The sequence below is a fragment of the Podarcis vaucheri genome, assembly GCF_965113315.1.
Source record: "Podarcis vaucheri genome assembly, chromosome: 15".
In the NCBI taxonomy this organism is placed as follows: domain Eukaryota; kingdom Metazoa; phylum Chordata; class Lepidosauria; order Squamata; family Lacertidae; genus Podarcis; species Podarcis vaucheri.
In genome coordinates, this window is record NC_138753.1 from 22,864,881 (window position 1) to 22,936,969 (window position 72,089).

The window sequence follows — 72,089 nt, forward strand, 5'->3', positions numbered from 1 at the left end:
CACCAAAACATTTGCAATCTATCAATACCCTCCTAGAAATGCGCTGGCCAGATGTATTGTAGTTCTTTTAAATAAATGTATTCTCCCCACCTACTCCATTCTAGGCTAAGGATGATGTTGTCCCACACAGGACTTTTGTTGTTGCTTCTGATGTTGCAACTTCTAATCCCCCCTTTTTTGCCAAACTAATGCACAATCAGTTTGATCCTAGCTTGTGCCTGTGTGTGTGGTCACCTCTTCCTATGTGGGGTTGCCAACTTCTTTTACTGGTCTCTTTCATCTTGGTTGTCTCTTCTGGCACCATATTTCCTGCTTGCTCTCTGTTGATCTGGTAGGTGGTGGTGCTCCCGCCGTGAACTTGTTTATTTCATTTATCCAGCACGTTCCCAACTTCTGCTGCTGTGCTGGTCACTCACGTTATTGGCCTACCCTGGCAAGTACGTGCTGGGACATTATTGGGGCAGGGATTTTGACCCTCCCCACATATTTGACTTCTTGCATGTATCCGGGTTGAGGTAGTAGGTTGTATGGTTTAGAATTACACCAAGGGAGATAACTGTACAACCTCCTAGCTTTCCCTGGGTCTTGCACAAAACAGCGAGCATGGTGAAAAGGCTATAAACCTTCGAGAATGTTTTGCTGTCCACGGTCAAATTGAGAAACAACAGGTAAGGTGTGTTTTGTGAATCTTTTTTTAAGTCAATGAAGTCTCCCTTCCCTGGCATGCACCACACCCCAAAGACAAATCAGCTTTGTGGTTGGGCTACAAAGTTGCAGGCTGTTTATGGAATGGGGTGGTGATGTCTGGACATCACCTTTGGGTCCCCTCCACACCTATGAATGGGATTATTTAGGATGGGATTCTGTAGTAGAAGGGACTGCCAAAGTGGTCAAACCTTGTGACGTTAATGCTCCTAGCCCTGTCTGTAAAGCATCTCTCTGCATGACTAAAGAGTTGGCCAAGAACTGGTGTGTTGCCATAGAAACTACAAGTGAATGATGCTTCCAGAGGAAAAGGACAGGACTTTCCTCCCCACCTGACTGAAGGTGATGTTATCCTGGGCATAGGAGAACAATAGACACAGGGTCAGTTTTGGGCTGATGTTTGGAGACAGATGGTCATAGCCAACTAAGCTCTATTCAGTGTATGCCCATTTAAGTTAATTGATCTAACTTAGGTTTATTAATGGGTCTATGCCCCCAAGTGGCCTGATTGACCCCCTAACAACCTGACACGGCCAGGGTCTCTCCCAGCGTAACGCAGGATGCTGTCCTGCTCCCACACTAAGGTGGGCAGCTAGGCGGCCCAACCGCAACCCTGTCCCACCAGGAAATGGACCCCATTTCTTAGACTCTGGCCAGCTTAAAAGCTGCACATTCAAGAAAGCACCTTGGTCACATAATTGACTTCTTCGGTTGTGGCTGCAGCCTGGAATTTGCTTAGGAGCTTTGGTGTCTTGCATTACTGCATCAAGGTTCTGTTTTGTGAGCATATATTTTGCTTGCTTCTCTGCCCACCCCTTTAATTTCTCACAACCAAAGGACTCTAAGGACAATTTGGTGAATATCTTATGCAGTTATGAGGCACTGAGAGGGGATAATGTGCTTACCCTTTTTGTATTGAATGCATCATGGTATATATACATATATCTCCCTACTCCCATTTCCAGTAGAAAACAAGATACCCAAGGGCAAGCTTGGTTAAAACTTCTCTCAGCTTTGTTAGCTTTCTACATGCAGGGCATTTTTGATGTGAATCAGCCATGGCGAATCTGAATTCACCTGAATCATAAAACTGAAAAACCCTGGGTGCTGTACTGCATGCTTAGTCCTAATATGGGATGATCTGACCTGATTAGCTCTATGCCAGGGCTGTACAAAACTGACAGTCCCGGACCATTCCTCAGCCATCTCTTTTGAACTACAGCTCCCATCAGCCCAATCCAGCACAGCCAAAGGTTAGGAATTATGGTCACTGTGGTCCAAACTATCCAGAGGGAAGCAGGTTGAAAAAAAGACTGGACTAAGTCTACACAAGAGTGGCTGTACCATGCAGGGTTCAGTGGTGCTTGTTCTGGTTTCAGCCATGTCATCTGAATTCTTGAGTTCAAGGGAGAATTCCAGTTCTTCTCATTTACGCAGTTCAATTGTACCCAGTGCCTCAATTTCATTGGCTCAGCCCACCCTCCTGTCAGTGGGACTAACATAGAACTGCATCAGATGACCATGAGTTGTTTGCACTGCATCATCTGGTAGGGAGCATATTGGTTTCCCTCTGGGTGCATCCTCTGATCAAGGGCTGGAGAATCTGTGCCCCTCCAGATATTCTTATTGGACTCCCATTAGCCCCAGCAAGCATGACCAATAACCATGAATGAGTAGACTCGGAGTCCAACAACATCTGGAGGACCAGTTTCCCCCTCCTTTCTATAATTGTCAGGCTTTTTTTAAAGAATGTGGTGAGAGACTGTCCTTATGTTTCATTGAAATCTGTTGCCAACAGCAAAGTGCTTTGTCTCATTTATGCCTTCAAAAGGAATCTAGATATAAGGACTGCAAAATCACTTGGCCTTGGGAATTCATACTCCTATTAAAGATGGCGCTGGGGAACCCATTTTGATTGGGTCTAAAATATTTGTGGCCAGTTCACAGTAACTGGCACTGGACTTAAAACATGGTAAGGGGCTCTTCAAACTTGTAATCATGATTGAAGGCAGAAGGGAAATTACCCAGGATCCACTAAACTACACCCACCTGAAAGTTCTGTTATCTCTGTGTTGTCCTTTTCTATCCTTGGAACAGTAAAAAACAAAACAAAAAAAAACCATTCATTTTTTGCTGATATATTGCTGTATAAAGGTTAGTGGAAAACAACCCCCCCTTTGTTCATCTCTGGGAAATGTTCCTTAACTTTGTAAACTTGATCAAATCATAGGAAACGCAGAACAGGATGGTAAACCAGGTCTCCTCTGGGTGCTGTTGTCCTTCAGCTCCCATCTGCCCCAGCCAGCATGGCCAATGGCCAGGGATGGCGAGAGCTTTGACTGAACAGCAGTGCTTTGAGTTCCCCATCCATTGTATAGAATGCTGCCTGCTTCAGAGAGAACCTCCCGCTTACTTACTGGAACCCATGAGCATTCCAGGACTGAAATTAACATGAAAGGTAGCCGTTTGGCAATTCTGGAAAAGAGCATTCATAATAAGAATATTGGACTGTTGATTAATTATGGCATTCCTAATATGTCCTTGAGTGCCCTTCTGTCATATGTCCTCCATATATCCTTCTGTCGTATGTTTTCCATATGTCTTGTCACTAATTAGTTTTCCATCATATGGCTTCCATCACATTAATTAGACTTCCTGGAGAATGTGGCAGTTTTGCAAGCAAACGTGGACCTTTTGCAGTGGGCACAGGAACAGCTATTTTGTACCTTTCAGCCCTTGAGCGATGGAGCAAAAGGAGAAAGGAACAGGTGGAAAGGTAATGTGTCAAGATATGGACAGATTTCTCACTTTGTCTCACACCTTGGATAGTGCTGGGTCTAAATAATGCCTGTTTTGAGATTTCTCCATTTTCCTTTTACTTGCCTATTACTACAGTGCATTGCAAGATACCTTCGACTTTTCCTTGTTAATTTGCTTTAATGTTTTTAATGTTTGTTTTAATGAAAACGAAGGGAAAGTTTATTTTGCAAAGCCAAAATGAGCATTGCTCTGGAATGAGTGGCAGAAGAAAAGAAAATTCAGAAAGTTCAGAAATGCATCGCTCTAAAAGCGGGGTTTCTGGTCTACTGTAAAGGATGGAAAGTAGATAGGATCAGAGAAACGAGGTATGTAGCTGTGATGCAGCAACTGCATGCCCTGGTGTTCCAGCAGCATGTTAATACACCAATGATGCAGAGGTTCATGATATTTCAATAAAATCCATTTGCAGCTGTGAAAATCTGAACAAGAGAACTCCAGTTCATTCCATAGTAGCTGAAATGTAATATTAAATTAAATGCAATGGATGAGTTGTGGCTGACATTTTCTTCTTCTTCAGGGGATATTTTTAAAAAGACAAAGTGTGCTAAGCCAAAAAGGGTTTTGCATCCAAGACCTCAGGGGCAGGAGGCTTCCCAGCATCACCCACTGACACTGGTAAGTTGCATGAAGTGTGTTATGGGATACCAGAAGGGGAGGGACTCCAGAGTATGCTATCAGGGAAATTGGAATCTTGCCCTCCATCCTTGCATTGATTGACGAGTGGGTAACTTTGAAGTACATCTATGAACAATATTCCTGGTCGATTGTGCTTGTTTATTTTGGGATCAATCTAAGGAGAGTAATGTAATAATAATAATAATAATAATAATAATAATAATAATAATAATAATAATTTATTATTTATTCATAGAATCATAGAATCATAGAATCATAGAGTTGGAAGAGACCACAAGGGCCATCGAGTCCAACCCCCTGCCAAGCAGGAAACACCATCAGAGCACTCCTGACATATGGTTGTCAAGCCTCTGCTTAAAGACCTCCAAAGTAGGAGACTCCACCACACTCCTTGGCAGCAAATTCCACTGTCGAACAGCTCTTACTGTCAGGAAGTTCTTCTGAATGTTTAGGTGGAATCTTCTTTCTTGTAGTTTGGATCCATTGCTCCGTGTCCGCTTCTCCGGAGCAGCAGAAAACAACCTTTCTCCCTCCTCTATGTGACATCCTTTTATATATTTGAACATGGCTATCATATCACCCCTTAACCTCCACTTCTCCAGGCTAAACATGCCCAGCTCCCTTAGCCGTTCCTCATAAGGCATCGTTTCCAGGCCTTTGACCATTTTGGTTGCCCTCCTCTGGACACGTTCCAGTTTGTCAGTGTCCTTCTTGAATTGTGGTGCCCAGAACTGGACACAGTACTCCAGGTGTGGTCTGACCAGAGCAGAATACAGTGGCACTATTACTTCCCTTGATCTAGATGCTATACTCCTATTGATGCAGCCCAGAATTGCATTGGCTTTTTTAGCTGCCGCGTCACACTGTTGGCTCATGTCAAGTTTGTGGTCAACCAAGACTCCTAGATCCTTTTCACATGTACTGCTCTCAAGCCAGGTGTCACCCATCTTGTATTTGTGCCTCTCATTTTTTTTGCCCAAGTGCAATACATTTCTCCCTGTTAAAATTCATCTTGTTTATTTTTGCCCAGTTCTCTAATCTGTCAAGGTCGTTTTGAAGTGTGATCCTGTCCTCTGGGGTGTTAGCCACCCCTCCCAGTTTGGTGTCATCTGCAAATTTGATCAGGATGCCCTTGAGTCCATCATCCAAGTCGTTGATAAAGATGTTGAATAAGACCGGGCCCAAGACAGAACCCTGTGGCACCCCACTAGTCACTCTTCTCCAGGATGAAGAGGAACCATTGATGAGCACCCTTTGGGTTCGGTCAGTCAGCCAGTTACAAATCCACTGAGTGGTAGCATAGTCAAGACCGCATTTTACCAGCTTCTTTACAAGAATATCATGGGGCACCTTGTCAAATGCCTTGCTGAAATCAAGGTAGGCTACATCCACTGCGTTCCCTTCATCTACCAGGCTTGTAATTCTGTCAAAAAACGAGATCAGGTTAGTCTGACATGACTTATTTTTCAGAAATCCATGCTGACTTTTGGTGAGCACAGCATTCCTTTCCAGGTGCTCACAGACTGTTTGCTTAATGATCTGCTCCAGAATCTTCCCTGGTATTGATGTCAGACTGACTGGGCGGTAATTATTTGGGTCCTCTCTTTTCCCCTTTTTGAAAATAGGGACAACATTTGCCCTCCTCCAGTCTGCCGGGACTTCGCCTGTTCTCCAGGAATTCTCAAAGATGACTGCCAGTGGTTCTGAGATCACATCTGCCAGTTCTTTTAATACTCTTGGATGCAGTTCATCTGGCCCTGGAGACTTGAATACATCTAAACTAGCCAAATATTCATGTACTATCTCCTTAGTTATTCTGGGCTGTGTTTCCTTTGCTGAATCATTTGCTCCAAATTCTTTAGGTCGGGCATTGTTTTCTTTATCGGAGAAGACTGAGGCAAAGAAGGCATTGAGGAGTTCAGCCCTTTCTGTGTCCCCTGTTTGCATTTCACCATCTTCTCCTCTGAGTGACCCCACTGTTTCTTTGTTCTTCCTTTTGCTACGAACATACCCATAAAAGCCTTTTTTGTTGCTTTTAACCTCTCTAGCAAGCCTGAGTTCATTCTGTGCTTTAGCTTTTCTGACTTTGTGTCTACACGTGCTGGCTATTTGTTTGAATTCCTCGTTGGTGGTTTCCCCCCTTTTCCATTTTTTGTACACATCCTTTTTTAATCTTAATTCAGTTAAAAGTTCTTTAGATAGCCACCCTGGCTTCTTTAGGCACCTTCCATGTTTCCGTCTCATTGGTATTGCCTGACGTTGTGCTTGTAGTATCTCCCTCTTAACAAACTCCCAGCCATCATGAACTCCCTTTCCTTTTAGTATTGTTGTCCATGGGATCTCACCCAGCACTTCCCTAAGTTTTATGAAGTCGGCTTTCTTAAAGTCAAGAAATTGAGTCCTAGTATGCTTGGCTGCTCCTTTCCGCTGTATAGTAAACTTCAGAAGAGCATGATCACTCGCGCCTAATGATCCTTCCACTTCTACCCCACTAACCAGGTCATCAACATTGGTTAGGACCAGATCTAAAATGGCTGTTCCTCTTGTTGCTTCTCCCACTTTCTGGACAATGAAGTTGTCTGCAAGGCCAGTGAGGAATCTGTTTGATCTTATGCTCTTGGCTGAGTTTGACGTCCAACAAATATCCGGGTAATTGAAGTCCCCCATTACTACTATCTCCCTTCCTTTTGCATGCTTGGCCATCTGTTCCAGGAAGGCATCATCTATGTCCTCCGTTTGGCTTGGGGATCTATAGTAAACTCCCACAATGAGGTCTCTGTTATTCTTCTCTCCCTTAATTTTGACCCAAATGCTCTCACTTTGGCTTTGAGGATCTAAATCTTGGATCTCTTCACAGGTATACACATCCCTGACATATAACGCCACTCCTCCTCCTTTCTTGTCTGGTCTGTTTCTCTGAAATAGATTGTATCCCCCCATTATTACATTCCAATCATGGGACTTATCCCACCAGGTTTCAGTGATGCCTATTATGTCATATTTAGTTTGCTGTACCAAGAGCTCAAGCTCATCTTGTTTATTTCCCATGCTTTGCGCATTAGTGTACAGACATTGAAGACCATTAATCATTCCCCCGTGTCTCTTATTTAAGGATTTTGGCTGGGTTTCCCCAGCCACTGTGGGCAACTTCCATCAAAAGGTTTGGGGGGTTTTCTTGTTGTTGTTGTTTAGTCATTTAGTCGTGTCCAACTCTTCGTGACCCCATGGACCAGAGCATACCAGGCACTCCCGTCTTCCACTGCCTCCCACAGTTTGGTCAAACTCATGTTGGTAGCTTCAAGAACACTGTCCAACCATCTCATCCTCTGTCGTCCCCTTCTCTTTGTGCCCTCAATCTCTCCCAACATCAGGGTCTTTTCCAGGGAGTCTTCTCTTCTCATGAGGTGACCAAAGTATTGAAGCCTCAGCTTCAGGATCTATCAAAAGATTAAAAACACATTAAAACATCAGTCATTAAAACATCAGTCATTAAAAACTTCCCTAAACAGGGCTGCCTTCAGATGTCTTCTAAACATCAGATAGTTGTTTATCTCTTTGACATCTGATGGGAGGGCATTCCACATGGCAGGTGCCACTACTGAGAAGGCCCTCTGCCTGGTTCCCTGTAACTTCACTTCTTGCAGTGAGGGAACCACCAGAAGACCTTCAGCACTGGACCTCAGTGTCCAGGCAGAATGATGGGGGTGGAGACTCTTCTTCAGGTATACCAGGCTGAGGCTGTTTAGGCCTTTAAAGGTCAACACCAATACTTTGAATTGGAAACGTACTGGGAGCCAATGTAGGTCTTTCAAGACTTGTGTTATGTGGTCTCTGCAGATGCTCCCAGTCTCCAGTCTGGCTGCTGCATTCTGCATTAGTTGTAGTTTCCGGGTCACCTTCAAAGGTAGACTCACGTAGAGCGGGTTGCAGTGGTCCAAGCGGGAGATAACTAGAGCATGCACCACTCTGGCGAGACAGTCTGCAGGCAGCAGGTCGGATCTCAGTCTGTGTACCAGATGGAGCTAGTAGAGAGTGGAATCCATGAATTCAGGGCCTGAATTCCTACTCCAGTTTGGGCATTCACCATATTGTTATTGACAAAAGAAGTAGATTTGCTGACATGGGCTATCATAGGTGGTATTGGTACATTAGCACTCCCTGCCACAGTGAGCAATTAAGGGAGTCCTGGCTTTAAGAATTAGGCCCAGAATTTTTCTTGGATTTGGGGCTGTGAGGTGAAAACACCCCCCCCCAAATTGATTTAATCTTCAGGAGATGAGTGGGTTTTATTCCAGAATTTTCATATCTTGGCAGAGAAAGGAAAGTGGTCAGTAATGCTGTCGCCCACTCTCCTAAGCTGCGGCACTCATGCCTGGCCACAATTCCATTCCTGGGGCGGGTCTGACCCAAGGGTGAAGAGCAGGATGAGAGTCAGAGGCAGCTTCCCCACCCTTCTCCTTGCCTGGACTGTGGCTCATGAGTATGCCCATGCCACTTTGCGAGGTGAGCTGCAGTAGGCTCCCACTGTGCCCTGCCCCCCTCGGGTTGTTGGCCTACACTCTGCAACTAGGCTCTACCTTTTGGCCTTCTCCCTCAGATCTTTAGCCAAACTCACTCTCTGTCTTCATCCTTGTCTTTGCCTCTCTCCTCCAGTAGTAAAAAGGTCCATTTAATGTTCTAGCTAGCCTATCCTCCAACCCACCAGAATCAAGTAGAACAAAATTCTCCCTCTCATCTCACCACTTCCCCTGTCCAATGAGTGACCAAGAATTTCTACGTAATAAGCCAATCAGAAGTGCAATTTTATCTTAGAACATGCAAGTATCCCTTTCTGAATGCAATGCATTTTCAAGAAATCATTTGTTAAGCGAGAGTTCACATAACGAGCTGATGGTTTCCATCATTTCCTATGGGAACATTTCTAATCCATGCTTTCTCCCTCCATGCTTCCTACCTGAAACTGCTGCAGCTAATTGGCAAAAGCCAAACAAAGTGGGGCAGGGACTGTTTTGTCCCATCTCTCCTGCTCCCTGGTTTGTCTAACAGATTTTTCTCCTTCCATGGTTTCTGCCCCCAAAGGCTGCTGCTGTCAATCAGTGAAACACAAACAATTAAGGAAGTGGGCAAACTGCAGCTGTTTGGATATCTGAACCAGTTGGATATCTGAACCATTTGTGTAGTAAGGTTTGGGTATAAGGTTTGTGTAGTGGGTTTTTTGGGGGTGGGGGGGTTATTGGGTTCTTGTTTTTATTTTGATTATGTATTTTGTGGTTTTATATTTTGATTTTATTCTGTGAACCGCCCTAAGACCAACACGTACAGGGCAATAGATAAATTCAATAAATAATAATATAATTCTTTGTGTTCAGAAAACTGAGATTTCAGATAATGAGCATTCCGATAGCTGGACCTGTGTGCATTTAAAAGAACTCAGTTTTTACCAGGTCAGCCTTATTTAAGGACGTAATCAGTCACCAATGGATACTTCGTATTTCAAATCTAGCCTTTTACATTACCCCACATACACATACATTGTATCTAAACCAAGTCCTGCTCTAGTAAACACATTTGAAAAGGTGATTTCTCCATATCCCCTTACCAGAAAGTAAGTCCCATTTAGCTCCATGGGGCTTACTTCTGATTTAGACATGCATAGGATTGCATTCTAAGTCTCCCTAATAACCTCCCTATTAAACCCAGTAAGGTTTGCGTCTTTGCAGATTACAAATAAATGTTCCTCTGAGTCTGTTGCAAATGTCATATTATTTTCCCCAGGCACACATCTCACAGGAACTGCTAACTTTGGTCCCGCTCCTCCAGCATTGATTTGTGCTTTTGTTTCTCTCCTTGAATGTCAAGGATTCCAGCTTCTAGAATTGGTTTCCTAGTATACAGTGAGGCCCATAAGCTGAATAATGGATTTACTTCTGTCAAAGGTATAAAAAGCATTTGGAGTGTTTCCACTGAAGTTCTAGGCAATTTTCTCATACATGTGTTTTTAAAAAGCTACTTCAAAAACAAAGGGTGGCACTTAAACTTGCTCATGGTGGGTTAAGAAAAATGTATGTTTCTGTTATAGTTCTGTAGAAGGGAGGATGAACCTGTTTTCCTCCAGTTGTTGTTAAACTACAGTTCCCATAGCATTTGGCCGTTGGCCATGCTGGCTGGGACTCATGGGAGCTGGAGTCCAGCAATATTTAGAAGGCCACAGGTTGCCCATTCCTGGTGTCCACCATCCTCTACAAGATATGGCAAGAGATCTTTGGTTTTGGCATCATAAGTTAAAAGCTAAACAACAAAAGACATGCAGAAAAGGCTATGGTTGGCTGTCAGCAAAAAAAGGGAACACATAAATTGGCAGCAGTTCTCACACTTTTCCACAGACTGATTGGAAATTGTTAGGAGTCTTGCTGGACCACATAAGCATCGACATTGTCAAAATCACCACCAAAATCACAGGCCAGGCTTTGAAGAAGGTCCCGTTTCATTGGTAATTTGGGGCAGGGGGTGGAATTAGTAGATTGCACCAGCTCCATATTATGAAAATCACAAAGCCTTAGCCTGTTAAGCTAAGCCTTAGCCTTTAGCTTGTTAAGTCAATCTATTTCTGGTCAAAATGGCATCAAAAACAATAACTTCAGTGCCAAGCCAATTGCAGATGTTCTCATTAGTTCCACAACCTTTTTACAACCACTGGAATGGAGCTCATAGGCCCACAGTTGGAGAAAATAAACCAAAAGCTTTATTTATTGCATTTTCATGCTGTATTTCCTCCATCATGGAGCAAGGTTGCATTCATGGGGTTCCCAGACCATTTCCATTCCAGGCACTGAAGAGACCCAAAGTAGTTTAGCTTCAACAAGGTGGCTGCATCACAAGCCATAAGCATTGGTGTCTTGGTAGAGGAACTCAAAGGTCATCCCATGAGAGACGGTGTATAGTAGTGATTGGAATATTCAAGTAGATGACAGGGAACTGTCCAGATGTTGGTGGACTCCAGCTCCCATCAGCAGCAACCAGCATGACCCAGACTCAGGAATGATGGTAGCTGTAGTCCAACATAATCAGGAGGGACACAGGTTTCCGCATCCCTGGACTAGGGGCAGGGAGATGCAGCTTCAAATCTCATGAAACTCACTGGGTTATCCAGTGGACCATGGATATCTCTCAGCCTAAACCTACCTCACAGGTTTGTTGTGAGGATAAACTGGTGGAGATATGCATCTGAGCCTGTTTTTGTCTCCTAGTCTGTAAGCAGTACTTCTAGCCAGTTTCCCAGTTTGAAATCCAGGCCAGAATATTAGCAGCAAAGCTGAGTATGCAAGGAGAGAAGCAAAAGGCACTGGAATGAGGTAGCATGCAGGCTCAAGGCTCATTCGTGGTCTGATTAACCATGTATCTGTCTTCTTCTTAGGCTGATACACCATTGTTTCTGGACTAAGCTTGTTATATCTGAACAGCCTCACTGTATGGGGAACTACTTGAACACTGCTACTAAGTCATTTAGACTATCACCCTGGTGCTCTCTGGACACTGTTGGATCATGGGCAGACCTTGGTAATATGCCACCCCGTGTGAGGCTATTTGACACACACACACACACACACACACACACACACACCACCAGCCAGCATAGCCAATGGCCAGGAGTGATGGGAGTTAATAACAAGAAATATCTGGAGAGCCCAAGTTTGGAGGGTGACTGGTTGAAATCTGGGATTTGCAAAGGTTTTGTCATAACAGGTGCCCCATAAAGAAAGGGTGGGAAATAAATTTTCAAGTGACAAGAAAGTTTTGATTAATTTTTAAAGAAGTTGTTTAAAATAGTTGTTTATAAGTTTGACCTGCTAGCAAAGAGTGGACGAGTTGATGGCAAGGTGGTATCGGTGTGCCTCCATAGCCAGTCTTTTCCCAGAGAGGAAACAAGACCACTTTGCAGTATCTGAGCCTTTGTTCATCACATCTTGATGAACGCTTCAGAACTTGTTTTTGCTCCAGTTAGAGAACACCTAAAGCTCATAGGGTTTCATTACGTCTTTTGAGCTGAGAGTCACAATGGAGCAGTTTATAATTAACAGCGGTGCCTAGGTGTCAGGTCTAACAATGAGTATCATAGTCATTGGGAGACAATGGACCATTTCTTTTTTAAAAACTGTCATGGAACCTGAACCTGGTTCCCATCAGCAAAATTGGCTGGCTAAAGAGATTCTTGACTGGTGCTATTTGGGTCCCACTAATTGACAGAACAAAAGCTGCTAAAAATGACTGGGCGATATGATGAGGCTCCAAATCATTGTCCTACAGCCTTTGGATGATGGACAATCGAGCATATATTTTTTTTAAGGGTCAAATGGTCTTGTTAAAATAGAGAGTTTCACTTGGAAAGTTTAAGCTTTTCCCTTGGAGTATGATGAAGGAAATACCAAAATGTTAACCATTCTCTCTTGAGACAGACAGATGCCAACAACAAACCCATTATGGACCAGTGTATCTGTCTCTGTCTATTTCTGCAAGGGATGGTTTTCATAGACCCAAGGTTCTAGAGCAGGGGTGGAGATCCTCAGTTTCCCCATTGTTCACTACATTCTGCAAGTCCTCAAGAAAATTGTCAGCATTTTAGTACAAATGCTATCCATTATACACATTTGTATATGCAGGTTTATCTAATACATGAGTTTTTTCATGCAGTTTCCCCAATGTACTGCATTTTTTGTGTTATTTTCCTTAATACATAACGTTTTAGCACAGATTCCTCTGAACTATACATTTTTGTAATCTTTAATTGGTTTGAGAACTCTACTGCAAAATTCTATGAATTTTAAAGGTCAGCTGTGCTTTAGTTCATGTATTGTTTCAAGAAGTCAAATTGCATTAAAATGTGAGCAACCAAAACAAATTTCAGCCCTATCTTAATTTCTGATCTTCATCCTTCTCTCCAGGATTGATTAAAAAAGAAAATAAAGGTAAAAGGTAAAGGTACCCCTGCCCGTACGGGCCAGTCATGTCCGACTCGGGTTGCATGCTCATCTCACTCTAAAGGCTGTGAGCCAGTGCCGTCTGAACACACTTCCGGGTCACGTGGCCAGCGTGATGAAGCTGCAGCTGGCGAGCCAGCACCAGCGCAGCACACGGAAACGCCATTTACCTTCCCGCTATAAAGCGGTCCCTATTTATCTACTTGCACTTAAGAGTGCTTTCAAACTGCTAGGTGGGCAGGAGCTGGGACTGAACGACAGGAGCTCACCCCGCCGCGGGGATTCAAACCGCCGACCATAAGATCGGCAAGTCCAAGGTGCTGAGGTTTTACCCACAGCGCTACCCGCGTCCCCCCAAAAAAGAAAATAAACTGATCCAAAAGTTCAGAACAGCATTCTGAAAGCTAAGAGTGATTGCATTAGCAGGAAACATTTGGGGTTAGCACTTGTTTGTCTCACTACCCTTTAGAGCTGCCCTTCCCCTTTTGCATAAAAAAGAATATGTGTGCATCAATTTCAAAACACCCACCCACCATAAAAAGCAATCTTGTATAAAAAGTTTTATTAGTTTTCAATTACATTCCAATAATAGCCTCATTATAACAATACCAATTTATAATACAATTATTTATACCAATAATTCAAATACCGAATTATATAATTTAGTTAAAGTGGCCCCCCGTGAGCTAGATTTGATGATTTTCTTTATTCCTACATTCCAAAAACCTTTGTTTCAATTACATTCCAGTCATAATAATAATCCCTTATACAACAACTGCGATATTAATAACTTCTATCTGTGTTGACGTATTAAATGATTTATAAAAACTTTAAGTGAGGAGCTCAAACTATATCCTTGTTCTTCCTGTGTGTGGCAATTATTCTGTCCATGGTGCTTTGTCCTGTCCTTGTAAAATGTTACGTCTTTCTTTCCCCCAATTGTTGCTGTTATCTGTCATGCCTTGGGCGGAGCCAATATCCCATTGTTGTTTTAGAAATTTATCCATCATAAAAAGCAATCTTGGCTTGGGCAAACGAATCTGGATGCAAGTGCATGTACAATCAAACCAAGATTCCTTTTTATGGCTCCCCTTTATCACATACACAGCCCAACAAGACAACAAACCAAACCCACCGACAGCATACAATTCAATATGGCTAACTTAACCAAACAATATGCCCCCCCCAAAACAAACAAACAAATCCCACTGCAGCCAACCAAAGACAATCCACAACACCCTAGACCACACCAACCTCTCTCACCACCAAGGATACATAACAAGTGACTAGAAAGGGAACCTACTCAAGGGATGCTGACACAAAAACCCCACACATATGCTGAGTAAAAGAACATAAGCTTTACCACTCACCCCCTCTCTCCCACCCACCCCTCTTTTCTTCCCAATCCTATACTGCATATAACACCAATGTCTCACAGCAAGTGTAGCTGATCTGTAGAAAACACAACCTGAAGAAAGAGACAATTGGTTTTTTACATCTATAGAGGGCAGCCAGAATTCAAAGAAAGCAGAATTCAGAGCAAATTCATGGAATAATAAAGGATCAGAGGGAGGGGGCAGGATTGCTGATAAAGGTGGCCCACCATTGCATCACCCCCAAGAAAGGTTAGAAGAGGACACAGATTTGCATAATATTTGCATGTGCTAATTTATGTGTATGGATGTAGATTTAGAAATATTACTATAACTTACATAGAAACGTAATACATCTTGCCATAGTGGGGAAGACTGTGACCAGGTGAGCTGTGTTCAGTCTGGGTGCTTCTAATAGGGATGGAGGAAAAAATCATTTGACCCACATCTCACACAGCAGACCACCTGGCCCATCATTCCTGAAGCAGGATGCAACTCCCTGTCAAATTGCACTCATCATCCTGGGTTTTGCAATGAGGAAACATGTATGTACGCAAAAATACATCTCTTACTTTTTAAAATGCCTACAAATGCACACATAGGAGAATAATGCATTGGGGGAAAATGTGCATTTTACATAATGACTTTGTACAAAATGTGTACAAATTAGACACAGACTTTTTGCATATTCTTTCAAAAAGACCTAACAGACCTATGATTAGGTACCAGTGAAATGGGATGGAAGTCAGCTACTCAGTTCATCCCTACAAACTGTGGATGGGAGTCTACAATGTCCCTGCTGCTCTCTCTTCTTATGATTCATTATTTTTAAACCCAGCTGGTACAAGACAACCACTCAAACTGAGGACTATACTTGACAGCTGTTCAAATAGAGGATCATCCTCTGTAAAATAGGACACATGGCTACCCATACCCACATCCCAAGCAGAACTGGAGTATTGGCTCCCTCAAAACATAGAACCCTTTCAAATCCTTTCTTTGCTTCTGTCTATTTCTCCTTTCCTATTCCTCATTCAACTTACTTCCCTTTCCCTTTCTTCCTTATCTCTATAAGCACCTTGACCTTGGCTGAGTGGCTTGTTTTGAACAGGACAATAGCGGGCATCCCCCCCCCTGCAATGCTGCCAGACCATCCTTTCCTCCATTTAACTTAGGGGCTCAGTTTCCACTTTGCATTGAAATGTTAAGGTGGGGTCTCTCCTTTCTGGTTTCAGTCTCTGTCCGCGATTTTCTCTGTAGTCTTCATCCATGAAATAACCAACCACACAGTCCACTCTAATCAACTGGAGTCTTTTTATAGACTTTGTGAATCTTTTGGGGCCCCTTGAGACAATTTGGGGAGTAGCAATCATTTCAGAAATGATAAACACAAAAGAATGGTGGGATAAAAGGAAGGCTATGATTCCACAAACATGCTCTTTTTGGTTCTTTTTTATGGCTTTAACCAAAATCTATCCACGTCAACAAAAGAATTTCCATTCAGTGGCTTTAAGACATTTTATATAATTTCATTGACTCTGGAGGAATTGCCCCAAAGCTGTTTCTTTATATGTTGTGTGTATACACACACAAATATTTAAAGATTTTGGTTGGATTAAATTGTCCCGTCTCTTTCATGACTCTGACAGGAATAACAGCTGTGGCATTGGAGGGCACACACATTTTTCAATAAATGGTCTGTGTGGGTTTTCAAGCACCACAGCTTCCCTTTTCAGATTTCACTTTCCTCCAGTGGAAAGAACTAGGTTTCTTAAGGCCAAAGTTTTCCAAGTCCTTGACAGATCTTCTACTGCTTGGGTGGATTGAGATCCTGATTCCATATTGATGGGAAATGGGAGAGGTAGGGGATGTCTCCCAAAACCTTTGCCCTGAGATTTTCCGCTTTTGATATAACTGGTGCTTGGATGACTAGAAATGCTTAGTAAATTATCTGTGCCTTGAAATCAGAGCTGAAGGGGATCTCAAACACCATCTACTTCATTCCACTTTAACCATATTTCCCACTATCTTCCAGCAACTCTATACCCACCCACCCCTGGATTCCCTGCAAGTATCTTACCTCCCTTAAATGGCCCCACACATTCTTTATCACTGCCTCCCAAGAAAGGAAATCCCTCCTGGGACACCTGTGTAGGACCACAGCATCAAGTTCCTCTTCAAAAACCACTTTCTAAACCTCTCAGTCTGTATAGTTTTCCTGTTCAGTCCCAAGGAAGAGTCCATAGGGCACAGTGGGGCAAGGCATATTGGTTGTCCCAGCACCAAGGAGAGCTCCAAGTAAGCAGCTTGCTCCAACAAGAGCTGGAGGTGAATTGAAGCCTTTTGAGCCCCTGCCTCCCTGTTCACCTCTCCTAGGCTCCGCCTGCTTTGTTGGAGAACTACTTATCTTAAAGGGCAAACACTGTAGCAGGAAGAGCAGGCACTTCTTTGATCCACGGACTCTTACTTGGTGTGCTCCCTGCCCTGAAGGAAGGGTGAAGCTCTTGATTCCTCAGGCACAAGCGAAAGCGTCCATGAGGGTCCCAGCTCTACTTATGCAGACTCTGGTGTTCTGAGATCCAGTTCAGTGACCTCCTACCTGCAAGTCTCACATGTAGTGGGGTCCTGGTCCATAGCATCAGCCTCAGTGCCAGGAATCTGCTCCAGCTCCAAACAGATGTATGTGTGTGCATTATTCTCCCTGTTACCCTGGGCTGTTGCCTTCCTTACATTGTAACCATCATAATCATTTAGGCTGAAAGTTCATGGGTGCCCAGCCTGGTCCATTAAGCATCTCTGTGTCATGTATAGTGATGATACTATTTGATGATCTTGACTCCAAACATAGTTGCACATAGTTCTCATGGAAACCAATGGGATTTAGATTATTATTTTTTTATAAAAAATTTATTGGTTTTACAAAGTTTTTATAAACACAAACAAACAAACAAAGACACTTACAAACATGTATAATTTCATATCCTTTTTTTCTTAAACCTTACTTCGTCGACTTCCCCATACCTCCCTTTTCTACATCCCAGTTTCCAAAGTTATTTCAGCAAATCCTAACAATTTTATCGAATTTTTCCCTTATTCTTTTCTTTTACTTAATCTTTTTCAGCTGTAAACCCCTTTTCCCCCCTCAAATCTCGACATTTTAGCACTCATTAATTTTACAATATTTCTTAAGATAAACTTTAAATTTCTTCCAATCTTCTTCCGTCGTCTCTTTCCCCTGATCACGGATTCTGCCAGTCATTTCGGCCAGTCCCATATAGTCTATCACTTTCATCTGCCATTCTTCCAGAGTGGGTAGATCTTGAGTCTTCCAATGCTTTGTGATCAATGGGATTCAGATTAGTCCCATTTATTAAATGGCTATGTTCTACTTCCACTGTTGAAGACAGTAAAGCTCTGAATACCAGTTGCTGCAACCTACAAGTGGGAAGAGTGCTGTTGCGCTCACCTCATGCTTGCTGACTTCCCACTGGGGCATTTGGTTGGCCACTGTGAGAACAGGATGCTGAACTGAATGAGCCAGCGACCTGATCCAGCAGGTTCTCCTTATGTTCTTATGAAGAAAGCTAGGGAAAAGCCGGGAGGCTGGATTGTCATTAGGGAGCAATGCACAGTTAATTCCCTGTGCCTGGCTACAATACAAAAATTGCAGGAATATAAAGTCTTTTAATTGTCTTCTTATAGAACAATTAATGTCTTACAACCTACATTTCATTCCAACACAAAAATACTTGGTCCTCTGTCACTTTTTAAACTGCCTAACTATTTACCAGATTTTGTTGTTGTTCTCTTCTCAATAGGAAATTTGAGGCTGGCTACTTCATTCACTCCGAGTGGAAGAGGGCTTGTTGCCTCTAAGATGTCTCTGTGGCACACAAAACATTTGCAAACTTGCCGCATTGCAGAAACGCTTCAAGGCTGAGTTTCGTTACTTCCCCCATTTCTTAATGGGGTGATGTGTATCTGAAAGCACCACAGGTAACTTGTGCGATCCTCCAGTGAGAGCTGGTTGAATGTTATGGTCAGGGATGGTGGTGGGCATTTTTGGATGGTCCATAGCTCAGCAAGGGCCTCCTGACAAAAGGTTCCTGAACCTGCTGCATTATGGAGGTAGACTCACTGAGAGCGTGGTGCGTGGAGGATATCTTCTCCAGGAGCCCTCAAAAACTGAGTGACACTGTCCCCAGCACAAAACTCAGCTGAGCTATGAAACTCCTGTATAACCATTGGAAAGCCATCATCTTTCTTCTACAACCCCCTCCTTGTTAGCTGGCTTGGGCTACTCAAGATGCTTGGGCTACTCCAGATGTTGTAGAACTCCAAGTTCCAACATCTCCAGGTAGGGCTTGGAAAGACTCTTGCCTGAAACTCTGGAAAACTGTTGCCCATCAGTGCCCTGAGCTAGTTGGACCTAAGGATAGGAGAGAAAGTGGACTCAGTTTGGACTTGAAGGCAACATACCTAAATTTGCACTTCCCAAAATAATATGCAAACCAAAACACAGATGTTCTCTGAAATCTTCACTTCTCCAAATTTTGTGTTGCCGTTCCCTGACTGATTAATGTGCATATACTGGGAGATAGTATGCATAAATGCATATATTAGTGAAAAATAACTTTTAAAAAATGAATTCTGTTGAGGGGAATTGCATGTGAAAATAGGTAAAATTGCATTAAATATGTGCATATGAGGAGAAATTTGCACTGAACTCGGGCAGGAGCATGTTTATATAATTTATAAAAGGGCAGTTTAAGTCATTCTATCCCAGCACACTCCAGTGTTGTCATATAATAGCTGCCTTAGCTGCCTGCAAGCCAATTAAGAAGTTCAAATAATCACTGCCACAAATTCATACTCAGGCTGCAATCCTATATACACTAAGTCCAATTGAGCTCATTGGGGCTTAATTCTGAATAGACATGCATAAGACTGTACTTTAAGTTGTCTTATACCATGATGCAAGTATCATTACCCTCATCTTACAGACTGAAGGAGGCTTGGAGAACAGTCACTTGTCTATTGAGTTTAGATGGTGGAGAAATTTTGTTTTCTGTTGCTCCAGAGAATAGAACCCAACAGGTTCAAATTATAATAAAGGGATTTCAGTTGAACATGAGAAAGACCTTTCTGATGGCGTGAAGCCAGTCAACCTCCAGTGTGATTGACTTTAAATGAAGATTAAACAAATTCATACAGGGCAAGTCTCTCAGTGGCAGCTGGCCATGGTGGCTGTGTAATGAAAACGGTGGAGGAGAAATTCCATTCAGTTCATATTTGCAGCCAAATCTATCAAATTTGTACTTTCAAAGCTAATATGATAACTGAAGTACATCCTTCAAAATCTGCACTCACATGAATTTTGTGGTGCAACCCTCCAGCTAAACATTCCCCCAGAAAATGCGTATGTAGGGGATAAAAGGTAAAGGTAAAGGGACTATTGACCATTAGGTCCAGTCGTGACCGACTCGGGTTGCGGCGCTCATCTCGCTTTATTGGCCAAGGGAGCTGGCGTACAGCTTCCGGGTCATGTGGCCAGCATGACTAAACCGCTTCTGGCGAACAGAGCAGCGCACGGAAATGCCGTTTACCTTCCAGCCAGAGCGGTATCTATTTATCTACTTGCACTTTGACATGCTTTCAAACTGCTAGGTTGACAGGAGCAGGGACCGAGCAACGGGAGCTCACCCCATTGTGGGGATTCGAACCGCCGAGCTTCTGATCGGCAAGGCCTAGGCTCTGTGGTTTAACCCACAGCGCCACCCGCATCCCTCTATGTAGGGGGATAGTGGGCATTAAAAAGAAGATAGCATAACATACAAAAACACATTATATGAGGAGAAATTGCTTGCAAAAAAAAGTGTGTGCTAGTCCAAAATGCATGTGAAAATTTGTTTATTAGGAAAGAATTACACTATAATATTGACGAATTTTCATGAGGATTTTTTTTAAAAAAATGAAGTGAAATTTGCAAATGACTGCAGTAATGTGGAGAACTGAATTTCAGATTGGAATGCCTGGGATCACGGGTGAGGGGAGTGCTGTGCTGCTCATGTTATGCTTCTGGGCTTTCCATAGATGTCTGGTCGGCCAGGGTGAGAACAGGATGCTAGACTGATAAGACCTTTAATCTGATCTAGCAGGGCTCTCCTTATGTTCTTATGACAGTGGAGCAGACTGCAGCAGTAGGTGGTAGACTCTCCCTCCTTGCACTTTTAAAAGCAGGGGCTACCAAGGATTTGCTAGGTCAAATCAAGGACCTATCAGGTCTTGCTTGCAGGCTTCCCACAGGCACTGTGAGAAAAGGATGGGCCATTTGCTTGATCCAGCAAACTCTTCTTGCGCTCTTACATTGCAATAGTTGGTTTCCTGTACTGAACAGGAGGTCAGTGACTTTTGAGGTCCCTTAAAACCCTATTATTCTAATAATATAACATACAGGAATACACACAGAGAGCAAAAGTTACCAGGGAATAGAACAAAAGAAAATGAATCAACTCAGATACAAATAGTTACAGAAAACTTCTCATGCAATCTGTGGGCATTTTAACAGTGAAGGAGAGACCTGCTCATACGTACCACCAGTGCTATTTTTCTAGGGGGGGGGGAGGAATGCCGGAAATCATCATGAATGCCCCACTTGTTCTCTTATTGTGGCAATGGCGCCCACCTGAGAGGTGCCAGAACTGAATTCTGGCTGGAGGAAAAAGCCTTGCTTACCACAAACTGCTTTTGATAATTTCCTCTGATTTAAAAGGGAGTTTGCTGTTTGTCAGAAGGAAGAGGAGCTGACGATAGTAAGTTTAAAGTGCACTTTGGCTGGTAGAGCCAGACACGTGGTTCCGTGGATCCTGGCTAATGTAAAGGACCAGTAATGAAGGAGCCCCTTTTGCATAGAAGATGATGTGATCTTTTCTGGATCCACCATTCTGTCTTAAAATAGATGTGACCTAAGATCCTCCCCCCAACCTTAAAAAGGATAAAAAGTTTTATCTATAATCCTGTGTGCAGTTAAAGGAAAAACTTCAAGAGCTTAGTTTTGAGGGGCTATTGTGACTGGAATCACTGGGAGGCCCCCTTGAAAGAGTCTCTGAATATTCCATATTTTCCTGGAACTGTCAAGGAAGGTCTGCCAAATGGTCTTGGCAGCATTCCCAGGTGCCCAGCCAACTTTGAGGCAACTGTGGGGACTCGGTGGGTTTATGTAACCTCCGTTTCCAATCCTGTTCGTACATACAAAGCATATAGATTTACTTAAGTAATCTTGCCACATGGAGGAGCAAACTTCTCTGCTTATTTTGCCTCTGTATCATCAAGTCAGAAAGAATTCATTCAGAAGTCTACAAAAAAAGGTGGGAGAGAGGCTTCCTTTATGTTAAATGCCGGCTTAGAGGCTGTTTCCACTGCATTGAGGGGTGGGGGAGATGATGTTTTTGGAACATGAGCAATAGTCAAAGTACCCAAGAAACTCCCATCCATCTAACTGCTGCTGTCCAAGCAATGTTTGATTGTAAACTGGCTGGCTGTGGAGTGGAGAGAGGTTGTGGGGCCACCAGTGACATCCCTTGAACCTGGCTGCGGAGCAGGACTCATTTCATTAGGCGGAAGGGAATTAAAAAACCTTTCTTTTGGGGCACTAAGCAGGTTATATGTGAGGTTTCCAGAAATTCTGTTGCTAAATGTGGTTATAAGACGTGGTAGACGTTTAATTAGTATGCAGCCGATAAGCAGGTGGGAAGTATAAAAGGGCTGGAATCAAAAGGGTACTGTGCTACTTATCTGTAATGAAATCTCTCACTGATATGCATAGAGAAAGAGAGAGAGAGAGAGAGAGAGAGAGAGAGAGAGAAAGAGAAAGACAGACAGACCTGGTTACAAAGGATTATATTGCATCCACCCCAAATATGAGATATCCCAAATAAACAATTATGTGTTTTGCTTATTCGTTATGTATCCCAGTCCTTGGCTTATCGAGTTGCAGGAGCTGGATTCCTCCCCTGCTCTTGTAAAAGAGTGATGTTGTTACATTTTGCAATTTGAAATTGTTTAGCTTAATCTCTGTGCATGATCCGGCCTGGACTATAATATCATCATGATTCAGAAACATAGACAGGCACCAGGAGACTGGCTGCAGCATTCCGCCTGCCCTGCTGCTATTTGTGGCATTGCTGGGGAAGGGAGAGGAGGGTGCTTCGAGGGAAGCATGTGGCGGGTCATATGCACACCCTGTCTGTTTGCGGCTTTGATCCTTATGCCTTGCACTTCATCCTGCCTTTTTGTCTGATTTTTGTACTTTTGGGGAATAGAACAAGCTGCCAAAGGACAGGTATGTATTGGGAGGTGCAGAGGAGGGAGGAAAAGAAATTCAGGTCGTCTTTGCTTATTTAATGCAGCCCTTAAACTGTCCTTCATCAGTTAATATCTCAGGAAGGTTTGCACTAGATAAAACAATCAGATTTGGTATAAGATGTCACAATCATTAGAAGACTATGCATTTATCAAAACCTCCAGCGTACAACTCCTCAAATCAGTATAGCAGCAGACAAAAGAAGTAGCTCTGGCAGTGTACAGTGGATGCTTGGGTTGCGAACGTGATCAGTGCAGGATGCGCTTCCACAACCCGCAGTGTCCACAACCCGCAGCGGTGGGTCTGCGCACACACGGGTCGTGATTCGGCGCTTCTGCGCATGCGCAAAGCACAATCTAGCACTTCTGCACATGTGCGACCGCCAAAACCCAGAAGTAACCCATTCCAGTACTTCCAGGTTTCAGCAGTCCGTAACCCAAAAAAACCCAACCTGAAGCATCTGTAACCCGAGGTATGACTGTATAGTGGTTAGACTGTCCTACTAGGACTTGGGAAACCAGGGTTCAAATCCCCACTCAGCCATGAAACTCACTGGGCGAACTTAAGCCGAAATCACTGCCTCTCAGACTAAACTGCCTAACAGGGTTATTTGGAGAATTAAATGAGATGGGAACAGGCGGACTGTGTAACCCACCTTGAACTCCTTGGAGAAAAAGGTGTAATATAAATGCAATAAGATAAATAACTAAACAAATAAATGACAACGAAATTATTAAAACCCTACATGTCTATTAAAATCCACAGCATCCAACTCTTTAGGTCAATACAGCAGCACACATAGGTACCTACAGCCATGGGTGTATATGGGGGGCAGTTGTTGTTGTCCCCCGCCCCACAGAAGGAACCATAATCTCTAGATTCCCAGCTTTCATCTGAAACAAGAGTAAGTTTCTAGCATTTGTAAAAGCTGAGATATGAATCAAAATGTGCAGGCATTATTCTTCTCACTGGTTTGTGAGAAACCAGCCTGTCCCCACTTTTCACTATTTTACTTTACCTGCGGCCTGAAATAAAATCCCACAAGCACACATGTCTCTGGCCTTGAACACAACAATGCCCCCCCCAAGTTTGAGCGAAAAGGTACATCTTAAGTAGATGCCGAAATGTGAGGGGTGAGGTTGCTGCACCTCCAAGGAAGGTCTGCCAAAGGGGTGGAACGATGCGGAAGGACTGAACCACAAGGGAGTACAGTGGTACCTCAGGTAAGGTACTTAATTTATTCCGGAGGTCTGTTCTTAACCTGAAACTGTTCTTAACCTGAAGTACCACTTTAGCTAATGGGGCCTCCCGCTGTTGCTGCGCCGCTGGAGCATGATTTCTGTTCTCATCCTGAAGCAAAGTTCTTAACCCGAGGTACTATTTCTGGGTTGGCGGAGTCTGTAACCTGAAGCGTATGTAACCCGAGGTACCCCTGCACCTAGTTAGAATGGACAATGAGAAACTGAATGGCAGTTGGGGTCAGCTGAGCCCATGGAGGGGCCTTTTTGTCTCATTTTTCTCCCTGATTCATCCAGGTGGGATAACCAGGTAGTCAGGTTAAATAGATGACCTCCCCACACACCCCATTCAATCCCTGTAGGTCGATCTATGTAACCCAGACCACAAATTATGAGCTTGTTTGGGACTTTACTCGTTTGCATACAACTTTTTAAAGTGTGCAACCTTCCAAAGTGGTTTATAGAAATTTGAGCATTGCCACCTCTGTAAGCATACACCAAAAGAACCTCATAACAGAAGAGCATTTAAAAAGAAAGATAGATGATTGGGTGGATGGACAGGCTATATCAGTCACCTGATGCTGGAAAAAACAACAGATGGCACTCTGAATTTTTCTGGGGAGCAAGTTCCAAATGCAGGATATCCCCACAGAAAAGTCCCTATTCCACCACCACCCCAGTCTCACTTCAGGCAAGAACCAATGGAAAGACCTCTAAAGAGGTTCTTGGGACTGAAGTATGCTCATATGACAACTGAGCATGCAACACTGTTGCAAGCTGAAAGTTACTAAACATCAAGAGATGCTTACTGAGTGATAGTTAGGGATGTTGCTAGTGTAGGTTTTTGTGCCTCATTCACTTCTGTGGTGTAAACCCATCCTTTGCACTGGTCTCCCAAAGAATGGAAGAGCAGCACATAGGGCAGATTTGTGTTTGCATGCTGGATCTGAGTGTCAGCTCCATGAGCCCTCAAATGTTGCATGGGTTGAACAACTGCCTGATCTTCCTGGATGCTGGTACCAGCCATGGTGTTTCTGGGTCCCTGTGAACTTGCCACACTGGCTAATGTAAAAAAAAAGAAGAAGCAAAAACTGTTTCCCAAACCTACCAGTCCATTGAATAAGTAGGCTTAAAAGCATAGAATTGTAGAGTTGGAAGTGACCTTGAGGATCATTTAGTCCAACGCCCTGCAATGCAGGAATATGCAACTGACCCATACAGGGATCAAACCTGCAACTTTGGTGTTATCAGCACTATGCTCTAACCAGCTGAGCTATCCATGAACTAGTGCACAAAGCAAGGAAACATAGAAGGTTCTTTCCATCATATTAGTGTGCATTCAACAAAGGCGTAAACTGCTACGGCTCAATATACTCAAAAACACTGCAAGGAGGTTGGAGTCTTTCAGCCCCATGATGGATGGACAGGTCATAGGGGAGCTGCAACTCTTAATCATTCTGGGAGTGCCACCATGAAAGCCTTCATACAATTATTCATGTGCTTTGTGTTAAAGATCATTTGGATGGAATGGCTAGTGATGTGATTTGCCATGATAAGATGTGTTGAGATTATGTTAAGACATACCTATAAAACAAGAGACCAAATATAATATGTTTGCTTCTTCGTTTCCTTCATACCCTCTCTTCCACTTAGAAGCTTATGGTGAAAACAGAGGAGCTGAAAGAACAACAGCATTGCTGGGGAAATATTATGTTGATTAATGGTTTATACACGAGCCAGTGATATGATGCTGTGGCATAAAATGCCAATGCCATTCTAAGTCATATTGACAGAAACATGGTATCCCAGACCATGGGAAAATGGAAAGTACTGTATAGTTGATGTTGAATTTTGTCAAGAGTGAAGTGTTGAGGTCAACTTGAAATATAGAGGCACCTATTTTTGATACTAACTCAATTTCTCATGAGCATTTGGTAATGGTCTGTCTATAAATCCCTAGTGGAAACAGTGGGCAGGTTGACAATTTCTGCATGCATTTGAAGGGATCAGACTACGAGTGAGTTGTCTGTGTTTGCATGAGAGAACAAGATCACACGCTTGTGCAAAGCTATTTTCCTGTACCATATTTATATTAAGTGATAATAAAAATATTTTTAAAAAATGGGGGGGTCCCTATCAAGAGCACAACTTATTACCCTCAGAGGTACCTGTGTTTGGATGAAGGCCTACAGAAATGATGCCTCCACCACTTGGCGTTATCCAAATGAGTTCTTGCAGCAAGGACCTTTGCATGTTTGTGCCCTCCATATGGAATTCCCAACTTTAGGAAAGCCCCCTTGACTAGCTTGCTAACAGTACCGGGCACCCTAGAGCAGTTGCTGGGGCTCTAAATATCCTAGGTAGAGGTAAAGGGACCCCTGGCCATTAGGTCCAGTCGTGACCGACTCTGGAGTTGTGGTACTCATCTCGCTTTACTGGCCGAGGGAGCCAGCGTACAGCTTCCGGGTCATGTGGCCAGCAGGATTAAGCCACTTCTGGTGAACCAGAGCAGTGCACTGAAACGCCGTTTACCTTCCCACCAGAGCAGTACCTATTTATCTACTTGCACTTTGACTTGCTTTTGAACTGCTAGGTTGGCAGGAGCAGGGACCGAGCAACGGGAGCTCACCCCGTTGCGGGGATTCAAACCGCCGACCACCTGATCGGCAAGCCCTAGGCTCTGTGGTTTAACCCACAGCGCCAAGTACCCTAGCATGGCCCAATGGCACTCACACTTGCTTTGGTCCTACCACCTGCCTGTGTCTGTAGCCACAGGCTTATTGGTAACAGTGTCTAGGTCTGGGAAGCCACATTCTTTTTTAAATTAAAATGATGGGTGGCTTCTCAGACATAGCTGTTGCCACAAATAAAGTCTGTGGCAACTGGGTCTTTCTGACCAGGAGGCACCAGATAGCACTTTTCTGGACACCACCTAGAGTTGGCCATGGTGATAGTTTTCTGGAAGCTGGTGACACATTTCCTGTTGATCTTCATTTTTGTGGCTGTGTTTTTACTCCAGTTTCTGCCGGATGCTTGTTTTTTGTTTTGTTTGTTCCTTATTTTTAAATTGTCTCACTGATCGTGATTTTGTTGCCTATTAGATCATGTCTTTGAATAATTTGTAAACTGCCATGATGAGTAATTTGTAAATCGCTCATTCACAAACTGGGAGGCAGGGTAGAAATGTTAGAATAAATAAATATTATGTTTCCCTGCCCTATGAATCACCTCCTAGATCCAAATTGGTCCTTGGCAAGCAGACCTAAGAAATAACCGCTGATCTAGTGCAATGATAAAAGAGCCACAAACTCAGCCGTGATACCTCAAACATCCAACGTGGAGGGTCTGCACATAGCATGCCTTGGCATGCTTTCAGCTATCACATTGACACCATAGCCCCGTCGACCACAGTAAGGTCAACAACATCATGTGTGTGAGGATTAATATCATTCTGCCAACACCTTTTCTTCCTCTTCATACATTTGATAGTACTGCTGCTTTGCTAAGGAGGACACAGGCAGCATACTCCTTTCTGTTCCTGGTAACCAAGCAGAAAAGGGAGATTTGGGTAACCTCAGTGGCTAAACAAGGGACACGGGTTGTGCTGTGGGTTAAACCACAGAGCCTAGGGGTTGTCGATCAGAAGGTCGGTGGTTTGAATCCCCGGGACGGGATGAGCTCCCGTTGCTTGGTCCCTGCTCCTGCCAACCTAGCAGTTCGAAAGCACATCAAAGTGCAAGTAGATAAATAGGTACCGCTCCAATGGGAAGGTAAACGCCGTTTCCGTGCACTGCTCTGGTTCACCAGAAGCAGCTTAGTCATACTGGCCACATGACCTGGAAGCTGTACACTGGCTCCCTCGGCCAATAAAGCGAGATGAGCGCCACAACCCCAGAGTTGGTCATGACTGGACCTAATGGTCAGGGGTCCCTTTACCTTTACCTAGTGGCTAAACAAGTTTGTTCAGCACCAGAAGTTCTAGACCAGGGGTGAGATACCTGTGCCCCCACTCCAAATGTTGGTGTCCTACAGCTCCCTGACATTGGCCATGCTGCCTGGGAGTGATGGAAGTCATAGCCCAACAACATTGGGCAGGGCACAGGTATCTCACACCTGTTCCATATAGGCATCATCCAGTTCAGCTCTCCCTAACTGGCTGCCTTTCAGATGCCGTTGGACAGCTACTATCATAACCATCACCCCTGACCCTTCACTGTGCTGCCTGGGGCTGATGGGAGCCCAAAATACAGGGAGGGCACCAGATTTTCCAATTTACAATCCAGGAAAGAGTGTGCTCAATCTCCATTCACCTGTAGGATGGTTAACTTGCACACTTCAATGTTTTGAGCACTCTGTCAGACCAGGGGAATCAGGGCTGAATCAGTTTTCTCATACAGAGGGCATGGTGTTTATAGAGTTTAAGGATCAGGTTGGTACCGTACTCTCTTATCTTCAAGGATGGTAAAAAAAAGAAATGATAGTTCAAGTGTTGCTCAGACTCTCTGTCATATACACACACACTTTTTCCAATTTACAAATAGAAATGTGGTGGTTAACTTCAAATGGATTCATAAAGAAATATCTTCCTTTTTTGGTGGAATGTCAAGAGTGTCCTCATTCACTTCACAGTTTTTAGACATACACCAGAGATTGCTTTTCAGATTCCTCTTAAAAATGGAATGAGACAATTGTATCTGGATACTCATTAGCATTGCCCAGCCAAATGTATATTTAGCTACAAGAACAGGTTTACTACCACTTAAGAAATAGAGTAGCTCTGACTGCCAGGTTTTTGTTGTTGTTGTTGAAATGTCCAATGTTGTTTTTATGCAATGCAAACCAGCAATCAGCAGCTGAGTGGCCTGGGCTCTCCTCCTAGAGATATTACCTCTTAAGATACGATCAAATGGTGGGTGTGGGATTTCTTAGGGCAGATAAATGATAACATTGTGGCTTCCTTCTTTGATCCCATTTATCTTGTCCTTGGGAAGTCCCTGCTATTCCAGCCCTCCTGCTTCCTTAAAACAGCAAGTGCTTGGTTCTGAGAAAGATAAATCACACTAAAGTCTCACTGAAATCAATGGGAATTTAGCAAGGTCGATTCATCCACAGGGTATAGTGAGGTGGATATCTTGAGTGGCAGATATAGGGCATCATGAAAGGGCAGCAATTTCTCACTGTATGTATGGATTCATGCATGTTGTTATTGTTATTGTTATTAATGCATTTATGTCTGCTATGAGGCTGAGGGATCACTGAGAGCCCCCATCTCTCACACTAAAGTACCTTTGGGTGAACCAGGTTTCATTTGCTAAAGCTGCACTCTGATATTTTGTTGGGGTTTGAGTGCATTAGTGAAAGTGAGAGAAGTTCAGTTGCACTTTCTGAAATAGGATAAGAACTGAAACACAGGCATCCTTCAAAATTCACATTTTGCCGAATTTTGCAATGCATTTTTGCAACCAAGTAATGTATACAAGTAAGCATATACTGGGGTAAAGTGTGTGTGAAAGTGCACATATTGGGGAAGCTAATGTACAAAAATGCATTATATTAGGGGAAACTGCAGTGGGGGGTTGTATATAGGAGAAATTCGCACTAAAATTCTGGTGAATTTTTGTGAGGACTTTAATTAATAATAATAATAATAATAATAATAATAATAATAATAATAATAATAATAATGGCGGCAAACCAATATGGAAATGTGGAGAACAGAACTTAAGATTTAAACAAAGAGAGCAATTGAGAGAAACCAGATTTGCTCATCCCTAGCACCCCTCTCCTTTTGCTTGTCCCAAGATTCCCCCTTTCCTGTTTGCACAATATGGAAGCAAAGCCACACCTGCCATCAGCACCAAGGAACGTTTCCCAAACCCGAGTGGCTCTGGAAGGTAAGTGCATTTCACTCCCTTTTGCCATCTGGCCTGCCGTTTGATTAGATCATGTGTACGTGCAACGGGAACCCAAGGAGTTTGCTGATTTATCACGAATCATTAGGGAAGAGCGACTGTATTTTTAAAACATGGCCAGCACAAATATACAATAATTAGAGATGTGCTTTTGTTAACATTGCCAGCCACTACCCACTTGTACTGTACCCTTGGGTACTAAATAATTACCCACTTTGTGTGGTTATCTAGTTCACTAATTACCCACAGAAATTGGGGTCAGGTGTTAACTGCTTGAAATAAGTATCCTCCAAAGAGTTGCCTAAGCTGTATAAAGAAATGGTGTGTTTTTAGAAAAGGAAGGAGGAGAGAGATGTCAAATGCATATCAATTTTCCATTTCTCTGGAGCATGTGTGTAGTCACAAGGGGGTATGTTTGTGCACTCACAACATTGCCGGTTGTGTCTGTCCCTCCACTAAGTAGAGAGCACCCTCTGCAATCCTCTCTGCAACAGACACCAGCTTTCCTGCAAAAGGATTTTTGATGTATGAAGCTCGATCGAACCTTTAAGTTGTATATGCTATGGATTTCCTTGCCATCTCTCCATCAGTTTGCCCAGCTTCCTAGTAGATCTCCCTACCCATTGGTTCCTTTTTATAATTAGCATCTGGTCCTATATTTGCAATACCATTCTAGATTGTTCCCACACTGATGGCTTGTAAATCTGAGTCATGGGAATTCCTGCACTTGGTGGATTGTGCAGTGATTCAGAACACATCCAGCAAAGTCTCTAGGATTTGGGGAAAGGAGACTTGAGCAAGTTGGACTTGCGGGGGCCTTAATTATGGGTGGGTAGACAGAGGCAGCACTGGCATTGGTCAGAGAGGGAAAGCGTGCATTTTCCAATGGGCCTGACTAGATTGAAGGTAAAGGTAAAGTGACCCCTGACCATTAGGTCCAGTCGTGGCCGACTCTGGGGTTGCGGCACTCATCTCGCTTTATTGGCCAAGGGAGCCAGCATTTGTCCGCAGAGAGCTTCCAGGTCATGTGGCCAGCATGACTAAGCTGCTTCTGACAAACCAGAGCAGCACACAGAAACGCCGTTTACCTTCCTGCCGGAGTGGTACCTATTTATCTACTTGCACTTTGACATGCTTTCGAACTGCTAGGTTGGCAGGAGCAGGGACCGAGCAACAGGAGCTCACCCCGTCCCAGGGATTGAAGGTAGCACAGGCTAAAAACAGAACAGGATTTAGGACATCATGGTTAGGAAGCTTTGTTCTGCTTCCACCTTAGCAAGCCAAATCAAAGTAGAAAGGATACAGGTTGAATCCCCAGCATCTCCAGGTAGAACAGGGAGAGATTCCTGCCTGAAATGATGCAGCCATAAAAGCAATATTAGGTTAAATGAACTGATGGTCTGACTCTGTGTAAAGCACCAGTCTCTTCAAACCAGAATGAGTCCCAGCATCTGACAAACTTGCCAACTTTTGTTGCCCGCCATGTGCCCAACTAGCAACTCAATAGTTCGGCATGTATTGCATCTTTCTTCAGTTTCTTCAAGTTCAACTTCAAAATGACAATTTTTCTACAATAATATTCAAGTCTGTCTAGTTGTCGTTTGGCTTATGCCTCCATAATGCCATTGTTTTATTGCAGCAACTGCCTAAGGATGTGTTGCAATGCGACCGTGATCAGCAGATCTAGCTATGATGCGTAAGAATGAGGAAATGAACTTGTTGCTTTTAATCCAGAATCATCACCTAGTTCACTTTTGCAAGTTATACACAGTTGGTACTGAGAGGGATGCAGCAGATAAGGCTATTAGGTTGGAGTGTAGAACATCAGATTGAAGGAAGGGGGAATGGATGTTTGACTGCCCCCCCCATCAAAGCACACTCACCCACACCTTCAAAACAAGTATGTCAGGTAGGATGCTCTGGCCTAGATTGACATCTGCATTTGGTTTTGGTTTTTAAAAGATGGTGATGCTGATACAGCATTCCACCAGTTGATTGCGTATCTGCCGTCTGAGCAGTACGGTCCCAGCAACAGGTTCATCCCATGAGCTCTGAGGGCCATGCAGCTCAGTTCCAAAATGTATTTCTGAATAGACTTTTGGAAGCTATTTATAGCCAAAGGATCAGGAGCGGCTGCCCTGGTCTAACCCTGGTTTCATAAAAACCACAGACATCCACCAGGAATGTTAATATTTCACACCAGATCCTTAGTTACATTTTCTACAGCAGCACTTAACTCTCCCTCTCCCTCTATTTTACCTTTTCATTGCCTTAATTGCCTTGACATTTTTGGAGACAGGCTGCAGGCCATATATTCCAAGCTGGAGCTTATAATGCTCTTTGAGTAATCACCAATTCCTGTGTCCAAGGGAGGCACCCCAGTGACTCAAAGGCTCTTGAGGGCCCCACCCTCCCTAACCTTTCCTGCACAGCCTTTGGCTTAACCCCTTCACCTCATCCCTAACTCAGCTGGAGCCTCTGCACTTGCAACTGACCCCTTCCCTCTCCCCACCCACCCCTTTCTGAGACACTCTAGCTTCACCTCTTGGTATCTCCTCTTATGTTAAAATGTAGATTGCAAGCTGACTTCATCGCTTAGGCTGCCTTGCACACAGTGTACAGTGATGGAACTATATACATTGTTGCTTTATTAATCATACCCTTTGGAATATCTGGTTCATTTCATCACAGCAGAGGCTGGAGCCCCTTGAGACTGGTGGGCCAGAAGCCAGGGAGCCCAAACAGCAGGAGGGCCAATGATAGGTACAGACAACTCCTTCTAGTTTTGTCTTCCTCCTTGCTGAGTTCTAGAAAGGCAACACTGAGACAGGAAACTGACAGCCAGGGCTACCTTCTAGATGGGTTGTAAGAAAGAAGGCTGGCAAGTGGGAAGCTGGCTGAGGGCAGGCTGAGCTTGATGGGGCAGGACTCAATTTGCCTAGCCAGATGCCCTTCCACTTGTTCTTTCTATATCCATGTTAGTCCATCGCTGCAGAAACAGCAGAAGACAACATTTATTATGACATAAGCTTTCATGGGGGACGCGGGTGGCACTGTGGGTTAAACCACAGAGCCTAGGACTTGCCAATCAGAAGGTCAGTGGTTCAAATCCCCGGTGAGCTCCCGTTGCTCGGTCCCTGCTCCTGCCAACCTAGCAGTTTGAAAGCATGAAGTGCAAGTAGATAAATAGGTACCACTCCAGCGGGAAGGTAAACGGCGTTTCCGTGTGCTGCTCCGGCTCCCTCGGCCAATAAAGCAAGATGAGCGCCGCAACCCCAGAGTCGGTCACGACTGTACCTAATGGTCAGGGGCTCCTTTACCTTTAAGCTTTCATGAACCATAATAAATAGGTTTTGTCTTTAAGATACCACCAGATTCTGTGGGTGGTAATAATAATAATAATACCCCACCCATTTGGCTGGGTTTCCCCAGCCATTCTGGGCAGCTTCCAGCAGAATATAGAAACATAATAAAGCGTCAAACTTTAAAAACTTCCCGGTACAGCAGGGTGAATCACAGTGAAATCAAGAGAGAGACTTTTATAGGTTGGGGTCCAGATGGTCTAACTTGGGCTCACAAAAGTCTCTCTTGCAGCGAGAGTGCAAGATATGTCTGCCCCCCCTCCCCCGTTAATTATATCAATGGCATTATATTTGCTTATATTAACTCACCTGGAGCACCACCATAGGATGCAGGTTTTAGAATAAGATAGCCCCTGTGGTCTGCACCCATAATGTGTGAAAGTCATAAGCCCTACTACCAGGGCTGCTTGCTTGGATTTTTTTGTCTAATGTGTATGCACAACACACAATACAACTGTCATCTTCCTGGAAAATATACATACACATGTTGGTGTTTTGTTTTGTTTTTGTTTTGTCTTTTTGGTGTGTGTTTTTTTTAAAAAAACTTTATGTTGCCTTTAGGTGCTTTTCACCAATTTATCGAGATGTACAGTGGACGCCTTATATTGTCTACTCAGAAGGGAGACCCATTGAGCTCTATGAGGCTTACTCTCAGGGAAGTGAGTTTAGGATGGCAGCCTTTCCGATTACTGAAGGCTAAAATGCTTTGGACAGAGACATTGGGTGGTGGAAGAATGCTGTGTCTGTCTGTCTGTCTGTCTGTCTGTCTGTCCGTCCGTCGGTCCGTCTTCCTGCCTGCCTGCCTGCTAGCGACAGGAGAGCGCGCGCGTGAAAGCATCTCTTCCTAGAACCGCTGCCTGACTGATGAGTTCATCAGTACAGCATATAGCTGGTGAATTACCAAATGTTGCAAATATAGTCTCTTCTCCCTGTGCTGGCGGGGGAGGGGGGAGCGCGCAACCCTGGTGGCGTGAAAGTGGTGTGGATGGACAATTTTGGAAGGGGGTGGGGTGGGGGAGACAGAGCGCGTGTCCGCCAGCTTTGAAGTCACCCCCGCCACGAGACAGCGGGTCTGCTAGCTCTTAATGCCTGCTTCATGTTGCCGTTGCTAACAATATACCGCAATATAAAGGAGAGGTGCCGTGGGTGGGGTTGGAGGGAGAAAAAGCGAGGGAGGGGGGACCAGGAGAGCTGCGTGCCATTTCATTTATCGCAAGGAGAGGTGGGCTGTAGAGCACACCCCCACCACCATTCCTTAACGCAACCCCTCCCTTCATTTTGGGGTTTTTCCGGGGAAGGGTAGTGTGGGATACCTGATCCGTGATTTTTTTTGGGGGGGGATAGTGTCGACTGTGCTTTTCGGAAGGGTAATGTAGAATACATTTGGGGACACACACACGTAACGTCTGTAGCCTAACTCGTGCCCCGACCCCGCTGGTGTATTCTTGGCCTCATTAGTAGTCAGGGTGATGGTCTGGAAGTATCCGGTGCCGCGCCGCGAGTGAAAGAAGGGATGTCGTAGTGGCGAGGCTCGGGGAGCGAGAGAGGGAGAGCGAGGGAGACGGGGTCGGATGCAGAGTCAGAGGAAGGGCTCATTCCAGCCTCGCCGAGAGGAAGTCAGACGTGATGGGCAAAAATGATGGTGACACCCCGGGGTTTTCTTTTGGCGTGTGTGTGTGGGGGGGGTGCCGTTGTTGGAGCGGTGTCAAGGGTGTGGGGTGGAGGGAAGGAAGGAAGGAGGCCCTTTTTTAGGAAAGAGGCGGGGGGGTGCGCGCGTATAGGTATAGTCCCAATATTTTTGCGGGCTGGGGGCTCGTAAAGCGAGCATGCGAGCAAGCTCTAAGATGGATGGCACCGAGCTCGAGCTCTCTCTCTCTCTCTCTCTGTGTGTGTGTGTGTGTGTGTGTGTGTGTGTGTGTTTGGATGTCTGTAACCAGACACTGAAGGATTTCGAGAGAGAGGGGGGGAAGGAAAATGAAAGGAAGACAGACAGACAGACAGAAAGGGGGCACTGTGGTCTAGTACATTGCATCTGGTCGTTGATTTGAGCCTTTTGCAAGCTGCCCTTCAAGAACCTCCCTTGAGTTCTTTCTCTCTCTATCCATATATATATATTTATATATCTATCTCTCCCCCCCCCATCACACACCTCGGCTTTCCTCCCCCTCTTTTTTTACTTCAACCACTTCATGTTGCTGTGTCTGCAACCATTCCCCCTCCCCTTCTTTTTTTAAAAAAGAGAGAGAGAGAGAGAAAGTGGGGAGAGAGAGAGAGACTTGGCAAGAAGGCTTGCAGGAGAAGGAGACGAAGGAGGAGAGGACTTGTAGCTTAACGATGCCGGTAACTGGCTGATCCCGGAAGAAAGGTCGGGAGGGAAGGAGGGACGGAGTGGGGAGTGGAGAAAAGAGAGAGAGAGAGAGATGGAAACGGAGGTGGGGAGAGAAGGGAAGGGTCCCTGGTGGCGACCTGTAGAGGTGAGCAAAAGGATGATTCCTCCCCGCCCCTCTCCCCCCTCCCCTTTCACCACCAGCCCCCCCCCTCCCCGCTTTGTAGTGTATTTGGAACGTCCGCGGCTCGCGTTTAGAACGTTGACAGTGAAAGTGAGAGTGCGGGGGAGGCGGGGGTTGCGCGCGGCAGGGCGCGGAGCGGGGGGGGGGGCGCTGGAGAGGAGGGAGAAAGGCGAAGCGGGCGGAGAGAGCGCTCCGAAGGCAAAGTTGGACGCTCTCCTTCTCCTCCTCCTTGGCAGCGGCCGCCTTTGCTTGCTTGTAAAACGAAAAAGCGGGTGGGAGGGTAGAAAAGAAGAGGTTGGCGGAGATTTGCGGCGGGCGCGGGGGGGGGCGATTGGAGGGAGAGAGACTGTCGCCGACGGGGGGGGAGGAGAGGGGGGAAAACCCGCACAATGTCTCTCAGGCTGCGGAATTTATTTATTATTTTCTGCCCGTTTTAAAAAACCCTTCTAATCCCCCCCCCTAAGAAAAACACACAGCCCTGGATGCTTATTAATCTTTGCCCAATGCACACACTATTTTTTTGAGGGTGGAGAGAGATTGTACAGGCAAAGGCCTCTCAATCGTGGGTCGGTGGGTGGGTCCGGGGTGCTGTATAGTTAGAAAAGTCGCGGTGGAGAAATATGAGACCTGAGTGATTTCTTGCGGGGGGGGCGTTTGCAAGAAACCCTCCCTCTTTGGAAGAATTGTCCAAGGATCTATGATGGCGGGGGCGGGGGCCAGAGAGAGGAGAGGTCCGCTTTAAGAGTTAATGCGGTCTGCATTCGTATCAGTTAGGTGTGTGGTTTTGTCCGCGGGGGGGGGGGAGTAGAGAGGGAGAGTCTCCCCGCACCCCACCCCACCCCGTCCCTACCAGCCTGTTGCCAGCTCTCTCTCGCAGACTGTTGCAAGGTGATTATGTCTTCAGGTCTTCCCCCCTCCTTCCTCTTCCTCCTAACCGCCCCCCTTCCCGAAATGGAGGCTATCCGTGAGATGGGATGCGGGGTTTTCTGGAGGGGTGGGGGGGGGTGGGCGGCTGCACCAGCTCCCTCGCTCCCTCCCGCCCCTCCGGTCTTCCACCAGACAAACCGGAGCTGGCTGTTGTTAAAACCGGCCTCGATTCTGACCCGCCACGGGCCTGATTTGGCGACGCTGCCGGGCGGGAGGAGGCTGAAATCCGGAAGATTTGGGAAATAAAATATATTGATTTTTAAAAATATATATATCTATATATTAAAAACAATTTTTGAAGGAAAAAAACGATTCCCACTCTCACACAGTCACGGCTAGCCCTTCTGCCTTGTTTCAAAATATAGCGAAGAGCTCTTCATAGGCGGGGTTGGTGCCTATTCTAGATTCCCTGCCCAATCTAGGAAACCCCCAAATCCACTTATTTCTTCCCACCCAGGCACTTTCTCCTTTCCCCCTCCCCTTGCATCTTAAAATTTGCTCTGCTTTTGTTGAAGACTGGACCCTTCGCCACTTCCAAAGGGTGAGTTTCAAACGGCTTCCTCCCCCACTTCTGGGTATTTTATGGTGCTTTTAAAAAAATAAAAAAATAAATTCCCCAATATAATTTTCCAAAGGGGATCTATGCCTCTCCATCCTTGCATGCCTCTCTACCAGGTGAATAGTTTTGCTGTAGAATGTTACTGTTCTCATGAACAAAATGCCAGCCTGTATCTAATATAACTTATCTCTAGATAAACTTTTAAACAATAAATATACATTGAATGTTGTTTATTGCTGGAAAAGGGTTGGGCTCGCTTTCTTCTTCTTTTGTACCAATTGTTTGAATGCATTCCCCCCCCCTCCCCATTGAAACCTTGTCTTTCAACGTAGATATTCTGGTTTAGGATTTTTCTGCCCTTCTTTATTCCAGATCCCTCCCCACCCCACTTTCTTTCTAGATATTATTTGGTGATTTTTTAATTTTATTTTTACCCTTTCCTTCCTCCCCCCACCTCCCATTTTTGAATTGACTTTTATTTATGGTTTACTGTCCCCCTCCCAAAAATAAACAATATTAATCTTTATGGTGTGCAGGAACCCTTGGATTGCGCCCCTCTCTGTCCCTGAGACCCTAACTTGTGACGTTTCGTTTTTAAGTCCACGGGTTAGGCTCTTGGGAGCTGTGAGTTGTGCCACTACATCTTTCTCGAGTCTTATGCATTAGTAAAACTTGAAAGAGGAAACTTCCTTTAAGTTCAAGTAGGTCTTTGCCATTGTATTAGGGTGGTTCCCTTCCTGCTCCCTCCAAAAACCAGGAGGTTTAAAACATTGTCTTGGATTACTGCCCCTCCCCAAATAATATACAGTGGTAAATAATGACATTTAAATTTTGTGTATCTGTTTTCATATAAAGAGTTGACCTGGCTTGGTCTTTCTGTATGTCTGTGCCACAGTGCGGACACAGGATGAAGGTTTCCATGTGCAAGTTTATGTGGGCAAGTTATAGGAACGGATGTGAATTTGCGAATCCAGGTGTGAGCATCTGTATGGATGTCAGTAACTGTAGAGATCAGGGACCTATGTTTTTCATATATATAATGTACCCAGTGGAACTCTTCTTGTCCTTGGAACCTTCAAATATGATATATTTTGACATTTTTGACAAGGCTCTGGAATGCATTATGCCCCCAGCCTTTGCACTTCTGTACTTTCAGTTTTCAACATGATGTCCGGCTATCAGGATTTCTAATGCCTTTCTATGAATAAATACCTGTGATGAATCTATATGTGTAGGGGTGATAACGGCTTGCTTATGGGCCTGTCAATAAAAGCATCTATTCCCCCCTCCCCACTTTATTGAGAGCAGCACACAGTACCCTCAGAGCGTAACAGAAACAGCTCAGTACCTTGGTGCCTGACCTCAGTCTATCTCTCAGCTGAAATCCCAGAATCCCACCCACTTCTAAGTTTAAAACTGAACAATATCTCTCAAACAAATGTCCTCTGGAGAGAGATGCGTTATAAAGAAAGGACGGTGCGTGGATATCTGTTAGTTGCTGTTTTTTAATCTACATGTCTGTCTTTTCCCCATTTCAACATTATATTCAAGATAAACAATATGACTTATGGTAGCAAACAGCTGTTCTTTCCTGGTTCCGATGTTCCCCAACCCCTGCCTTAACATCCAAATCCATCATGACTTATTTTCATTTTATTTTCTTGGTGAGAGGTTGAATTGACAAAGTGCTTTAAACAAGAAAGAAAGAAACTAATATGGAGTGTGTGTGTGTGTGTGTGAGAGAGAGAGAGAGAGAGAGAGAGAGAGAGAGAGAGAGAGACCAGTATTTATTATGCCTGTGGTTGCATTTTTTAAATGATTCCTCCGGTAGGCAATTTATAATTAGGTTACTACTGTCTGGTGATGGTCCTTTTTGAATTAGCTTAATGAACAATGCAGCAAATAGAGTCCCTGAAGGTGGGAGGATCTAACGCTAAAGATGTGATCCTATGAATAACTAGTCCCATTGAACTAAATTGGTGCTACACTTGAGACAACATGTAAGATTCTGATCCAATGCTTGGTTACTTGAACACAATTCCTACTGCACGCAGTGGGACTTGCTTCTGCGCAAAGGTGCATAGCATTGACTACTTGTCTGATACTTCAAGTGTTTAAAATATTTATAAAAGAACAATAATGCTTATTAATTCCACTTCTTTGTTGCCTCCCAAAAATTAAAGGCAAAAACCTTTTGCCGGCTAAATTCTGAATGACATCCTTCCTTCGCTGTGTAATGCAGCTAAGTATCTTTTCAGTAAAATCAGGATTCCTATGTTAACCTCACCTGATGTTGTTTTGTCATTACCATCCTGCTGTTTTTGGATTCAGCACAAAAATACCCTAAAGTCTTCCAAACCTTTCACTTCACACCTACGATTTATGAGGGAAAATATGTTATGTTTTTCTGGTCTACGATAATATGTTAAAGCAGATTTTAAACCATTCATGTCTTAAAAAAAAAACAGCGAAGAGACTGGTTTTTTTGTGATGTTTCAGCAATAAATTGTTTTAATGTTTGTGTGTCCAACATTTATCGTGAGTCATCTCGGCACAGGTAGTTTAATACAGTACTTGAATGGGAGCTTTAAAATGGAAATAAATAAAATGAGATTAGATATTTCTCTTTTTGTTCAGCGATGCCAACCTTCTACTAGTCCCCACCCCTTCCCCCTGCTCCCAAATCAAATTGTGGAGAATAATATGGTCTAGCAACAAGATTGTGTGTATAGGTGCTATGGAAATAATCGCCTTCCCTACCTCCCATCCCTTAGGGATAATGGTAGATTTGTCAATGCACTCAGATGATTGCTGGGTAATAGATTCCATAGGGAAACAAGGTGTAAGGCACCAATGCATGAGAATGCAGTCTTCCTCTCTCTCTCCTCCTTCTGTAGCACAGACAGGTTCTCCCTCCCCTCTCCCCCCTCCCCCCCCCAGAAGCACATCACTGAAGTTCAGTGAAATGAATAACATAATTGGGAGTTGGTTCAATCACTACCAGTCTAGACTAGCCCAGACACATCAATTAGAGGGGGCTGTCTTTTTTTTTTTTTTTTTTTAGGGAAAGCGCACTCAAAACAAGAAGGCCCTTATGGATACTGATCTCCCTCTTTTTCTCAAAGTGCAAAATCTTAACTCGGGGAAAAAGCAAGAGAGATGTTTGGGGGTAATTTAGGAAAGCAGGAACTCTGAGAGAAAGGAGCTATAATAGCAGCAATCGAATGCACTTTTTCTCTCTCTTCTGCCCCCCCCCTTTACATATATATTCCACATTTCTCCCCCCATCATGTGAGGAAACCTATAAGTTCAATGGGGTTTCTCAGTTAGCTTGGCATCTGTGTCATCTAAGAGGTAAAGGTGGTACTTGGAATGGAATTGCATTATAAATGTATCCAGTTGGAAGAATTTCTGAGTAATCAAACAGGAATCCATGTGAATAATCAGAAGCAGGTTTCCTTTTGCTCCTTCTAACAAATCATTCTTCCTTTCCTCTAAACAGCCCTTCCCCCTTCTTTTCCTTTCCTCTCTCAGCCATGCATTATATTACGAAGTTCTGATAGGTAAATGTTTTATTTTAAGAGAATCGAGAGCGACACTTGAACTATTCTCGAATTTCTCAGTATGTCATTAACAGGTCTGTGTGTTGTGCTAGGGAGAATCACTTAATCTGCAGGGAAACCACGGGGAAAAAGTCAATGGTCAAGTTTGACTGCATTTATTATTATTATTATTATTATTATTATTATTATTATTATTATTATTATTATTATGCTACAGTACATTCTTTTGTTAAAAAGATGGCAAACCAACAGCAGAAGTCCTTAGCTAGAATGAATTGCAGTATGCCTGATCTGAATTCAAGCTACTCTAAGATGTTCCTCTGCTAATCTGTTTGAAAATGAACACATCTTTCAGATCTAACGCTATTATGTTTCCACTTTTGCATATGCTATCTTTTTATATATAAAAAACCCCAGAACCTTTTGCATGAGTTAAAATCTGAAGGATTCTTATTACAATTCATTATGATAATAATATTTGTGAGCAGTGAGTCTCTTTATAGTTCAGGAGTCCTTCCTTCTCCATGTCAGAATGTCCTGGCCTATTCTTTCAAAGTTCTTTGTTCCTCTTGCATTTCAAGAGCTTTTGAATGCAGGTGGTAGCTCAGCCCTTGGAAGCTAAAATGGAGTCCAGCCTCTCTACCTTTTCCCCCTTCCTAATTCCTTCCAGGGCCTTTTAAGTGTTTTCTTGGGCCCGTTACCAATTAGATGGCTGACATGCAATTAAAGGGCTGGTGCTGATGAGATGATTGATTTGTTCCTAATTGATTTCTAATTTCAAGCTCCTTTCACTTTATAAATCCTTTGCCAGCAACAGAAGAGAACAAAACCCTAGCTCTGATAGGGGTCCATTCGGGCTTGCTTGTTTGTATCACGGGGCCACATTAAATACAAATAAAAACCAGCCATTGCTGAGATTTTGAATTCACCATTTGAATGCAGTTCTTTGTCTCGCCTTTTAAGATTGTCCGCGTTCCATTTTCCTAATAGCTCACATCTAGACACCCTTCTAGAACTATGCAGAGAGTCACATTCATATTGTCCCCCCCCCAATAACTTTGTGTTAGTGGAGGTAGGAGTTTTCCTTAAATTGTTGCTATCTCTTTGTGGTCCAGGAATTGAGCTTCTGGCCCCGTCTCACAAAGGCTACAAAATGCTAAAGTGAGGCAGAGAGAGAGAGAGCACACGCAACAAAGGACAGGACTTTTTGATACTATTCTCTTATACCTTTTCTAAACGGCAGTGTCCACAAGGCTTGCAAGAGGAGCCCCGTGTTAACAGTTCAGCTTTTCTGAGTTGGGATTTCTCTTCCCTCCCACCCCATCCCCACCCAATAGCTCAGAAAGGGGGGGGGCATCCTAGGTCCTTTACTCTAGAGAACACACACATTGTTTCAATAATCCAGGCAATAAATGCTAATTAGTAATGCTCAAGGACCCTATCAGTCAAAGTAATTATCATAATTTACCTCTTTCTTGTTAAATGCATTCCTTGCTAATTTACATTTTTAGAGAAACTAAAGGACTGTTGCATCTTCCTCACTAAGGGCTTGGTCAGTTATGGGGGTTCCCCACTTCCATTGTACTCATAACAACCTTTATACCCAGATCTCTTAACTGTAGCAATTTTCCTCTTCTCCATATGATATTTTATTTTATTATTTTTTTTAAATCCCCCTTTCCCCTCTCTGTGCTGCCCTCCTCCCCTCCAAAAGAAACTCTTGCTGGGAAGAACAAAGGAGGACACTCACTCTAAAGGCATCATTAAGACTGAGCAGCAACATCAGATGAAGTGTGTGATATGACAACATATCTCACTCCACAAAAGTAGAGATAATTATATAATTCATTTGTATTCAGGGCTAATTAGCACAATGGTCTTTTATACATATATCTATAGGGCCCCCTCCTTCCTTCAGAAGCAATGAGAAAAATAATGGAGCCCATAAAACCGAAAGCTATAAGCTGTGGTTTCTCAAATGAACACACACACACACACACACACACACACACACACACACACAAAATACATCTCCCCATGCGTTCATTTCCAGCTGAGATCAACCCATTTGTTATGAGGCTCTGTGTGGTTATCAATTAGGCCTCCTTCGCGATGGGCTTGCCTTCCTCCACAAAGTGATAACCTATTTGCAAACATATACATTTATGCACCTGATACACACCCTGCAGACAGGAAGTTCCCAAATCAAATCAGCTGTGGTGATAGACAAAACATGGATTAAGAAAATCAGGTCTGCAACAATAGATCTTCTTTCTCCTTTCACTTTTTTTTAAAGGATTCATTATTAGGCATGGATTTGTTAATGTGCAGATGATTCGAAAACTGAATTGCTCTGATTTAGAGTTTGTGCACGTACCCCGGAGTTTTGCTTCAGATCTTTGGACATGGTTCATCTCTCCCTCATTCCTTCCCTCCCCCTGCCCCTCCCCACACTCATTTTTTGGATTTTAAAAAATAAATGTCTGCCAACTTCTTGGAACAGCCTGGGACACCCCAAGCCCCTTCCTTCTTGCGTATTTTAATTTGGGGATCCAATTATAGTGCCAGATTATCTCCTCATTGTCATGGATGTAATTCAGGAGAAGCTGTCCTCTGCAACATCCCTTGAAGTTGCTGGTGATCTTCAAGGGGAGTAAACAGGGTCAGAGCAGGACTTGCTGTTATAAGGGGGAAGTTCTCTTTCTCCTCCAAGGACATGGGTCTTTAAGCAGGCGCCACGGTCTATGCATCACAGACGGGGAGACAATGGGGGCAGTCTGTCTTTCGTTTGGCAAGTGAGCAGACACCATCACAAAGATGCACCTGCAAGGCGAGGATGCTGTTGTTTCAAAGCGCCTTTCCTTTTCAGCAGCGACTAACAATGTCGGCACACATGGTTTGAGATATATGCAATTATACAGCAAGGCCCATCAAGCACATTCACGTACAGATATATGTATTACCTATGCTGACTCATTGCTGATGATATGCCACTGGTGACTCACTCAGACATTGAATTCGGCAATCTGGGGAATGGGGACACCTAGTAATTTTCCTGCACTTGTGGATATTCTGCCTTATTAGAAAGTCCTCTCATGTTATCCAGAGGTTGGTAACCCAAATTTGCAGTGTCTCCCCCAGGCAATGTGCAGCACTTCCGGATAGGCTTGGCTGCAGATTATCCAAACAATTTGACACATCCCTCTTGGCTATTGGGAGAAATGATACTGTATTTCTCTCTCAGTGGCCATTGACTAACCAGTTTTTGCTTCATGTGGGCTCATGAGGCACCTAAGGATTCGGAACCTGGCTAGGCTAGGAGCTGTACAAATAGCCTTTAATAATCTTTGAAGCAGAAAGTTTCAAGAATTGGAGTGCAGGAAAATGGTTGTGGATAACTTTCCTTAAAAAACAGAGGTGATGCCAGCTGATTTGTTACAGCTCATAGCTCACAGCCTATGGTAGGACAGAGAATCAAAGTACAGGGTGCAGGGGCTCATCTGAAAAATAAAAAAGGATGCTTGCATGACCCAGATGATCAATATGAATGGCTTGTATATACCTCTTTGTTTCTGTGAACTGGTGGCTGGCCAATCACCCTCAGTCTGTCCTCTGCAATTGTGTGCATACAGAGATATGGCTGGTGTTTTTCGGAAAGACCTGGGGGAAACAAGCAAAATATGTGAATGGATAGAATGTCTACGTATTTACATAGAATTCCATTGACTTTGAGCTAGTTGTGCACGAGAAACAAAGATAGGAAGGAGCTCCAGGTAGCTAATGGGTGGACAGAAAACTTGTTTTCTCCTGTTCTGGAGGCTCGGACTTGAACCAATGGATTCAAGCTACAAGAAAGGAGATTCTGACTAAACATCAAGAAGAAATTTATGGCAGTAAGACCTATTTGATTGTGCTACAGCATCCCATGAGAGGTGGTGGACTCTCCTTCCATGGAGGTTTTTAAGCAGAGGTTGGATGGCCATCTGTCATGAGTGATCTTGTTGAGATTGAGATTCCAGCTTTGTAGGGGGTTAGACTAGATGACCCCCAGGACCCCTTCTGACTGTAAGATTCCATGATTCTATGAAACCATCAAGAGCACCGTCATCCAGAAAGGCTGACTTCAAAACTCGTTGGTCAACATGATGTTCGGCTAATAAATTCCAGAGGATTATCATTAGCTGTTGAACAAAGGGTTTTGGCCGTTCATAAATGTGGGAAGGAATGTCCATTAAATGCAGATTACACAAAAGGAGAGGAAAAGAGAATGTGGCTCATACTTGACGGCCTTGCAAGGTGTTGCAGAGAAAATGCAGGTGCTTATATGAATATGCCGAAGGAGAGAAGCCAATTCTCTCTCTTTCTGAATTAAATAGTGGTCAAGGATAGGGGAGTTTTTATATAGAAAACCAAGCAATGATGCATTGCTTTTTTACATCTTAAAAATAGTCTTTGTGATGCTCATGGTGAGACACCTGTTACTTGCTATAGTCTGGTGCATTTGACTATATGGCCCTTTGTTCTGCAGAAACATCCGCCCAGGGTGACTTGTATTCTATACAAAGAACTCCAGCATATGAAACCTACACCTCCCCCTTCCCCCACTTTGACAAAATGAACAATTGTTACACATGATTTCAATTGGCGAGTTATTTTTCCTTTCCTTTCCTTTTTTCCTTTTCCTTTTAATGGTGGTTGGGGATTGTGGTAGACACTATTATGCATTTGGATGTTTCCAATTATGTTCTGCAACCAAAGGTAGCTTCTAGATTATGATGATGATATCCCCCCCTCCCTTCCTGGATGAAGAATTTCTTGTTGTTGTAGTAAAGGCCCATCAGAACAAGCAGTGCATTTGGACTCTCTAGAGTTCAACATCTTAGATAGTGTTCTCTTGAAGTATTAGTCCCAAAGGTAAACCCCAACATAACAGCCAAATCAGTGGCTGCTGTCTGCGTTACCAACTTCTCAAGCGAAACTGATCGGAAGCTAGATGGCCGTAAGGGGTGCGGCCATTTCCATACTTGCAAAGAGGTTTATCGGTAATGAATACATAGTGAAATGAAAGGTTCTACCAGACCCCTGTTTATGGGAGGGCAGTCAGGGGATGCTTTAAGAAGGCTGGAATTTGGAAGCTACCAGAGAATGCTCTGCCAAATTTCCCGGTTTTCCTTTTGCATTCTTTTGTTCTGCAGGGGGTGCCAAGCTCCTTTCAAGAGACAAACCACCCCTTGAGGAAAAAATAGAATTTTGCACCAGACAGTACTCTGTGCCATCGCTTCCCCAGCCTTGGTGTGTGTTTTTGCCAAAAGAAGGAATTGGAGAGGGGGGAAGGAGAGCGGTAGATTACATTGTGCATTGGCTCCTTTAAAAGTGGCAACTCTCATTCTGAAGGAGGCAATCTGTGCTTTCCTTTCTTTTGGCAAGCCGCTTGCCAAGAGAGGAGAGACTGTGCCAGGCATTTCCTCTTTTTGAAGGGGCATCTGCCACATTAAAATGAGGTGGACATTGATGCCACCATCCCTGTGTACTCCCAAAAGATTCCCCAAAGGGGGCTCCCCATTTTGTAACCTCTGTTTCTTCTCTGCACTCACTGAGATGTTGCCTGTGGTTTAACCCTCATTAAAAATGCACACCAGTCAAAACCTTTATTTCATCTTTACCTGTAGCCAAAGTTTGTTGAAAGAGAAAGATCTGCAAATTTCATTCATCACTGACAATTCAGTGATGTGCAAAAGCATCCCACTTGTGACGAATTCTCTAGTTTTATTGCTTCCCTTCAAAATTTTCAGTTGTTTGGCCTCAGGATCTTCAAAATCTACTTCCTAGATCACTTTCAGCCAAATTGCCATAGCTACTTTTGCTTGGTTATTCTGGCAAGGTATTCAAAGGATGGAAGCAGCTAATTGCCAAGAAACTGACTTCTTGGAGTCCTAAAAATATATTTTACATTTTGCTTTAGGTGGAACTGGGGTGGGGACCCTGAACTGCACCCCACCAAAGCATGTAAAAGCCATTAAAAGGGGGTTGGATTATTGGGGTGTGTGCTGTGTGGAGCTGGCCCTCTGCCATTTTGGGCAGCCTTCTTAGGGACTGCTTTGAAGAGGATACAGAGGAGAATGACTTAGGTAAAGTTGCAGGAGGTTAATGGTAGGACTTATGGGTTTCATTAATAGTCCCCCCTATATCTAGGAATGGACAAAACTGTTCTTGTTTCTCTCACTTTCCCCCTTTCCAGTAGTAAGTTCAGTTTGTCCCATTTCAGCATCAGCTTTAGAGTTATTATTTTTTTAACAAAACAAAACTCTGCAGGAATATTGGTCAGCCTTTTTATTTGCATTCCTCTTAATAGGTTCATTTTTGCAAGCACATATTGCAGAAATGTGCTTTTGTACATTATGTTGACTAATATACACAATTTTGTGTGCACTTTCCTGAAATAAATTCTTCTTCTAGTACTGCCTAGGACATAGCTTTTGCCCAGAGTACTGCAAAATTTGGAAGAGTCAAGATTTCAAAAGATAACTGCATTTGGGTTTGTGTATTGATCTGGGAAATGCCAGCTAGATAGGTTTGCTTTAAAATATGAACTGAATTATTTTCTTCCCCACTCTACCTGTTCCCCATCATTCAAATACCAACACTGATATAACACTCCTAATAGTTGCTTTCTGAACCCCATTCAACCATGCTTACTTTGTCATTGAAAACCCTAAGTGGTCTGGGACCCAAATAGTAGCTTTAAGATCAGCAGTGGAGGCAAAGTAGGTGGTCCTCATGCAAGATGACATACATGAAGTGGAGGTACAGAGAAGGGCCTTTTCAGTGGTGGCTCCTCACATGTGGAACTCCCTCTTATTGAAGTAAAATTGATCCCATCTCTTGACAGCTTTATGCAGCTGGGTCAGGTGCACTTTTTAGGGGCAGACCTCTGGAGGAGGAGAGACTTGATTTTTTTTATAAAAAAAAAGATTAGCTGTTATTGCTGCTGCTTCTAAGTGACGGTTTAGCTATGAGTTGTGTTCTGTGTTTTATGGATTTTAGAGGTTCCTTTTATCTTATTTGATTCTACTGCAAACCATGCCATGGCTTGTGCAAAGAGGGAATATAAATAATCTTTAAAAACTATCACCACCATCATTTTCCTCCTGTTCTTAGAACACCCATTTTTCTTGATTTGCTCCCAAAGTCACATCCCTACAGGTAGTTCAGTTTTCTGATGCTTTTATCCATTCTTCCCTGAGGAACTCTGACCCTAACCCAGGCAGACAGTCTCCCATCCAGGGCCATCCAGGGTCAAACCATCCTAGCTTTAGCAGCGGAATTGCATTGTATTCCATCCTTCTGGGCATCATCTGAATCAAGAGCCTTCTGGCAGACATTTGAGGCTAATATGATAATGTGAATTCTGGGCAGCATCAACTGACTGAAATGGATACAGCTATCTGGGCTTTCTATACAAGAAGCACCTGCAGGTTTAAGAGCAGAGCAGAAACCAACCCCTTCCCCAACAAACTCAGCATTAAATAAATATTCCCAGTTTAAAACAGTTGCAAGAGAAACGCCATTCAACAGCATTCGAATATGAGAGCCACTTGTCAGGGACTCTTTAGCTGTGATTCCTGCATTGCAGGGGGTTGAACTGGACGAGACTTGGAGTCCCTTCCAAAATCTGCAATTCACAATTCTATGAATTCTTTGGGGTGCTGGTGTTCTGGTGGATTCAAGGCTGTTTCAAGGATAATCCACAGGGAATCTCTTCTGTGGAAGAGCCATTGAAATGAATGGAGCAGGATGACGCCGTGCTAGATTGTGCCCTTGGGTGTTAGTTCTCATTTTCATGTCAGAGGAAACTGAGTTGTGTACCTGCATTGCAAGCTCTGTATGTCACATGGCCTGGCTGTTCAGAAGTCCTTAAACAATGATCAGTGAGTGAAATCACCTGGGACAAATCTAGGAACACAGGAACATATGCAGCTGCTTTCTACAGAATCAGACTATTAGTCCACCTAACTCAGTAATGTCTACTTTGACTGACAGTGACTCTCTTGAATTTCAGACATTGGTGTCTCCCAGCCTAATCTGGAGGTGCCAGGGATTGAACCTGCAACCTTCTACTACAGAGCTAGCAGTCTTCCTTGAAAGTTAGCTCTTTTTTGTTCTAGCTCTCTGAAAGTTGTTCCTTTGCCCCCACTCCCACCTCCCCTCCCCATTACCAGCCTGATCCTTATTCCTAAGAATCCCAGACCCTCCTTCAACTCCCAGCCAGTTGATTCAACACCATCAATAGAATCAAGTGGTAAAGCTTGTGTGTCTGAAGGCTCCCTCTTAGGACAAAATCTCCTTAGATGTGTAGAGTGGGTATTGGTGCATTCTTTGCAAGGCTTAAAGTGGTGTATTCCAGGGAAAGGTTTTGCGATTTCATTTTGCTTGTTACTACGTGCATACAAATAACTTTGAGAGGCAGTGGGATGGTCTTTAAACTCTGACAGCTCTCTATCCTGGCCTTGGGCAGCCAAAGGAAAATGTGGGGTCAGCATACAGCTTGCGCTCTCTTCGCTTTTCCTATCTCTTTAAGTCCAGGAAAGGGGAAGAGGTGGTGAGCTGCTGCTTCTCCCCTATTTGCAATGGGGTGAAATAATCTCTGCCAATGGTGGCTGATACTCCTAGGGACTGGTAAGGTGGAAGGCAGGGAGGTCAACAGAAGGTGGCACCAGAGCCAATGACAAGAGGAAACAAAATTCTAGATTTATCCGCATCCTCTACCCCGTTGACACCTACAAGGGGGCAACACTGAGGCTAAAGAGGAGGCAGCTGACAGGTAGGAGCTAGTTGAGGGCAGGCTAAGGTTAGTGGCACAGTGCTCCATTTGTCGTAATGGACCAATTTCCACTGACTCCCTGCCCATTTGTGTTAACTGATGGCAATGATGGCAAATGCAACCACCAATGATGTTATTTACATGCCATGTTTCCACCCAAAATCTGGGACCACGATAAGTGTAAACATTAGCAAAACATATAGCAATGTGAGGGAGATCAATTTGCTACAAAAAGCTATCAGTACCAGTATGACAAAATCAACAATTCAATCAGCGCAGGGTAAGTTGCAATAAAATAAGTCTAGACTTCATGCATTAGCAAGCACAGAGGTAAATCTGAACCAAAAAATGTATGAAAAGAGAGGTAATCCAGTCTACTAGGTCTAGCCACTTCTATCCTGGGTGTTTATACAAAGTTCAGAAGGGGGCGGGGCCTTCATGCCAGGCTAGGTAATTCACCACAGGCTCCTCTGTTTCTTCGCTAGAGAAGTTCAGCAGCAACCAAAGCGGGAGTGGCAATATGTGGTGGTGATGGCAAGTTTCATCCCATGGCCTTCCAGGGATTCCAGCTTCTGGTGCTGGTCCTACTATACTCTGAGCATAGATGCTATTCAGAGCAGTTGCTTCTCCCCAATATGCTTCATCACATGCCTGGGATACAAGTGAGCCAATTTGCTTTTCTGAGTGTCCCACAGTGCTTCTTAGGGCAAATGGGGTACTGTCCCACCAACCTCAGTCTGCCTTCTTAACAACAAGTCCATGGCATGGGACAGCCTGTCTGTTTCCTCTTCATTGAATTGTAGAGTTGGAAGGGACCCTGAAGGCCGTCTAGTCCAAACCCCTGCAAAGCAGGAATCTCAACTTAGATTATCCATGACAGATGGTCTTCCAACCTCTGCTCAAAATCTTCCAAGGTAGGCGAGTTCATCACCTCTTGTTGGAATCTCTTCCACTGTTGAACAGCTCTTACCATCAGAAAGTTATTCCTTCTGTTTAGTTGGAATCTCCTTTCTTGTAACTTGAAACCACTTGTTTGAGTCCTACCCTCTGGATCAGGAGAAAACAAGCTTGCTCCATCCTTCTTGTGACAGCCCTTTAGATATTGAAGATGGCTATCATATCTCGCCTCAGTCTCCTCTATTCCAGGCTTCTCCTTAGTCTCAGTGTTGCTCCAGGTAGAACTCAGCAAGGGAGGTGGATGGGACATTAACTTTGGCTCCAGTGACTATTTGGATGCCCTACTTTCCACTCAACCAGTCCCAAAGGGCATCAGCCACCATTGCCACAGGGATCAAGGCCTTTACTGTTGGTTGGTAATGAAGGCCATTGTCAACTGCCAACAAGCACCAACACCTTTCTGGAAACACCTTCTTGCTCTTGGTCGGCTGGTTGGCTTGATATTTTTTTGCTGAAAGAATATGCATTTCATTTCCTCTTTTTTCTTTTGCACATATCTTCTTCTGGTGCTAGATTGCAGGCTCTGCTCCTGGTCTCAAGTGTGTCCCCCTCCAGTTTTCCATGTTTTCTGCCTTTCCTCAGACAGCCTTCTGCCTATCTTGCTGACCTGATCCTCTCTTCCTTTAATTCCCATTTCTTTGTCTTCCTGAATTCTTGGTTCTAGACCCACAAACCTGTTTCCCTGGTCATCACAAGAGACTTCACTGCCTTGCTGGAGTTCCAGCTTTGTCCTCTTCCAGTTCTCTGCATGCTTGTGTCTTCCAGCCTTGTTCTTAGGTCCGCTGTCTGTTTGGTGTTAACCCTGTCTGGTGACCATGAGTTAAGACTTCTGCAGATGTTCCCTGTCAGTTTCATGGTATTTCTAACACTGAGCGTGCAACTAAATTTTACCGAAAGTGGAGCCAGAGATGAAATTTGGTGCACCTCCAAGGTCATCAGAGCCAACTCCTAGGGCCAATGTCCCTTTGCCCCCCCCATAAAATATTTGAGAAGGCAAGGGCCCCCCAAAGTTGATGGGCATTGCCATTCAAATGGTGTGTGTGTGTCACATCTTGTGATTGATTATGCAGGGTGGGGCTTACCTGGCCCCCAATATTTCATTCAAGTTGGCACCCCTGTCCAATGAAGAATCATTGCTCTTTCTCATAGACATCTAGCTGACACTGAAGGAACAGAATGTTGGACTAGATAGGTTCTTGGTCTGGTTAAGCATGTCTCTTCTTATGTTCTTTTTGTTGTTGTTGCTCATAAAAAAATCTGGATGATCTGATTAACATGGACTGATATGCTTCTTAACTTGAGTTGTGTTACCTTCTTTGCCCCAGCCAAAGGCTCAAATAAAGCTCTCATCATGTCTCAAGGTAACCTCACCCACCTGATGCTTTCCAGATGTTGTTGGATTACAACTCCCACCATCCCTGACCATGGCCACCCTGGCCATGCTGAAGTGAATTGGAAGTCAACAACATCTGGAGGGCTTCCAGGCTGAGGAAGGCTATCTAAAGCTTTCTTCCGAGACATTTAATGTACTTTTCAAATGTGTGTGTATATGTTGCTAGAGACACAATAAGAGCTTTGCAAGTTAGATTAAAACTCCACCTAGTCCAGCATCTGGTTTTCTACAGTGGTCAACTTGGTGCTCCTTGGAAATCCTCCCAGCAACTTCTATGCAGTGGCATCCAGTCTCTGAAGATGGACTGAGTCCTTGGCCTAAGGAAGATCCCAGGTAGCCATCATGGTCAATGGGTAGACCAAGCTATCTTTCATGGGTGTGTTGGATCCTGAATTTGTTCACCTGTCAGACAAATGTCATTTCTTCATAGTTCTTCCCATGGCTGTCTAGTGTTACAGGCAGAAAACACACAGAGAGAGTCTATGTGGACCTTTGTTCTGACACAGCACAATGATTGACATTCTATGTAACAGAACTGTGGCCAGCAAACCAAGTTGGAGCACCTGATGCAGTAGTGCCACGGAGGCTAAGCTGATGTGAGCTTATCCATGTTCACCTAGCAGAGGTTTCTGGTTGTCCCAGTTAAGCTGCTAAGGGGCTTCGTTTAGATGATCTAAAACCCTCCATCTGGAGTGGTCTCATAGATGCAGCCTGTGAGGAAAGGGGTTAGAGCAGAAATGGATGAAGCAATGGGGTGAGAAGGGGAAGTCACTCTGCAAGTAATCAGCTAAAACAGGGTCTCTCAAACTTGGGTCTCCATCGGTTGTTGGACTACAAATCCCATCATCCCCAGCTAGCAGGGCCAGTGGTCAGGGATGATGGGAATTGTAGTCCAAATTGTAGTTGGAGACCCAGGTTTGGGAAACCCAGAGTTAAAACCTATGACAAAAGTCATCTGACCCTTTCCTGGGAATCTCCTGGTTTGGATGGAAGAGAGAGAATGGTGTGGTAAGAAAAGAGGAAGAGGAAAGCAGGTTGCTGTTGATGCTGACCCTTTGGTCCTGCCAATCACCAGCGTAAGGCTCCCAACACAGTCTTGTTGCTCCTGCAACAGTGACGACTGGTACCCATTGTGCCTGGTAGGGTGGAAGGCAGGGAGGTCAACAGTAGGTGGAGCCAGAGTCAATGATAGGCAGAATGGGAATGGTGTCCTTGATAGCAAACAAAAGCTTTTCTCACCCCTTTTAGAGCATCTGCTCTAGCTCTGAGTCTTCTTAAAGAAGCATGGGATATAAATAGATCACATTTGAGAGGAATCATCTAATCAGTGGAGGAATTGCCTTCTCCTTCCTACTCTACAGTTCAACTTCCCACAAGCTAGCAGAACCTAGACTACATGCATTAGAAGCAGCCTGACTCAGAGTTGTCCCATTTAGCTTTGTACCATCTACTTTGACTGACAGAAACTTTCCACATCTCAGGTGAAGGTTAATCCCAGACCTGAGATCCTATAGCAGGAGATGCAACAGATAAAGACTGTATGCTAAGCATGAGTTACAGCGCTGAGCTCTGCTTTCACCTCCCGCTACTTGGTTGGCCCCTGTGGGGCACATGATGCTGTTTTTCAGTGAGCCATTGGTCCATCCCAGCAGAGCTCTACTGGTATTAGGGATGGGCTAAAAATTGGATTCAATTTGCATTTAATGGCGAACATACCTAATTCTCACTTTCTGAAACCACATACAAATGGAAACACAGCCATCCTTCACAATTCATGCTTCTCTGAATTTTGCATCTCTGCAACAAACGAATGTGTACACCAATGCATATACTACAGTAAAGTGTGCATATCCGTATACTGGTGAAATTAAAAAAATGCATAGTATTGGGGGGAGAGGAAATGCTTTGCAAAAAAAAAAAGTGTGCATTAGGGGAAATTGCACACTTGTCGGTGTATAGCAGAAGAAATGCTGGTGAATATTCACGAGGACTCGATTTTGGGTGTTTCACCCAAAAGAACTTATGTGGAAATGTGGACTACTAAACTTAAGATTGGAATGAACAGAAACAGAGAGGAAATGAAATTGACCAATTCGCTCACCCCCAGCTGATCTCCCCCCGAAAGCACATCGCACTTGTGGCATGGGGAACCAATGTATGGACAATGTAGGCTTCCTCTTGTGTGCCTTTAGGAATCTGTGTAAGCTTCCCCACATGTCTCATGTCACAACCCTCCCCAAACTAGGAATGGTTCACAAGCTGCGCATGGAGGCGCATGCTGCCCCAGCACCCTCGATGACTAGAGTTTGCTACCAAAACACATTTCATGTTATGATAATATTAATTGCCTGTGTGCGCAGCTTAACTCTCCTTATCTGTAAATCCATCCCCATCCCTCTTTTCTCTTTTACTCCAAGCTCCCCACCCCACCCTTCACCTTCCCCACCATCGCCACCCCTCCCCTTGCCTGTATGAGTTAATCTGCTGGCTACACTCTCAGCTTTTTCTTTCTTTCTCTCTTTCTTTCTTCTCTCTTTTCTCCCTCTTCTCTCTCCCCCCCCCCCCGGCACCCCAGCCTCCCTTTAGCTTCTGGTTTCATTTTCAGATGACAAAATTCAAGGCACACAGCTCTGCTGTCTGGTTGCTATGGTAACTGCAGCCCTATTATCGTACCTTGTCATTCATCAAGAGAGAATTGTGTTTGACAGAGAGAGACTAAAATGCCTGCAGTCTGGAGTGTGTGTGTGTGTGTGTGTGTGTGCATTCTTCAAAATATGTAAAAAGAGAGAGAGATTTTGATGCATGTTTTACTGTATGTTTAATGTTGCTAAGTTTGATCGCCAGGTCATCACCCTTTCACCTTGAACATGTAGGAATTGTTCATGCCTCTTTGCTTCACATGTTCTCAGTCTATGCGCATGCACACACACACACACCCCTCGTGAAATATATGATTCATAATCCAAAGGTAATGGTATAAACAATCAACTCCCACCCACCCACTCTTGGCTTAATTCGGCAAGCAGCACAGAGGAATGCTACCTTTGTTACTTATATCTAGCATTGCTACTTATATCCAGCAATGCCTTGGACAATAATTCCTGGGTAGATAGGTACTTAGTTAATTCACCGCTTTAAAGATTAATTTAATTCCTTCACACATCACATTGCACCTCTGGTCTGCCACCGCCAAAGCCGCTGGAAACGGATTGATAGAGGGGCGCTGCACGAAATGAACTGACATTTTTCAGCCAATCGCCTTCGCCCCTTTCCGAATTTGGACCTGGCCCAAATTTATTGTTCCTGAAAGGCAGAAGAGAGGTAATTGCTTGTCATTGTGCAGAGCCTTTTGTGCCTTGGTCCAAATTAATTCCTGAAGTGCACAGCCTTTTAGAAACACAACAACCCACATTTGCAACTCTGTGCAGTTATCTTTTGATCATAGCATTATCTCTAACCTCTGTCGGTTTCAGGGACATAAATGGGAGCATGGGAAGCTGCCTTAACACGGAGCCCATACCTTTGGGCCATCAAAGCTTATTCTTGTCTACACTGAGTGGCAGTGGCTCTCCAGGGTTCCAGGCAGGAGACCTTTAGAGCCTTACTTGGTGATGCTGAGGAATGAACCTGGGACCTTCTGCATGCAAAGCAGATGATCTGTGGTCCTTCCTCAAGAACTTCCTTATATCAAGTCAGATCACTTGTCCTTCTAGCACAGCACCTTCTGCTTTGACCAGCAGCTGCTCTCCAAGATCTTGAGCAGATGTCATAGTCATCACTTGCTACTTGGTCCTCTTTTAATTGAACCTGAGACCTTCTGCATGAGACATGAACAGTGATGCTTTCTTACATGTTGATAGACGTATGAATGAGTTGAGTCCTCTTCAGGTGTGATGAAGAGGAGCAAGGAGGCAAAAGATGCTCCTCCTGTGTTAAGGCACAGCGTTGTATCCAACAGTCATTGGACTCAGAGCTGACCCATTGAGATTAATGGGCATGCCTCACTTTGTCAAATTCAACAAGACTGCTCCGATAACAACTCAGTTGGATGCAACCCATAATAATCTGAAGCTGGGAGCTGCTATGCTGTGCATGTCTGCCACATTATCAAGAACCTGGATCACTTAGGGCACACAGAGAACCTCCACAAGTGGGACGTAATTCATGATCAAGAAATTATGCTCCAACATGGCAGGGGCTGTGCAGGTTTGGGGGGCACAGCTAAAAGCACCATCGTCCATCCCTTTTCACCATGCAGCATAATTCACCAACATAAATATCTACAGACCAATTAATGTAAACAAATGAAGGAGAGAGAGGCCCCTAGTCAAGGAGTTTATGACATAATTCCCTGATGGCTAACAGAAAGCAAATATTGATAATCACTTCTTTGCTTTCCCTGTATTCGAAAGGGTTCTGAGCTAGAGCATTTCCCTGGCAGACTGTCCTGGCAGGGGCTGATGGGAGTGGTAGTCCAACAACATCTGGAGTCATCTTCCTCTGTTGCCACGTTCCATCACCATCCCTACCCCTGTGTTAAAACGTCTCAGCAAAAAATGCTCTGTGAAACTGATTCCCTGCCTATCCCTTCCTTTGTTTTCTCCTGAACCACTGAAATGTGCACAGGAAACTCTTTGAGGCAAGGACTGGCGTGTGTGTGTGTGTGTGTGTGTGTGTGTGTGTTGCATGTATTTCCATGCTATTCTGTGGACTGCCATACATTGTGATGGCACTAAATGTATTAAAAGCAATTTGCCAACTTGTTTCCAGCCCGTTTTGCAATTTGGCAGCAAGCAAAATGGTAAGGGAGGGCAGGCAGTGTTTCTACCATCATTAACATTCCCGTTCCTAGAGTCACTCTCCGAGTTTAATAATCCTGCAATAGCAGGGTTAATTTCCTGTTTAACTCCAGACCTACCTTTTGATTCCTCCTCGTGCCCCCTCCTTAAAAATTCCTCCAGGCTAGTGGTTTCAGTGGATGGAGAAACGAACAGGCAGAAACAATTAAACTAGCAGATACAGTGGAAACCAATACCTCTGGCCCTTCCACAGAAATTGTAGCACAGGAATGGATTCTGTAATGTATTTTATCTTTCAGCAGTCTGCTTTTCCCCCTTGCAATTCTTTCAGCCCCTCCTGTGGGCTACAAGAATTCTGTCCTCCCCAAGGACCTCATAAATACACACATGCACTGAAAATATTTTCTCTGTGTATTAATATTACATGATGATCATCTCAAGAAGAGCGAGTGGGCTCCACCCCTCCCTTCTCCTCCTCAGCCCGCTTTCAGACCTTGACTGCAAAATGGCTCCTTAACAACCCCCCCTCTCCCCCCTCTCTCTTTTACTTCCAGCATTCACATCTGTCTAGGGCAAAATAAGAGTTTTGAAGGCATTCTGTGACCCAGCCTAGCTTGAATGTGTACTGGGGGTGGTGGGGTGGGAAGGCAGGGAGACGTATAGCAATCGCTGTGCGCATTGCAAGTTTTACACCGGGGGGGTGGAGGAAGTGATTCAGAAGCATTTATTGTCACCAGTTAGGAGAGCAATTGGATTTTTATTTTTTTGGTTCGGTGTCATCGCCTGTCTGAGGCTCCATGCCATTAGACAGAATTGGCAGCCAGTATCCTGGTTATAAAAGCACTTTCACGAGGGATGGGTTTATTGAACATTGCAGAAATATTTAACTCCCTCGCTGCCGGATCTATGACCCAGTGAAGTTTGTGAATTGCGGCCTGTTTTCTTTTGACTGGCTTTGAATAAAGACTACAACGCCTCTAAACTACAGCATTCGGGCTTAAGCCAGCAATGGCTCCTGCTTAAAAATAGCCCGTGTTGGTCATGGCTTTATAAAAAGTAACTCATCTGAATATTGATGCTTCTCTTTGCCTAACAACTTCACTTGAAAGCATTTCATAACTCTGATTTTGGAAAAGATTGGACTCCTACTAGCATGCAAATAAGCCAGATTTCCAGAGTTTAGGCTTTACCAGTTGCCACAGGGTATTAGGGAAACCGAGAGCTAGTTCAGATACATTCATGTGTACCACTTGTGTTTTCTATGATTGATTACTGTATATAAGATAAATGGCCCATTTGTACAACCCAGTCATCACTTGATAATGCAGTCCTCAAATGATGAATGCACATGTGGCAACCAGCTTTAAGAATCGGAAGGAGGAATTACGGTTGAAAAACTGAGCTGTCAAGATCAAAGTACTGCACTCTGCAAAATTCGCTATGAAGTATACTCTTCACAAAATCAGCTCAGGTCCTTCAGGAGCTAACTGGCAACGAGTTTTGCAAAGTGCAAAGGGCCTGAACCGTGCAGCAATGTGTTCTGCTTTAGCCTTAGCTGCTAATGTCCAATCCCTGGTAAGCAAATTACCAATAACTTCATTCAGGGAACTATGAGTAAAGGTGGAAGTGACCTGAGCTAAGAGAAAGTCAGAGTCTAAGGTGGGAGATTTAAAACAAGGGAAGTTGGCAGATCAGAGTCATGCCACAAGCGATTTTTGTCTTTATTTGCAAAAATGATTACAGAGTGCTCCATTCTATTATTATTATTATTATTATTATTATTATTATTATTATTATTATTATTATTATTTAAAAGCCTTGCTTCAGTTTTAGGTCTGTGGAGATCCCCATCGGGGAAAACATCCTTCCATCCATCTCCCAGGACCGAGAAATTTGACATGAAGACAGAGGGTGAATGAGAAGCAGTGCGGTGTGGTAGCCATGTGCCATGTTTATTGAATCCAGCCTGGAGTACTTTTGCACATTAAATCACCTCTTATAAAAACCCCAAATTTGTTTCAAGTGTGGCACTGCGCTAGCCACCCCTCCCAATATTACACATATAATAATGCCAGGGCCACCTCTTCCCCCCTTCTTTCCCACCCTAACCCCCCACTGAAGTGAAAATTTGAAGACAGCTGCTAGTAAATGTAAAACACTGCCATCTAACAACTGAAAACATCTGAATGTGGATCCCGCCTGGAAGCCTGATGGAATTTTGAGAACTGAGCTCCATGTTTTCCCTGGGTGTGTCCCTGAGCTGATGTGAAGGGCCCCTAGCTCTAGGAAGAATGCTTTTTGTTCTCATGGCACACCCATGAACTCTCCTCCTTCAGCTCTGCCACCTGAAGATCTTCTCTCTTTAAACAACCCAACCCATTTCCCCCCTTCTGAAGAGCTGTAGCTCAGTGGCAGATCATCTGCTTTGTATGCAGGTCCAACACCCAACAGCATCTCCAGGTAGGTCTGGGAAAGACTGAAACCTTGCCAGTCAGAGCAGAGAATAATGAGTGCAATGAATCTATTGTCTGACTCAGTCCAAGGCTGCTCCCTGTGTTCCTCTTAAGCTTGGTCCTCCCTCCTAGAATAACCTGCAACCCTCCAGATGTTGGACTTCAGCCTTCATTAGCCCCAGCCAGTGCGACCCATGGTTAAGGATAAAGGGAGTAGGGATGGGAGAATCTGTCAATTTCAGTTTCTCATTTTTCCATATTTAGGTTTCATGCTCCGTATTTCCACATCAGTTTTCCACCATCTACTCCCACTGTAACTAACACAGCAGTGGAGCACAGCAGAAGCTGTGGTGGAACTAAGTTCCTCAACAGGTTCCTACAGCAGAAGATGCTTCCACATTTCCCTTCCACTTGGCTATTTAGAACTTTAAATTCAAAGCCAACACTTGAATCACCACCATAGGTGCTTCTATAGAACCATAGTACCCTGCGGAGAATGGGAAGAAGCAGTAACGGCATCTCCCAAACAAACAAATTGTCTTTTCCATTTTATTGTAGCTTTTTAAAAACAACAACAACAACAATGCTTATTGTTGTACTAATCTTATGCAAACCACTTCATGAAATCCACCTGAAAAGTGGTATGTAAATAGCTTTTGGCTCAATAGAAATTCTTGGGCTGCTTTCAAGGGCATCCCCTTGTTGTCTCTCCCTCTCCACCCTCTGTCCTTTCTTCCCATCTCTCACACGATTTATCTTCTGGAATTTGTTTCTCTTATGTTACTCTGTGAAATGTATGGACACTGATGGTGCTATCCAGGGCCTTTTCTTCAAGTGGAACTCAGTTCCAGCACCTCTCAGGTGGATGCCATTATATGAAAACAAAGGAGGTGTTTGTGCTGAGCACCTCTTTTTCTAGAAAAAATAGCACTGGTGCTATCTAAATACAGAATGCTACTCACACTCCTGTTCAAAAGCCCTGTATTTCTCCAGTAAAAGGTTAATGTTTATGGAAAGCTGACAGGCTTCCAAAGGAGTGAGCCCTTGTTCCAAATAGGTTCTCCCGGCTCTCTGTGATTCAGTGCTCTTAGTTCTCCAGTTTTCTTGGATAGTTTGGCCAAAGTGGAAAGTGTGCCTGTCTCTCTGTCACACAATGCGAAAAGATGCATCAATTGCAGTTTCTGCTTGGGTGTTCATCCCTAATCTGCAAATACAAGTGAATGATTGTCTAGAAATGTGCAAATGACACTCACACATCACTGAAATTTTGCTGGTCTTAGCAAAGATCTTTTCATATCCCTTGAAATTCTGCAGATGCTCTCCCCAAACTGACACCTTCAAATTCACCTTGGATTTTGCTTAGCAAGCCTTAGCAGCAAATTCTGAAGAAATCTGAAGAAATTCACAAATCTGAGTGAAACTCCCTCAGGTTCCACTGAAATTCTTCATGTGTTTTCCCCAAACCAGAAATTTGGGATTTAGATCATATTCTGGCCTAGGTTGAAATTTGGTGATTAATCCACTGTGGGGAAAATGAGAGAGAGAAGAAGTAAGGTACAAGAAGAAGCTACAGTTGCAGAACCATTTGCTGTTGCACAGCTGTTGATGAAATGTATACAATCACGCACACAATCTGACAATCCTTGCAGAACTTAAATTAATTTCAGGGAACACAAACTTCTCCTACCTCAGTTTTTCCCCTTGCTAAATGTATGAATAATACTGGCAATTTGAATTCAAAATTCTACTGATTCCTTAATCTGACCCAGGTTAATTGTTTCTGTGTTCCGATGAAACCGATGAACAAATGTAGTCATAAGGAACTTGAATCCTTCTGATTTTGTTGCGACTCAGGCCTGGTTTTACTGATGTGGTCAGTATTTGCCTTCATGCCCTACAAAGCTCTCTTGACATCACAGAGCCAAATTCTGCAGACCACAGAGGTATTTATTAAGTGTAGAGAGGTCTCTAAAACAAAACAGAAAGGCAGAAAAAAATTAAGTGGGCAGCAAGATTACTTTCTTAGAGGAGCCTTGTGCTGATTTTGAATATCAACCAACAAAACAACTTATGTATGCAGTCAGTAGACCAGTTACACAAAATCTTCAGAAGTAAACAGAGTTAACACTTCCAATTATTCTGATCATTGGTTATTGACTGAGAATTATTATATACTATCAACTTGTAAACTGTTTCTAATAGCAGCAGCCAAGAATTATGCATATCACCAGCCTAAGATATGGAGGAGGGGTAGAACCTAAAGCTTTGCTTAGGTGTACCTGGGACCTTTCAGTCCAGTCAAATGCCTTAGCGCCTTGTTCAACGTGCTGTAAGGTATGGGTGTATTTTCCTAGAAAGATCCAATATGCTTCCAAAGAGAACATGTCTTCAGCAGGCATCTACTGTCAGGGTCCTAAAGGGAGAGAATGTGTATTGGAATGCTTACAGATAGGTAGCCGTGTTGGTCTGCCATAGTCAAAGTAAAAAAATTCCTTCCACTAGCACCTTAAAGACCAACTTCTTCAGATACACACTATCTGAAGAAGTGTGCATCTGTATCTGAAGAAGTGTGCATGCACACGAAAGCTCATACCAAGAACTAACTTAGTTGGTCTTTAAGGTGCTATTGGAATGCTGTGGCTGATGACCCATATTCAGGCATTTTCCTCCATACATGATTGTGGGCAAGGTAGCAACCTCTACCTAGCTCCTCCCCCTTTGCTGGGTTCTTGCTGCCGCCTCCCACCATGAGCAAATGGGAATTGTAAAGCTCTGTGAAGGATAAGCTACAGCTCCCATGATTCTTTTCGGGAAATCATAACAAAGTGGTATAAAAGTGCTTTAAAGGCATGTGACTGAAATCAAACTGTGAGATTCTATGAGTACGGCAGGCTTCTCACTGCAGATGCTTGCTCTCCAGTGCATCAACGGCAGTGGGGCAGATTATGGGGATGCAGCAGAGCTCACCTCTGTTATCTTCTCACATGATTTTATTTGCACAAGAAGATGAATGCCTGACTAGGACTATGGACTTATTTCCAAAAGATATTGCGTTTTAAAGATTGTATGAAAGCCAGAAAGTGAAGGCTTCAGATCATGATCTCCGAAACATGGTGATATAGCACTGGAAAACCAGTTCATGCAACAACCTCCTTTCAATGCCTTGTGTGCACAGAAGCATCTATGGGTCTGTATATCTCAGACTAGACCTGCCCATGCAGTAGACTGAGAGGTTGTGGAATGGAGAGTTTCATTGCAGACTGCAAGAAGGGAAGAATTCATATTTCGGAATCCTTCGCATTACGACAAAACTCCTTGCAAGTAGAAACCTAGCAGAGGCATGCAGGACTTGTTGCATACAAGTTGCTCAATACCAACTTTGGAGCATGGCCAATATCTTATGCACCCAATCTGGCCAAATTTAAGCATTAAAAATGTCATTTGCTTTCTCGCACACAGAGGTATGGAAACAACTTTCCCATAAGAATGTGTTAGGAATCCAACCTTTGCAAATCTATGAACTCTAACCAGCTGAGATATCCACCTCCACAAGTTAGCCATCCACTGGCTTTCTCACTTTTCCAGACGTTGCAACCCTATCCCTAGCAGTTTAAACCTATCTACCTATTTCGAGAGAAAATGCAAAGGCATATTAAAATATGTGTTGTTGTTTTAAAAAATAAAATAAATCAAAATATTTTGGAGTTGCAAATATAACAGAAGAAAGGGGAAACACCTTCAGCTACTATTAGCAATAAAAATATTCCATCAGTATCAATTTAAGCATAAAAATTAAATTAGCATATAAATTAGGCAGTGCGTATGTCCAAACATGCATCCAAATAAGATTAATGATTATATGCTATAAGTTAAAATGTGGAAAGAGCAGTGAGATCTTCATACCACTGAATAGTATTTATTTATTTTCTTTGCATTTATATCCCACCTTTTTTCTCTAAGGATTTGAAGGTGGCGTACATAGTTCCCCTCAACTGTTTAATCTGCACAACAACCCAGTGTGGGAGGTTAGGCTGAGAGGCAGAGACTGGCCCTAGATCACCCAGCTGTCTTCATAGCTGAGTAGGGATTTGAACCCTGGGCTCCCAGGTCCTAGTCCAACACTCTAGCCACAACACCACTAGTTGTTTGTCCTTCTAGCCTGAATGGAAAAGAGACTCTGCATCTCTTGATTGCAAACCCCACACATACTTCTGCAACAGAACAGTGGTCTCTATGTCCATACCCTCCAACATTTTTCTGATGAAAATAAGGATGTATTATTATTATTATTATTATTATTATTATTATTATTATTATTATTATTTTATACGCCACCCATCTGACTGGGTTGCCCCAGCCATTCTTGGTGGCTTCCAACATATATTAAAACATCATGAAACATTAAAAAAATTCCCTACACAGGGCTGCCTTTAGATGTCTTCTAAAGGTTGTATAGTTACTTATCTCCTTGGTTCAGAGGTCTCATAACTCCAAACCCTTATCCAAACATTTATCCAATGAAATTAGGGACATCCTACTATAACCTCCGACGTTTCTCTGATGAAAATAGGGACGTCCTAAAGGGAAATGGGACATTCCGGGATCAAATTAGAAACTGGGGCGGCTTCTGTAAATCTGGGACTGTCCCTGGAAAACAGGGACACTTGGAGGGTCTGTCTGAACCTGGGATCATGTGTACATCTGTGTAAAGAGCCTCGAAGCCTCAAGTCTCAGAAAATTAACCACATGGGAGTAAGCCCTACTTCAATCATGGGGATATGCTTCAAGTAAACATGTTAAGAACTGGCCTTCAAGTGTGCATAGGAGTGCCTTCATCACCAACCAATGCAATGTATTTCCAGTAATTTATTAAATTCAGAATTCCATCTCCGTTGTCCAAACGTAATTGCAGAGCAGCGCCGGCAGTTCTACGAGAGTTAAACCAATGCATCAATGGCAGAGGTTTCAACTATTCAAAGTTTTGTCCAACTGTTCACATCTGTGAATAGGCCTAAGATTGCACCTAATTATTGCAAGTTTCACAAGGAAAAAAAATGTTTCAGTTCTTTTTCTTCTTCCCCCATCCCAGGATACTTATGTATATGTAAGACATTCAGCAGGACAATGTCCTTTCCTAGTTGAAAAGCCTCCTGGAAAACCCAATCAGACAAATTATTTGTTTCCTCCTTGGGTATGCTGTTATCTATTGACGTGTCTTGAGTTTCACATCCACACACACACACATATTTTTATCTTGTAAAATTCTTTGCTTTTACAAAAATAAAAAATTGCTAATTTTAGAATGTAAAGCACTGGAGAAGAGACCCAGTTCAGGAAATGCTCTTAAACAGAAGCATCAGAGATAATGAAAAAGCGGCTCGCGGGATAAGCATATATTTATCGGGTTTGTTATGTATCAAATGTAACAAAAGTAGAGTGTCTAAGGAACTCCATGTGTGGTTCTTTCACACTCTTTGATCACACAATTCCCCCTTTTAATTCAGATGCAGTAGAGCTTAAGTGGATTCATTGATGTGTTAAGTGTGGAATGATTTTTTGTATTAAATAAAAAAAGAGAGAGGGGGGAGAGAGAGTGAGAGACCCCATTATGTGCCCAGAGAAAGACTTGCCATACACTTGTTTATTGAGACAGGAAGTGGGTTTCCCACACTGAACAAATGATGCTGAGATGCCAGAGAATTGTGTGGGGAATAAAAGTAAAGGAAACTTAATTTTCTACCTGGCATAAAATCAGTCTCTGAAGGAAGAAGTAGACAATAAGTTTGGGCTTAGGCTGAATAATAGCATCTGATTGATTTTAAGCGAAGAAGGGGGGGAGCCCCTCTCCCCACACCATTTATATAGGGGAGGAGAGCCACAAATTGCTTTTGTTAGGAAAATGCAAAGCTTGGCAATAAGTCTCTTTGTCATTTTCCGTAGTGGTTTAATGCTCCATCTACTGTTACACACCCTAAAAGGAAAAAATAAATAAAAACTGGAGCCATATGAAACTGTTTCAGAATGAAATGCAAGAGATTATTTATAAAATAAGGTCTTTACAATAGTGGCACCCAGGGATTTTTTTTTTTAACAGCAGCAATAGGCCAAATCAGGCAATGGATTGATAATTGCTATGACTACTATGACAAAACAACAACAACAACAACAACAAGAGACAATGGAACTCATGAGCAAGAAATGTAAATTCATGAACCACCATCCACTTAAACCAATGTAGCTCAGCTGAGCTACAGCAGCAAAATTAATACAGTGGTACCTCGGGTACAACGCTTCAGGTTACAGACTCCGCTAACCCAGAAATAGTACCTCGGGTTAAGAACTTTGCTTCAGGATGAGAACAGAAATCGTGCTCCGGCAGGGTGGCGGCAGCAGGAGGCCCCATTAGCTAAAGTGGTGCTTCAGGTTAAGAACAGTTTCAGGTTAAGAACAGATCTTCAGAACAAATTAAGTACTTAATCCGAGGTACCACTGTATATGGTTTGGAGAGTCATATCGCAAAAAGAACACTGACGTTTAGAATATCACATGTGTGTGTTAGGTCCTATAGCTATCAACATTATAGATTAGAACTGTGTGAAACCACTTTGAGAAATCCCACTCATTTGGTTGACACCTTCAGAGTTCAGAGCAGCAAGCTCCAAAATTTGCCTTAAAATTTTGCTTTAGATCAAACAGTGGTAAATTAGAAAGATGTGGCTCACACTTGCAAGAAATGTCCATTAGACTTACCAAAATCATTGCAGTTCCTTAAGTGTTGTCCTTGAAGAGGAACTTTTTGGGCAAATTTTTCTAGCAATTTGTTTTGGCTATGACATGAACATTTAGAACGAGGTTGGAGAGCCTGTAGCCCTCCAGACATTGTTGGACTACAACTCCCATCATCACTTGACCATTGGCCATGCAGCCCTTGTCTGACAGGAGCTGGAGTCTAATAATATCTGGAGAGTCACAGGTTCCCTATTCCTCTTCTAGAACACAACAGCGCGTGGAAAATAACAATCTTTCTTGGTTATCAAAGCATAGCCCAACAAATGAGCTGTCCAGATATGGTTCTCTTGCAGTGATGCTGCATTTTCCTATTGTTCAAATGGTGTTTTATTGGACTGCTATTCTTTCTCCCAACTTCGCAGATCATTGTGCTTGATGGTGCTACTGGGAATATGGTTACATGAGAGGAGGGACACTATTTGATCGTGCCTGTGACATCATTTATACCCCATGAGTGTCTGGGGAGCTCTACAGAGGCCAACTAACACTTCCAAGTACAAGTGTGGAAAGTTGTCCCTTCCAAAAAGAAAAATCACAAAAAGCATTGGGTTGCATACAACGAAGCTGCCCTTTTAACACAAAGAAAGGGGCTTACTCTTCCTCCTTTCCCACGCCACCTTTACACGCTCTCAGAGATGGATTTAGGGGGCTCCACAACTATTATGTAGAATGGAAGGCAAGAGGTGGGGGAGCCAAATTTTGGTGTCACACAGGGCACCCTGAAATTTGAGACCCCAAGGTCCACCACTGCTCCTACAATCTTTTCAGAGGTTTTCCCCCCAAGCCCCTGGAGCAGAATGGGGGACATGTTGGAAGAAGGAGGGGAAAGTCCTGGAAGAAGGAGGGGAAAGTCCCACTGAGCAGGCAGAAGTCCCTGAACTAATGCAATGACTTCATTGTATAAAACATTTAAACATTACCAAATTCACTCCCAAAAGAGACAAGTTTCACTTTTTGTGGGTTTTCTAGGTCAGTGGTAAAGAACATGTTTGCATCTGGAAGGTGTCAGATATGATCTCCAGTCGGTGGGGGAAGGGAAGATCTCCACCTGAGATCCTAGCACTGGGTGTGAGGGAACCGCAGGTCAAGGGCCGGCCCTCCAAGCCTCTCTACCTGGCCCTTGCAACTCTCCCTATGGTGTGCCCCCTCTACTCAGGCCATGTTCCTTCTCTGGCTCTGCATTGCACTCTCCATGAACTCTGATAATAACTTTTGCTTCCTGAATGGAGGACAGAAAGGGGTATGCATAGAAGCTGCCCTACTGTACAAAGATAAATATGACCTCCCCTTCTCCACCCACTTTTGTCTGTGGTCCTGCCCAAGAACTGTAATGTGCCCCCCTCTCTGAAAGGTTGGCTAGATGGGACCGTGGCCTTTGGGGCGTAAAGGGTTCCCCACTCCTGTCTTTGAGAAGCACTGCCCCATCACTGAGCCTGATGACCCAATGGTCCAGCTTCGTATGTTTACCTCTTTGGCCAAAATAAAGACAGGCAGTGTAAGTGAAAGTATTTGCTCCAGGGAGGAGGAGGGGAAATAATCTTCGCAAGCCAAGAAATGATCTTCAGAGGAAACAGGCTCGTGGGGAGGACTTTGGAAGAAGTAGCCCATTGACGCTTGGCTCTGACTTGAAAAAGGAAAGGCAGGCGAATGGCTTCAGTGTCCCTTGGTTCTCATTCTAATGGACATAGATCTGAAGTGTCAGTGAATATGACCAGATCTGGAGGCTGGGCATGAGTAATTCCATCTCACCTTGGCAAATCTTCAGAACGAGTTAGAGATTTGACGAACTTTGCCATGTGTTTTCAATTAGTTTTCAAGCAAGATGGGGGAGGGGGGAGAGGAGGATTCCAAACAGCTGAGCAAAAGCGAAGCAAGTCCCGGTGTTCCTCCAGGCACAATTGGGCTTTTAGTTTCATTCAAGACGACATCTGCAAATCTGACAAAAATCTGAAATAGAAGGTGAAAGATACTGATGTCAATGTATGCATGACTATTTGATGCTAGAGTGGAGTAGCCCTGCAACATACTGGCAGCTTCCCATTGGTCCTTCATTTTTGTGTTGACTTTAAAAAATCTGTTTTGGAAAATGGAATCTAGCAACAAGAAGAGAGCTTCCAATAAAGGCATATAGCATCAGATCCAGAATTAATCAATCAATTGAGATCCAAAGGTAAGGGTGGCAGGGACACTGAATGTGCATGAGCCCACTTTGCTTTGCCATCTTATAGTCAAACCAGCAGGGTAGAAGATGGGATGTTTGTTTTGGGGAAAAACCTCCTTCCAATTGATTTCCAATGGCTGGGAAGTAAATTATACTAGCTCCGATACTGGGGTAGTTGGTTCCCTGTTCTAGGGGCATATGGAGGTAATAGGGATGCAAATTCTCCCAGGACATTGGGAATGACTCTTTTTCTCCAATGCTGGAGCTCTGATATCAGTGATGTATCATATGTGCACCCTTCTGCAGTCTCATAGAGGTGATATACAAGATCAGGTCTCCGTCTCCAAAGGTAGACATCTCTCCACCCTAGATCTATTAATTCCAATGGTTTGACTCTACATAGTTGGACACACCTCACAGAATCCATCACTGTAGGGTTAAATGAGAAACAGCATCATACACAAAGAGCTCTCTATGCTGGTCAGTTAGGACTGAACGAAATTTATAACACAAGTCTCCTAGTCTCTGCGCTGGTGTCCTCCATGATAAGCTACTTCTTTATCTAGTCCAGGCTGGACTATTGCAATTCTGCTCAGCTGAAACTAAATTTATTATGGCCATATTAGCTGAATCCTGCTTGTTTTCCAGATGTTGAGGATGATAAATTTTGCTACTTTCAATGACAATTTATTTTTTTTAAAAAAAAAAATCCTTAATTAATGCACAGTGACTGGCTAGATGCATATGTCTTGAACAGCTTTCCCTCCTCTGTGGGTAACCCTAGCTTGTCCGTCTTTACAGCTGGAATAAAACCCCAGTGTTTTTTGAAGATCAGAAAACAAAGCTTACACATGACAAAGCTTGCTGGATCAAACTCAGGTCCTTCTAGTTCAGAGTTCTGTTTATAAAAATTGCCAACTAAGTGACTCTGGAGAAGTATGTGCAGGCTATAAAAGTGATAGTGAATAACCCTGTGTGACACCAACATCCTTTCCACAGAGGCACACTTTCTCAGAGAGTGGAAACTCCATTTCTGGCTTCCAAGGGGCTTTTAAAATTAACAAATTAATTTCAAATGTCTGCATCTTTTGGACCTATGCTCCCTCCACATGGCAAACGAGATTAAACAATACATGAAATGAATAAATTTCTTAAAGTGTAACAATGAACTGGAAAGCACATGCAGAAAGACACACAGACAACATAGCACTATTGTGAAATAGGAGAAAGCCAGGAAGTGACTTAAATTTGAGAGCCTCTGGGATAAATATTGCCTGAAATCAGCACTGAAAAACCTCAAAAAGATAGGGTGAAGGAGGAAGTTCCAAAGTCTTGGTGCCACAGTTGAAAAGTCCCTGTCTCAAGTAAATTCAATATAGGGGTATGCAACAACCACGAGACTCACTTTGTAATTCTCTCTCTAATACTTGGAAGCAACCTGGATGGTTTTGTATGTACTCTGTATTGTTCTGGTTTGATCAGTTATTAGAATCTGAATCTCATTTGTTAAAACAAAAGCCCTGTTTGCTTCCCACTGATTTTATAGAAGATTCTAAACTTTTCCACATAAGGGAATGAAATTTGTAGCTTAAGGAACCTCTCCAGAGTGGATTAAGTCTGCCAAATTTCAGGTAGCACCAAAGAGGAGCTTTTGCAGGGAACCTTTTTAGAAAGCAAACGTCTCTTTTATTTTCTGCAAGAAGCAGAAGCAAACTGCAGGCACTGCTCTCCTTCTGACTGTACTCAGGCTACAGATTTATTAAATCTATACATTTCATAGATCTACATCTGCCACTCACCACTGGAGAGCATTCAGGGAGAGCAATATGTCCACCACCGTTGCTGTAATTCTCAATCCTAACCAAAACAAAGGAGACTCTTGACTGGCAATATAATTCAAAGTAGTTAGTTTGATTGCTGGCCCAAGCACTTAATAGTTACAGTGAGTTGGATGTTGACAAGGAGTGATTCTTTCTAAGCTGGTTGGGAAAGCAGAAAACACAGCTGGTAAAGCAAATGACCTTTTAAAATTGGTTTGTTGACCTTTCAGTTATGAACTACTACAGTTGGTATTGTTATGGCAGTAATAATGGGTGTGCATCTCGCCATTTCAAGCCATCTGAAACACACACACAGAGGCCATGATCCAAAGCCAAGAGAAATCTCCTGCTCTTCTTTTGCAAGGAGATTTCTGGACTTGCATCTGTGGTACAAGTTTGCTTCAGTTACATACAGTGGTACCTCGGTTTTGAACATAATCCGTTCCAGAAGACCGTTTGAGTTCCAAAAAGCTTGAAAACCGAAAGCTCAATATGGAAGGCACAATATGGAAAACTCAATATGGAAAACTCAATACAGAAGCTGTGTGGCATGTTCAACTTCTGAGAAGCGTTCAAAAACAGAAGCATTTACCGTATTTTTTGCTCTATAAGACTCACTTTTTCCCTCCTAAAAAGTAAGGGGAAATGTGTGTGCGTCTTATGGAGCGAATGCAGGCTGCGCAGCTATCCCAGAAGCCAGAACAGCAAGAGGGATTGCTGCTTTCACTGTGCAGCGATCCCTCTTGCTGTTCTGGCTTCTGAGATTCAGAATATTTTTTTTCTTGTTTTCCTTCTCCAAAAACTAGGTGCATCTTATGGTCTGGTGCATCTTATAGAGTGGAGAATACGGTGCTTCCGGGGTTGCGGCGTTCAAAAAACGAAATGTTCGTCAACCGAGATGTTCAAAAACTGAGGTACCACTGTATTGTCATGTAAGAATGTAAGATCAGACCAATGGCCCATCTAGTCCAGCCACCTGTTCTCACAGCAGCCACCTAGAGGCTATGAGGACCTGAATGCAAGAGCACACTACTCTCCTGTGGTTTCAAGAAAATGGTATTGAGAAGCATAGCTGTCTCTCACTGTGTGGGAGAGCAGAGCCATCCTGTCTAGTAGCCCCTGTTCACATTGTCCTCCCCCAATCTCCACATATTCCCCTGCGGTTTAATGTATTGAGGGTGCTGAGGAAGGCCCCTTTCACGTCTCACAGAGATACAGTTGAGAACCACGGAGGGAAATAACAACAGCAACAACATTTTCATGCCATTGATGTATTTACACCCAACAGTTGGTCATGCCAAAAGCAGCTGAACAGCAACATCAAATAAATATCCCAATACAGCATCACATTCGGAAACTATTACAAAACATGTTGCCAACTCAAATAAATTTAAATCAGCAATTCAACGAACGCATCACAGCTATAAATTCAACATTGCAGTGAAATGGTACCACAACATGATCCAATTCAAAAAATGAAGAGCATAAGGAGAGGTTGGCTGCTGGATCAGGCCAGTGGTCCATTTAATCCAGCATCCTGTTTTCACAGTCAGAGGTGTACCTAGGGTCCTTGCGCCCTTAGCAAGGAGCTGTATTGGAGGAGGCAACACCCCCCCCAAAAAACCCCCCACTTTACTGCATGCCTTTACTAGGGTTGTCATATTTCAAAAATTGAAAATCTGGACACCAAAGTTGTTGAGGTTCTTTTGGCAAAGTTGTTGAGCTTTTCAAAAATGTTAAATGTTTTCCAGCTATGCTATTTTTTTAGGAAATTCACCAAAAAGTCAACACTTTTGATATGGGCTGTCGTACAACCATACATTTTAACCAATTTCTGAAAATTCCGCTTGGAAGCTATTTTCAGAGGACGAATCACAGATATGTCTGGGAAATTCCGGACGTATGGCAGCCCCATCTTTACCCTTTGCTGCAAGAAGTACAGGAAGTTTTCCTG

General features: G+C 43.6%; 1 long non-coding RNA gene across 3 annotated transcripts; it reads left to right on the forward strand.

Annotated features, from left to right (window-relative positions):
* The first annotated feature begins 586 nt into the window (after positions 1-586).
* On the forward strand, positions 587-21,125 carry LOC309519877. Of its 3 annotated transcripts, XR_014214040.1 has the most exons (5): positions 587-668; positions 3,356-3,481; positions 4,043-4,140; positions 18,328-18,505; positions 20,603-21,125. It is a non-coding gene; the product is annotated as an uncharacterized lncRNA (long non-coding RNA). The 3 variants fall into 3 exon arrangements; XR_014214041.1 differs by lacking the exon at positions 20,603-21,125 and having other exon boundaries at positions 18,328-20,098; XR_014214042.1 differs by lacking the exons at positions 18,328-18,505; positions 20,603-21,125 and adding an exon at positions 11,576-13,070.
* Positions 21,126-72,089: the final 50,964 nt, after the last annotated feature.